General features: G+C 44.1%; 2 protein-coding genes across 3 annotated transcripts; both read right to left on the bottom strand.

Annotated features, from left to right (window-relative positions):
• Nucleotides 1–24,140: 24,140 nt before the first annotated feature.
• POU4F1 (POU class 4 homeobox 1) lies at nt 24,141–26,153 on the bottom strand. Of its 2 annotated transcripts, XM_075045828.1 has the most exons (3): nt 26,031–26,153; nt 24,929–25,190; nt 24,141–24,835 (listed from the first exon to the last, which is right to left on the bottom strand). In XM_075045828.1, exons 1-3 carry the CDS (start codon nt 26,151–26,153, stop codon nt 24,141–24,143), a joined length of 1,080 nt encoding a protein of 359 aa, XP_074901929.1. The 2 variants fall into 2 exon arrangements, with proteins under 2 accessions (XP_074901929.1, XP_074901928.1); XM_075045827.1 differs by having other exon boundaries at nt 24,141–25,190.
• A 10,004-nt stretch (nt 26,154–36,157) lies between these two features.
• Nucleotides 36,158–59,284, bottom strand: OBI1 (ORC ubiquitin ligase 1). The gene is made up of 6 exons (XM_075045991.1): nt 59,166–59,284; nt 54,372–54,507; nt 53,301–53,392; nt 51,411–51,659; nt 47,937–48,025; nt 36,158–38,500 (listed from the first exon to the last, which is right to left on the bottom strand). The coding sequence occupies exons 1-6, from the start codon at nt 59,235–59,237 to the stop codon at nt 36,997–36,999; spliced, it is 2,142 nt and encodes a 713-aa protein (XP_074902092.1). The 5' UTR covers nt 59,238–59,284; the 3' UTR covers nt 36,158–36,996.
• Nucleotides 59,285–71,421: the final 12,137 nt, after the last annotated feature.

Below are 71,421 nucleotides of genomic sequence, written 5' to 3'. Positions count from 1 at the left end.
ATCTCGCAAGGAGAGGCTGTGAGCAGCCAACCCCAGAAAATCTACCAGCCTGATGCTTAGAACATTTTGGTGAGAGATGCAGTTTCAAATCCCTAACAAAATAGAATGAATTGAATCAGAATTTTCTACCTTAAATGAAAACAAGTTCAGACTTAGCTTAAAGCATATGCTCTTTTCTACTTTTATGCAACAAATACTGAAGGACTTGGCATCCCCCATTCATCTACAGGGCCACACAACTCATGCAAGGTATATCGGGATTTAAACCTATTCCTATCATATTGCATACACAATAAATGTGCTGGATAAAAATAACTTAAAATCCAAAGATTGCATAGGCATGTGTTATACATCTAGACGATCAGGGTTTAGGCAATTATCATAATGTCCAGAAGCAGATTTTAGACTCTTGGATAATTTTAATAATGAAACACTGGCTGCTTGGGCACAGACTCAGGGAAGTATATCATCTCCTAATTCCTTTTTAGGAGTCAGGAAAATTAAGAACATTAATTAGACAGTCACAGACTGCCTAAATTGGGTGCTTAGGCTTCCTAATTGATTAGTGGAGAGAGCTAAGCACCAAAGAGCAGTCCAGAGAGTTTACCTGCTGGGAGCAGACTCACTTAAAGATGGCTGTTATGAAACATTAGCCACAGAATATAGCTGTATCACTGCCTCCCTCTGAAGTTTAGACACTGACATTAAGAGCTTAATCCAGTTGCCTATACACAGGCATCTAAAGCTGTATGAGATAGTGCAGGGTAGCCCTTCAGCTGCCCTTTAGCTGACACTCCAGAGGAACGAAGGTCTCACTTAGCTGGTGGTCATGTCCACCAGCTTGGCAGACAGGTAAACCCAGGGTACTTGAAATAGCACTAGGGGCTTATGCATGGACAACTGAATCAATCCTTGAGCAAAAGATTCAGCTCCAGACTGTAATAATGTAAATTTAGGAGTCTGTAGCTATGTGTATACTGGTAAGGTAGCTGTTTAAGTGAATGGAGATCATGGGTATGATCTCTACATGAGATGTGGGTGTCCCTTTAGATCTGTGTCATATTCAAGAGCCACCATCTTGAATAAACTAGAGTATCTGAGGTAGCGCTTGGAGCCCACAAGTGGAGAACTGAATCTAGCCTTCAGTCAATACAGACAGCAGAGTCCAGAGAACTATTCAGGTGACCAAACACATCAAGAATCCAGTGTACTTAGCTGAGGATAACCTCTTGAAAGAGCAGGTTTCATGTGACAGTGATGGCTGCAATCAGTTAAAATGGAAAAACATCTCACAACAAAGATTTGTGGGACCAGAGGGAAGGCAGTCCTAAGGAACTGTGTATGACTCAAGCCTGGTGGCTAGGCTTCTCTACTGGAAGTAAGGAAACTAAGTGAACTGGCCAATATTTTTAGGAAAATGTGTGTCCGTGATTATACAAAATAAAACAGAGTGCAATTCATAAACCATACCAAAAGAAGAGATCAGACTCTGAAGAATTCCCAAAAAGCAATCCACCTATGCTAGCATTTCTTTGCACTCCCAGCAACGAATGACTAATGAGTGTCACACAGCTGTCCATCTCTAACAGGAGAGAACACAAGGTCTTTAATCCCTCCTGACCTGATAGTGTAATGAACAGGATATTCCTTGGGATGTAATAGATGAGGTTCGAGTCATCTCAAGCTGCAGCAAGTGCTGAACCCAAATCTTGAACAAGTATCCTAGTGATAAAGCTTTCTTAGAGAAAACAGCAGGATTAGCTCCAATTCTGTTTTCAAAGGCATACTTGACACTGTAAGCCAATAAGGCCCCTTGTTTAGACAATATGGCATCAATACACTGTTGGCTTTGGAGCTGGAGATCTATCAATTTATGATCGTAAATCCTAATTTAGTTACCAAACTTCCCAATGAAATTCACAGGATGAGTAGGAGTTAGAAACTTAAATATTTTGTGGACTTCCTGGGATGAACTGGCAACTGAGCAGAAAATTAGAGCATTAGGTTTTGGACTTGGGTCTCAAAGGTAAAATTCATCTCACCTAACTTTAGTTCTGCAGTTTAAATGCCCATGACTAGGCCAGTCACCCTAGTGACTCCTTTATTATTAACAAAGGCAACTTCAAGTCGTTTCTTCATAAAATCAATATCTAAAGTAGGTCAGCAAGGGACTCCTTTCCTAAACATAGTGTTTAGTGCCAGATATTCCAGATACCACAAGATATCATGCCTGGCCTCAGCTGTAATTTGGTAAGTCAAGTATGCAGTTGCTGTTTGGCACCTGCCTATCCAACACACAATATAGATAACTTGATTACCCTACCACCTCTCCAATGGCACTTGGCACCTCTGTAAGAAAAGTAACCAAGCTCTTTGAGTCTCCTGATCCAATGAACAGAGTCACCTGTCACTATTCTGCCTGAGACTTCCACATCGCCACTTGTGAAAGGCATCTGAAGGTCTGGAATAGCAGCATTTTTAGCAGTACCACTTAGTGTGGCTGAGGAAGGACCATTCATATAAAAAATGAAGTCATCTGTATTTCATCACAAACCATTTTACAGTTAAACATTTAAAAGCTAGTTCTTTAGTCATTTTGAAATATAACTATCCTAGAAAGCTGCTTTAAGAGGGAAACAAAATCATCTGTGTACTCATTAAGTATTAATATTGAAATGTAAACCATAAAAACACATAGTTTTACCTTAAGCCAACAATGTTGTACTTTTTTCATCTTTGTGTTAAATATACTACATTATTATGGATAAACAACTACTATAAATATTTTACTGCAAACTGGTTATAAAATAATAATTTTTAGGTATATTATTTTCTCATACATTTAAAAATAGGTAGAAATAAAAAAGTATATTATACATAAAAGTGATACATAAAGGAACTTTAAGAATAAATAGTTCAAAGTTAAGTTTTATATGTTGTATCTTTCTTGTTTAATATGAATGTTCAGTATATGGGCAAAGTAAGATAAAAGCCATCCCTTATTACTCCTTTCCTTGTTTTTAAGAGCATGGTGTTTACAAATACTGTGATGAGTAGGAACATGTTCTTGTTCTGAAACTTCAACTCCTTTTTAAAGTGTTGGTTTCTGAAGATATTTTCATTGGGTTTGTTGTTAAAACTTTTAATGTCCTTTTTATCCATACACATTAAATATTTTTTACAAATAGTACGATTCAAAGAATAGTCATTAACATTCTTGTTTACAGCAGCAGTCTGTCGGGGGTTAATAAATGCTCACCTATGACTTCCACCCTCTCCAATCTGTCTGTTGCTCCAGAGTCTGAAAACATAGGCTTCCCAGCTTCTAACAGGGTTACTGAACTGGAAATCTTCTCCAACAGAGGAAGCAAATTTTGCCTTTAAATTTTCTCCACTGAAGCTGTTTTGATATTGTTCCTCTCCCAAATGAACCTGTTCGAGACCCTCTGTTGCTTCTGGCTCCCAGAGTCATATGAAGGCACATGTATATATATTGGTGTATGCATAGAGTATGATATGTGTTGTATAATATACTCATGCCTGCTTTTTTTATGGTCAGATGACTACTGAAATCACATAAATATTTTACAGGAGAGAAAGGATTAATTCTCCCTAGCTGTAACCCTCTAAAAATGAAGAGAAATAGGCACCTCCAAGGAGTGATTCATCCATCCTACATGAGATACTTGTTCAGAGGTGGACTGAACTGCCATGAGATGTTTCTCTCTTTACACTGACTCCAAAGAGACCTGAAACAACCACCTTAGGTTCAATGTCTACTTTTTCAATGTCTAAAGCCAGCTGAAGGGAATCGCAGCCTAATTAATTGTTCTGCCTGAAAGGAAGATAGCAGTATAACTGTATCTACACAAAAGAAATTGATGATATCCGTGTAGTATAACTTTGGAGAGTAATACTGCCCTCACACCCACTGTCTGTTGTTGCTTCCTCCCTACCTCTCTGTGAGAGCTACCTGTCGTGACTAACTATCTCAGCTACTTTTACTTTCCTAAATGCATCCATCCCAGGCAATCCCCTCTGACTCTCAGGCCCAAAGGTACAGCACCATCCTGACTGGTACCGGTGTCCTCACACTACATAACACTTAGCCCTGGATGTTACCTAGGACTTCTGCTGGGTTCATGTAGCCTTAACTCAAGTTCTGGACTGAGAAGGGAGAAAGGAAAGGAAGGCAGGCTGTGTTTAAAATATCTGAACTAACATGAGGGATACCCATTGGAGTCATTTTTAAGAGTAGTTGTAAGTAACAAAAATTTAAAAACAGCTAAAGATATAGTCTTACCAAATACATTTTGCTATTGGCTGCAGGGGGAACAGGAGACTTCCTCTTTTTATCCACCTTTTCTTTCCTCTCCTCTTTCCCCTCCCCCTCAAGGCAAAGAAATCAAGCTGGATCTCTGATAAGGCAATGAAAACTTCTAGCACATCAAGCCCAACCTAGCAATCTGCTGTTGTTCCTTTCGCATGAATGACTATAAAGTCATTCTCATGTTCACACATCTGCAGCCAAAACAAATTCCTGAATGACTCCATATATTCCCAAGTTCTTTGAGACACACCTGAATGCCACGTAGACCTGGGCCACAACGGATGAGGTGAGGCTGGTTAACTAGCTGGGGATTTCTGTCTGTGCCAAAGCCAGTGGAAAGGATAGGCAGCTCCAGGGAGCTATTCAGCTCGGCTATCGCAGTCAGCTGTCTTCAGATGAAACAAATCTCCATTCAGAAATGCCTGCCTCTGTATTCATGAACAATAGCAGAAGTCTAACTGTTAGCTCAGACTAGGCAACTTGTCTCTTTTACAGTTAGAGGTAGGCAAGATGAACGGACAGCTCATTGACGGTTTTCTTTGGTCACAAGGTTCACTCCGTGCTGACTGATAAATATACAGCTGCCACCCAGCATGACAGACGTGCATATGAAATCAGTCAACACGTGAATTCCATCAGATTCATGTTTGGGCCATTAATTACAGCATGTACCTTGGGGTCTCCCACCTGCAGATGCCTTAGTAGCAGTGGTAATCACATTTACTCCGATAGTAAGAAACACTTCCCGAGTCATATAGAAAGCGCTGAGCAGAGTAGTGCTCAACCTGAGGGACACAACACAGGATAAAGAGGAACAGTAAAAGATATAGACAAAAGTATATAGGGGATGACAGCAAATGCAATGTTTCCTCTATAAAGAAGTGAGAGGTGGGATAGGAAGAATCACCTGAGGTAAACGGAGTAAGCTACGCAGAAAGACAAGGTTAGGTGAAGGGATTGAAGGTCAGACAGGGTAAGGGGGATGTTGTCTTTATATCATATCTAGACAGTATGACAGAAACCTTTTCCTTGGGATCAGTGGGCATTCCAAGTCCATGTACTGCTTTTAAACTGAATATGGAGGAAAACTTCAGCTTGGTGGTGTTGATTATTGCCCATTAGAGATTGTGTGGAGACCACCAAGCTCATTTCACTTCAGATCATGGAATGAACTAAAATTGAGGTCCTCAAGGTGAAAAGCTAGTTTTTTATCCACTACACTAAAGAAGTAATTTCTTTTTTTCTATTAAGCAACTGTGAAAGGAAAGATTGTGCAATGACTAGAAGTACATTGTAAATATCAGGGTTACCAAAAGTCACAGAGAAACCTTTCAAATAATCTGAAGTGGTGATAGAAAGAGTAATACAGTGAATTTGTATTGATGGAACAATCATTAACCCTACACCTTCACTTTCATTTGCATTAAAGAAGCAACCGACTGTATGTTTGTGACGTTCATTGGTTTTACCCTACCAAAACTGTTTGGTAGGTTGGCTAGTTTACTGTCTGTGCATATACATGTGTGTATGTGTGTCCATTTAAGTGTTTAAGCATGTATGTTGGGAAATATATTTCGTACTTTAAGTTCCTTATGTTACAAAAGAGTGCACATATATTATTCCAATATTTTAAATATGCACTATTAAAGACTACTTAGGATTGCTAAATTATGTGAATCCAGATTCTGCCACTTTAGCAGCTGTTAAAAACTATTACTTTGGGCAGTCCTACTGAAATCTGTAAGATTCTCAGGGAATGAGTTAAACATGCAGAATCTGACCCAAACTGTTATTTCCACAGATCACTGTGAACTACTATTTGTGTTCTCAGTCTTATGCAGAGACTGCTGTCACTCCTGTCTCTCATATATTCTGTGGCTTGTCCTATCCTTTATAGATGAGCCCTTGTAAAGCTAGAGATCGTTGAAATGCCCGACTCCATTATCCACATAAACCAGCAACTATTCACATCATTTTTCAACGACAAAGACTTGAAATCCTATACTGGGCAGGCAATTTTAACTGGAAAACTGGGAAAGGCTATCTAATACTGAAATAAATAATCAGGAAGCAAGTAACCGTGAATCATTAGGATGGTTAAGAAAAAATAAACAGAAAACAAGTAACTGAAAAAGCAAGGATAAAATTAAACAGTAATCATGATTTATAGTAAGATACTCTGAGACATGACAGAAGTCTCAGTACACCAAAAGGAAAATCTTGTTTGCTCAAATTATTTGTTTCTTCTGTCTAATGAATGTAATTCTAATATACAAGTGATAACACTGGCATTTCTTTGAAATGTTGATTCAGTTTAATTATGAAAATCACCAAGGTATTTTCTGGCTGCTGCATCACTCCCTGTACTAAGATTAATCACATCAACATCATTCATTTAATCTTCAAAGAGGAAGCAGTTGTCCACAAAAGCCTTCAAATAGCTTCATTAGTGCAATTTTTCAGACTCAAACACTTAGCTGGCAGCATATGATTGAGAGTAAGGAAGGTCATTATATTCATCTGTTTCCTAATCCAATTTATTTTTTAATGTTTCTACATTTTTTTGTGGATAAGTATAAGCTCCACATTCTTGTCCTTTGTTTTGGACAATCAAACCATACACAGATCCAATACAGACAGAATAGTTGGTGACTTTCATGTTTTACTCAGTTCACTATGGGATGAATTTGAACCAGAATATGCTCCTCTCCCCAGCCCAGCACTGATTTAACATACAGATTGTTTTTGTCACCAGTCACAAGCACAAAGGACCTTAAGATGTGTTTACTTAAACATGCAAACAGGGTTAAAAAGGTGAGACACAGAGCAATGTGCCTAATGTTTTCGATGCCAGACTGAGACCTATTAACAATGTTTTAGAGAATAAAAATAAGTCTAACCTCTCCCCATTATTAATATTTAATTACATGCTAAGAGCATCATTGTCTTCAGTCTCCCATGGATGCTGAAAAGACCTTCCCTTGCTTCATATTACTTAAAAACTTCTCTAGCACAATCCTGTGCATTTTCAGAAAATCACGATACCTGATGTCCAATTAGCTGATATTGTGGCACAGTCTTTGAGCAGTTTAACTTTTTAAAAAAATATAGCATTGCAACCTAACACATTCACACCGAGCGTGGCAGCTCACTACCAAGATCACGGTGACAACCTGGTCAGACACAATTATCCTACCTGCATAGCACTAAAATAGCCACTGATCAAAATGTGCTTAGTTCTATTACTGAAAACCAAAGCCGCCAGGTTTAGTTTTGAAGCTTTAAAAACCAAAGACTTTATTAAAGTTTTTGCTAACATATTTGCCTGCAGCTGTCAGTGGATTGTGCAAAAATCAGTCAATCAGAAAAGGGGAAGCCTTGAGATATCAGGCAGCAAACATAATTTTTTTTTTTTAAATAAACTGTTTAAATTAATTAAAATTTTCCTTCCATTTAATTTTAGGTGAGGACAAAAATCAATGTTATATTCAACAAAAAAACTTGGGCAAAAATTTACAAAAATGGATCCTAAGGCTCTGGTGAATTGCCACGATTGCAAACATGCCAATCATTCAGAGGTTCCCCAAAAGGATGGAAAGATGTGTTTGAACCACGAAGGTGTTTGTTTTATTAAATACTGGATTTAGTTTAGAGAGAGGAGCTTGGGATAGTTCCATAGCTACAAAGCTATATGCTTCAGTTGTCACTGTATCTCACGTAACTATTTTAATTCCTTTCGCTGGCTTATAAACAGTGCCCATGCTCCATCCTTGGTTCACAGTGCTATCTAAAATCAATTGCTATATGAAAGAACAGCATAAAATGTAGGCTCCATGTGGTTCTCAATCTAACCACTCAAACAGTGTATAGGTGAGGCTTTTATAACCACAGGTCCCCTGCACAAGCAAGGATTTTCTTTGTGCTTCTACTTAAAAAAAAAAAAAAAAAGGGAAAATCAATATTCTCAGAAGCAGTTGTATTAGCTAATACCCCACTTGCACCTTTTTGTAGATAAGACTTCCCCAACTCTGGTGCAGGATGAAAAACATAGGCTGGCCCAATATTTATTCATGGCAGAGAAAATTAAGGCATATCACAAGATGAGTTTACATACAGGCTTCAGTCCTTAAGCCCATCTATGAAACTCAGTGGACTATTTCTCTCCTTGTGAGCTCTTTGGCTACGGAAGAGTCATGCTGGGGCACTCCTCACTCCTGACAAGAGATTGAACAATAGTCATGGAAATCATTTTGTTTAGGGCAGAGGTCAGGATGCAATAACGGACCAACATAGTGGGAAAGTCACAGCAGCTGGAAGAGTTACCATAGCTGAAGTGATACAGGAGCCACCAGAGTTTGTCTCCACTGGAATTTGTAAGGCATTTGTCACCTGGATATTCTAAGCCATGTTGATATCCCATCCTTAGTTCAAGGTGTTAGACTCCTTATATACTTATTGCTACCCCAGTATATCAGAACTTTCCTTGCAGGAGCTGAGGGCTTCTGTGAAGGATTTTTCTTAAAAAAACAAAAAAAAAACCAAAAAAAAAAAACCAGCAACTTTGAGGTTGGAGTACTTGCACTTTTTAAAACATTTCCATGAATTGCTCTCAGATCTTGCCACTGGAACTTGGCAGTATGAGGCCACATCATTTCAAGCTGTGAACAACAGAGGGAATGACCAGGCTTATCCTGCAATTTGTCCCACTTCACTGGAATACTTAGAAATTGTTAAGCAAAGTAAGCTTATTTCTGCTTCTACCTTCTCTCTGCAGGACATAGTGGGGAAAAATAACCATTCTACTCTGCACTTTCTAAACAGGAGTCTTTTAAAAAAGAGCAACAGCATATCCCTGGAATCATTCCATCCAGAGAGTCATCTGCCCTCATAGTTCAGTACTATAATCAGTATGGTCCTAATAACTTAGACTTAAAGGGCTACTATACTCCTTGGGTGACATTTAGGCCCTATCCTTCACTCCTCCTTTTTATTCAGATAGTGTTATCCTCGGGAGTCCCAAAGCTTCTTGATCTCAATCAGGCCTTAATAGAAGCAAAAGTCTTCAGAAAGGTCTTGCTGTGACAAATGTAGGTATGATATACTACTGTTCTTTACTGTTCTTCTCAAATCTCAGTTTCTCTAATTACACACTACTCTGAAAACTATGAATTACATAAGGAGTCTAACCAAGACGTATGCTGCAAGTACTGCATCAGTTATTAGGCAAAGATATGAAAATAAAGCTAATCACGGGGAAAACTTTTTCAATTCATCTGCCTCACACTGTCCATTTACAAGGCATTCATTTATGTTGGTTGGTTTTAATCTTAACAGTAAATGAACTTTTGTTGTTAAAGTAGGAACAGATCACTGAGTAAGTGGCAATGTGCAATGGGAATGAAGAATCAAGTAAGGATACATTTACATCAGAAAAGTAAGAGAGAAATAATCTGCAACCCGTAAGGGCAACAATGAATACAAATCTATTTAGATGGCCGCTAAAAACAAATCAGGATTCACCCCTTCAAGGGCCCTGCTCTGCCTTTTTTTATATTAACAATACACAAGTTTTCAATCAAAATTGGTACCAAGTGAAAAACCTTCTTCACAGAGCATGAAGAAGTAGAGACTCACCTTTCTGACCACCTTCTTTCCTGTCTTCTATATATCCTCATAAAATATTTACTCTGCTTCTGAATGACCACTCTGATTATCCTTAGACTCCTTTTCAGATTCCCTGATGATGTCATGGAAATGTTAAACCCATTATGCTAAGCTAGGACCTCCATCTACTGTGACCTCTTGGCACTAGCTTCTAAGGACGGCATGATACTTTTACGTGAAAGTTAGTCTTCCTTCGGGTCATCGATAGATGGACTCGATACACCCGCACTTCAGTCAACACTGGTAAAATTTGAGCAAGGCCACGTAAAAAGCCCAAATCCGTTTTGTGTTTACAGTAAAGTGATTAAAACATCTATTAAGAGCTACAACTGTATTCTATTGGAAAATAAGCATTTGTATTATTTCATGGGTCCACCCCATAGGTAATACATGGCGTTCCTTTTCATTAAGCTATTAGGGAAGTGATTAGTGACTAGCACCCTGCTCTAATTATCTTTAATGTAGTGTTTCAAATTGATCATGCATAATGCAATTAGAAATCATAATTAAATTAATTTATATTGATTTAAGCCTTTATAAGTTGTTAATAACTATGGCCCATTACATTAATTCCTACAAGCCAACATTAATATTTTCAATATGCTGAGATATTTCACTTTTTTCCCCCTGTTCGTGGCATCGGGCGCTTCATTACGGCATCCACAGGGGATGGCTGCCGGGGGACGTGCCCAGCAAGTGTCCCCGGAGCTGGGGGCTCCAGCTCGGTAGCCGTGGCCCTTCATGGTCCAGGGGCGAGTGGGTGCTGGGGGGGACGAACGAACGGACAGCTGACTTTAACACAGCAATAACGACTGTTGCCCAGGCCGACAGCGGCCCTTTGTATTTCCACGGAGATGGAAAGAGCCCAGCAGCCGCCCAAGGGGAAAACTCGGGGCGTGGGAGTCAAAAAAGCGAGTCCTGGGGCTTGCGGGGGCCGGCCTCTCGCCCGACGGGGGGCTCCCAAATCTCTCCCTCCTCTCCTGGCAGTGACCTTATTCCCTCCCATCCCTCGCCCCCATCCACCCCACCCCCCCAACCCAAAAAGCTCTCTTGAAAGTTACTCCCCTCCCCCTTCAACTTGTGCAGCCTGGCCCCCTTTTCAAAAGAATTACGCATAAAAATAAAGGCAGTAAATCCCCCGGCGCGGGCTGTCAGGGACGAGGCAGCGCTGTCAAACGGGTGTGCTTCCACCCCACCCGTGACACCTTTCAATGAGAAACCGGTGGTCTGGGGTCAAAATAAATTTCCCAGGGAGAGGGATGCCCGGCTATAATAAAATCTTACAGCGGGGGGTTAACAAACCACTTAATAAAACAATTTATGCTTAAATAATATTTCTTTTAAAATAAAATCGGGGTGTGCAAATCAGGATTTGATTTGAGAGACATGAATTCTATTATATGTACAATTTAATCACGGGGTATTTAAAATAGACATTTCCATCTAAAATCCAATCAGAAATCAACACAGTACCTCGAGGCATTAAGATGATCATCTCCATTTTGCATTTGTAAACCGGTAGAAATAAATGTGGCTTGTGGATACCAAGAGGTCAAGTACGGCTGCTCAAATATTTTTCTTACAAAATGACGGATTTATTAGACAAATAAGTAGCCCGGCTGATGCAAAACCCCCAGTGATTGAATTTTGACGTTGAGTCAACAACAACTCGAACTACATCAGTGCTCCAAGATTTAGTTATGATGGTAGAGATTACTGAACAAATAGGAGGCAGAAATGAATACAGATTTCCAAGGATCTGCCCCTGGCACCCTCTTCTTGACATTCCCCTCCATATGCTGTCCCTATTCACAGTGTATTCTAATTAAAGGACTGGGCTATGTCTTCTAATTTTACAAGAACTTTTAAATAATTAGTCTAGTGTGTGTTAAAAGGGAAAGCTTCAGACATAAGGGGATTTCAGTCCCTTTAGGATCTCTCCCCGGCTTTGCAGTTATCACAGTCCCTTCCATGAAGAAGGGTGGAAAACGCCTCTGATTTGATTGCAGAAAGACACGAACCCTGACCAAACCGCCGGATGCAAACACAGGCGTCCTCGCTTCATTTCCAGCCCATGCAAAGAGGGCGGTTTGGGGGTTTGGGGGTTGGGATTTTGGTGCGAGATTTTTTTTTTTTTTTTTTTTTTTTCCCCCTCCCAGTGGCAGAGACGTTGAGGGTCCAGCATTCCTGGGAAAAATCTGCCCACGGATCCCAGCCGCCCGTGAAACAAGCTGGGGCTGCAGCCTGCACAACCCCGACAGCGGGATTTTTTCACGCGGAACCTGCCCCCTCCTCCTCCTCCTCCTCGTCCCCTCCCTCCCCGCTCCCCCCAGCCCACAGGTGGATGTTCCCCGGCCCGAGCGCTGCGAGCTGCGGGTGCTGCAGAGCCTGCCTGAGCGGGGGGAAGCGCTTTTATTCCTGCTTCGTTTCTTCAGCGCTTTGGAGCGTTACTTTTACTTGCTAATCACGAAGGGGAGCTTAAATAATTGAGAGTACGTTTAAGCATAAAGCAGTCAGTTTCTAATCTTTTCAGGGGGAAAGGGACTAATCTGCACCTGCTGTGAGAGCCCTTTTTTATTTATTCTGTATATTACTTTCACTCCAAGCTGGACCTGATGGCTCCTATTACAGTTGAGCCTTGCGGAATCCATAACCCTTCCTTTCGCAGCCCCTTTCTCTGCTCCCCTCTTCTCCGCAGGTACAAACTTTTCCTTGGCAGAGAAGAGGGAGCAGGGGGATCTTACCAGTCAACATTTAGCTGAGATTTTTTATTTTTTTTTAGAGAAGCTTTTCAGAATTCCCAAGCTCTCCAAATTTGCCTTCTTTCCATTGCCTCTGCTGTATCGCATGCATATTTGTAGAAAAGGGAAGCACACACTGGCTGCCAAGGTGATCTGGATTATTTTTTAATAGGGGATATCTCGAGAGCAGGATTTTAACGTAGAGTTTATCCTATTTAGCATTTGGGAGGAAATTGTTTAATAAGCCTTTCTCCTACTACCTATTTTCACTGCCGAGTTTTTACATTGGATAGAGGCTTCTCGGAGTCCTGCCAAAGTTAATTCCAGATTTATATTTCTGTAACCTACTTAGGATGCAAAAAGAAAAAAAAAAAAACCTATCAAATTAAAGTGAGTCCTCCTGTCTTGCCTGCTCCCAGCAAATAACTTGCAGCACCTAATAAATCCAGATGGAGTTCCTCATATAGCCCGGTGCAGAAATAATTATTGTCCTGGCTTGTTTCATGTCAGAGGCCTCTTCGGCTCATCTGTCATGAAACCAATTTCACTTTATTTACATCCATTTGCTAGTTTAATTACTGTGCTGATGAATAGCCTGAAGGAATTAAGTTACGAGTCTTTGGAAACCTAAAACGACAGATATATGGGTTACCTTTTAAATAGAGGAAGAAAATGATGGGTGGTGTGTGCGCCAAAATTTAAAGGTAATAAGAGCCTTTCCTTAGCTAGGTGGAAATGCAGAACCAACTGACACTCAGCCCGCGCGGTTACCTCTGTCTCGATGTAAAGCATTGCTTAGAAAGGCTTTCATATTTTTTGCAGGTTAAACGCAATCTGTATTAAAGCAAAGGTTCCAGAAGACGGGTGCCAGCTTTAGATCTAAGCATAGATGCACTCATTATTTTTCCAGCCACCGAAAGAGGAAAAAACATCAGAAAATAAGTCTGTCTTAAAGACCGACTTCGACATAACCTATGCAACGTACCATACAACACAATCAATAGGGTCACTATCCTGCGTCAGCAGTCGCAAAAATTGTCTCAAGCGCTTCTTCCCTCAAACTTGCCTCTCTGCCATGCACTGTACCCACAGAGGGAATTTCAGCCAGCTAGGGGATCTCGGGCTTTTTAGGGAAACCTCCGAAAAGCAGAGTTTATCCTCGTGTTCCGCATCCCTGGTCTAGCCCACGTCCTTGCCCTTTCTCCGGGTGTTTTTCAACCATTCCCATGGCCTGCAGATCAGGGGCGGGGGATCTGCTCCCTCCACCCCGCACCCTCCCCACGCGGGGACCCTGCCGCAGGGTCCCGGCGCACCGGGGGGGGGGCCCGTCCTCGCCTTCCCCCTCCTCCACTCCATAACTTTCCTGAGCCGCTGTAGCACTTTGTCATAACCTGGAATTTCAAAACTTTGTGCGGCATGTGCCTGAGCGGAAGGTCACTCTCTTTAACGTTCCCCCTCATTCGTCATGAAAGAAAAGAAAATTAAAAAAATCCAGGAGTCTGGGAATTAGGCTGGGAGTGTCGCTGTCCCGGGCTGCGCCCCGGCATGTCACCTCCGCACTGGCCAAGAGGGTCCAGGAGGAGCCCGAGTGAGCACGTTCGTCCTAACCCTGCAGGGACAGTGCCCCAAACCGCCCCATCCGCCAAGTAGAGAGCGGCAGCCGGACCCCAGACCCCCGCACCGTCCCGGGCACTAAGCCTGAGCCTCAGCTACATCTTTATTTGCCTGAACCGCAGGAGTTTGGGGGAGCCCGCCGGGCCCCTTTTGACGGCCGCCTGAAAAATTCACTTCCACCAGGGCTTTTCCGCCGCTCTCTTACAGACACTACTTCTTCCCCCGCTCCCGGGGATTTTGTGGATCCGGTACTTTTGTGGACCTCGGGGGTTTAGTCACCGCGGGACAAACCTCCCGCGGAGAAAAGTCGTGCTGCAATAGGTGAGAGGGCACACGGAAAAGCCGTGAGGGCGGTCGGAGGTCCGGCTGCCAGTCGGGAGGTGATTCTAGGAAAAGCCTTCCCCTCAGAGGCACCTCCGCAAGGAGAGGGCTGAAGGGGCGGACGGAGGTCCCCTTTGTCACCCAAGTTGAGCGGCACTTTTCAAACCAAATCCTTTGCCGGGGGGAACGTGCCACGTTTCCCCCCCTCCTCCCTCGAATCTCGCTAGCGGGTGACCTGAGCCGGTTACACGAGGGTATAAAAGAGAGCGGATCAAAAGAGAATTACAGCTGCGTGTTCGAGGTACTCCGGGTCTTTATATCTGAGGGAAATGAAAGGAGAAAGTACACAGCAAAATAGGGTGGGGTAGTAAAAGCCCCCTCCCCCCCCCGCGTCTCCTCTCTCCCTCTCTCCCCCTTTGATTAATAGATCCATGTGGCTAACGGCCTGACATATGGTGTGCGAAGCAGCTTGAGATGGTACCTCGGGCATACCCCACGGCCATTAACATATTACAGGCTTCTGTGCAGACAGACAGCAGCCGGCCGCCCGCGCAGCCCCGCGCAGCCCCGCGCAGCCCCGCCGGAGCTCTCCCCGGTGCTGAAGCGCCGCCGCTGCCGCCCCACCGCCCGCTCCTCCGCGCCCCGCGCAGCCCCGCGCAGCCCCGCCGCCCGCTCCTCCGCGCCCCGCGCAGCCCCGCCGTGATCGAGTTCAAAAAGCGGGCGGGCGCGCACACGGATTTGAAAGTCCCGGATTCGCAGGGGAGGCGATCGACAGCAGCACCGCTCCTCGCCCCTAAAATGGGGATTTCTCGCGCTTTTTTTTTTTTCATCTAAGGAAAAAAAGGGGTTGCTGTATGTAAAACCTTTACTACAGAGAGCACAAAAATTGCCTCCTGCGGAAACCGATCGCACTTAAAAGGCAGTGCCAGCTTGCAGAGCAGAAAAGGCAGATTTCTGCAAATAACCCCAAAGTTGGGAAACTGGCATTTATAGCACCTGGCAGCGGGGCGGGAGGAGGGAGGGGGGACGTTACTGCCAGCCGTGTTGTCTGAAAGCGGGAATTATAGTGCACAATACAGTAGCTGAGAATGCAGCAAAACCTAAGGTTTATTTAATCCATTTCAAGGGTTCTGACGGAAACATAAATCACCCCCTGCACTTTGCCTTTTAGTCTCCTGTAGATAACTGCCCCAGCTCTTTTGAACTTTGTTCTGGCTGTTTTGTTGGGAAATAAAGCTAACACTAGATTAAACGTTTCAGGTAGCTTCATCTTCTGATTTCAGGAAAATAGTGTTAATAAGGAGCTTTGATGTTGTTTTACTTTCAGACTGTATGCCTTAAGGCAGAAAAACGCATAAAGGTAGCTGGGAAAGTAAATTGCCAGAAGCGAAGAGCACCCTCCCTTTCAAAATCCTGTAAGTACTCCTCTCTCCTACATCAAACCGATCCTATGCAGAGCAGCACTAGTGGGTTTGAGATTCCCTGGCTTTTGCAAACATCTTTCATTTCAATGCACACACGCCGATGTGCGCGCCTGTGTTTATGTGTGTGCACTCGAGTACTACCAGATGTTAATGAAACTGAAGATTATAGGGGGAAATTGGGAAGGCTAGTTGCAACTGCCGCTTTTTTTAATTGTTATTTATTTATTTTCTTTTTCCCTAATAAGAATATAAAATCCCCCGGGAAAAAGAATCCTAGAGATTTGCGGTGAGGAGTAAAGCCGATGCAACGTGAGCAGGGAACTGTAGACCTCCACCCCGCCGAAGCAGCCCAGAATAAAAGTTTTGCGTACTGCACATTTGGGGTCTTTCTAGCTATTCCGCCAGTAGCCTCCTCTATCCTTTCGGGAGCCCAGCACATCAGCCTCGCAGATTCCTCGCACACAATCAATACATTTTGCATAACACGAGTCTCCCCCGCACGCTCTCGCCTCTCTTGCTCGCTCTCTATATTTGTTCGCCTCTCGTAGGTGGACGGGGTTTCTACACTGGGCTTTTCTTTTCAGAAATTAGCGCCGACGGTACGGAGTCTCAAAAGCGAGCCGTGCGCGGTAGCTGGTGCTAGTCACTGCTTCCTCGGGTCAGAAATTGCGCTGGAGCCCACCACAGCAACCTTGCAAGCATGCGGTTCGGTCGCAGACAGACACAGCTTGCCTCTCTCCAGTCCCTCGTCTTTAACACTCCCCCCCCTTCCTCTTACAGCAGCGCTTTAATAAAGTCACATAAGTGATTGAAATTAACATAAATCATTATTAGTTATTAGGATTTGCTCTAAATTACTCTGTGAATATAACACCAAACCCCATCTGCCACTCCTGCTCTAGCAGCAATAGATTGCAGATAAAATAAATGTCCTTACCCCATTAGAATGTTCCTGTCTCTGTAGCCAAAAGCCAAACAAAAGCAATAAATACAGAGCTTTTTTCTCTCCACTATTCAGCTGTGACTGTTTTCATCAGCTCTTCCTCTAGAAAAGCTCGATAGCTGCCTGAAAATATTGCATTTTATATCACCAAAGGGCGATTAATATTGCATTAACTGTATTTAACATTTTTTAAGCGCGAGTAATCTGAAATGAGTAAGTTTCTGTTACTAAATACAGGGGATGTCAGAGCTGGTGAAAACAGCTTAAAATATCTGTATAAACAGATTATTTGTTTCATACTTTGTATTTTTATAATGTTATGGTATAGTGTGCTCTGTTTGAAGTAGAAGAAGCCATGCTAATGGTCTGTTTAAAGTATTCTGACACTGTCTGGAGACATCCAAGTCTCTGCCTTCATTAAATGTTTATTGTCAACACTTCAGTGAAAAAAAGTCTTGTGTAAGTGAATTTCCACTGCTGGATGCTGTCAACACTTTGTTTTATTCTGATCCGCGTGTACAAAAGTTTGTATACATTATGCTGAAGTGAAGAGAGGCAGAGATTTAGCGAGCTATAATTAGTTACCAAACAAACTTTTGGTAGTAATTCGGTTTACATAATGACCATAATCAAGGGCTAAGTTACACATATCGGTGCCTTGTCTTCTTTCCACGCAGCCTGCAAAAAGACGTATTCGTGCTGACATGCTATCCCCTTGTCAAGGAATATCTTTCTTTTTTAAAATAAATAATAAAATACATTTTAAAAACCCAACCCAGACCCACAGCTTTTACGTATTTTAGCTCTGGCTCACCCTCGCAAGGGTCGCTTTCTTTTGGGCGGGCGAGGGGCGCACACAAGCCTCTGCCCCTCTCGGCACCCCGGTGCTCGCCGCAGGAGCCCTGTCTGCGCGGCTGGACCCGGCCTCGGGGCGGTGTGTGTCCCTGTGTCCGTGTGTGTCCCCGTGTCCGTGTGTCCCCCCCCACACCCTCCCACGCACTGGGAACCCCTCTGTGCCACAGACTCCACGGGCAAGCGGGAAGGTCCCTCGGCGTTCCCACTGAAGGAGACTGTTGAGAGACTTTTGTGGCTCGGTTGTCAAAACCAATGCCAAGTTACAGTTTATCTTCGACGTACCGGCGCAGTCTGCCTTTCTTTTAATTATTTGTTTAATTTTAAATACTTCAGTCCTCGGAGTCATTAACGTCTTATGATATCCGATTTTTTTTAAGTAGTTCCCCCTTCGCCTCCCGACAGGTATTTTTTTTTAAAAAAGAGGGGTTTCACAACTTTTCCCCCAGAGTTAGAGACGCTTTGGTACACTCGGCTGAGCAGGCTGAGGGAGTTAAAATGCAGTTCAGAGGAGGACTCCCGCTTTCCCAGAGGGGCTCTGACTCCGCCGAAGTCCAGAGACCAATTTGGGAAGCAGGTTTTTGCCTGCGCGGCTGCCCCTTGAGGGTCGGCCACCGCAAGCTGCCGGCCAGGGTTCGGCTGGTGACACGGCCCCCTCTTCCCGCGGAAACACCGCGCTCCCTCCTCCTTAAAGTTGCATCTTAAACCAGCAGGACCAAAGCCGCCCCGCGGGGTGGGGGGGGGTGGGGGGGGGGAAGATGTGGGTAAGCATCCCTCCGCCCCCCGCGGAGGCAGCCCCCCGCGCAGGAGGAGCGGTGGGGACCCCACGGCGACCGCCGCGGCTCTCGGCGGTGCGAAAGCAAAGGCGGAAAGTGCGCTCCTCTGCCCGCGGGGTCCTGCTTGCCCCTGCCTGCCCCTGCCTGCCCTGCCTGCCCCCAGCCCTGCCTGCCCGCCCGGCGGCGGGGCTGGGGCCCGCCGGTTCAGGCTCCCCTTTCTGCTAGTGCTGCTTCTTCAAAGATTTATAGGTGACATCTTATTTTAAATTAACTTTTGAGCCCTGGGTTTCATTCATTCATCCATCCATCCACCCACCCACCCACCCGCCCGCCCGCCCTCCGCCTGCCGATCTGTCTTGCCACGATGCAAAGAGAGTGGGTTGCCGGTTTACCACCTCGGTCCCGTCTCTGGGACCTATATATTCAGCTGACCTATATATTCATGCACCGCTTTTCTGCCAAACTGAGCCTCCTTCAGGTGCGAAGGGGTCGCAAAGGAGGAAAAAGAAAACGCTTCCCAAAAGCGGAAGGGGAAGGAGGGGAAGCGGGGGGTGCAGCACGCCTCCCATCAAGCTGTCTCGACAACAATTACTAAAGTTTTTAATTAGCCTCTTGTTATAATTCATTTTATTAATTTTCCAAATCTCAGCCCATGAATTATTAACGGCGGCTCCGTAATTGTGTTTGCAGCGGCGCACGTGACGGCGGCAGCCCCGCCGCTCTCCCCGCGTGGGTCCCCCCCCGCGACCGCGACCGGGACCGGGACCGGGACCGGGACTGGGGCCGGGGCCGGGGCAGCAGCCGGCTCTGGGATTTTATCAACTCTTAAATAACATAATTACCGATAATCAGACGCTCGCCTGGCAGGTGGAAACAGGTTCCCAAGCGGATTAGAATTCTGCTGCTGATCTTTTAAAAATCAATTAGGCTTTCCTCCGCTTTGGAATCAGCAGGTAAATATAATAAAGCTTTTTTCTTCTTCTTCTTCTTCTTCCCCCTCCCCTCCCTTAAATAAATAAATAAATAAATAGCGCTGGCTGAAAAGCGAGACATAAATAACTGGAGGGATTTAAAATCGTTTGGGAAATGCCGGAATAACACAGGGCAGCAGCGGCCGTATCAAGCTTTATGCGCTCGAGTCCGTCAGAGTTAAAATAATTATCTTTCGACAAATCTTTTTCTCTTCGGAGGAAAGGGGGGACACGGGGGGGCGGGGAGGGAGGCACATAAACCATAAAATCTGTGCTGTAGGACACTTCATTCTCCTTCTGGGGAGCCTTTTTACTTGTTGAACCAGGACCGAATCAGTCTTAATATCACAGGAGAGTAAAAATCAATACGATCGTGGCAGTGGGTGTCTGTTATTCACTTATGATGGCCTAATCTAAGTTGAAAGCAATGGGAGAGCGAGCGTTAAGGAGAAATTCCGTGAGCCGGCCCGGGTCTTGCGGACTCAGGAGTGGAAAATCACCTCAGGAAAGCGGCCAGACCCCTCAGGTGTGGAGAAAAGGCCATTCGAGGGACGGCAGCACCCGAGTGTCCTCGGCAAGGGGCACAGAGGCTGGAGCTGAGGAGCCTTCAGAGGTGGCAGCCGCCACCCGGCAGCGGCCCCGGCCCGTATCATGGGGGGGGAGGAGGGGTGGCGGGGGGGAATCCGTAATTTTTGGTCACAGATTGCAGTTCTGTATGCAGGAGGTTGCATACTGTTGGGGAATAAATGCGAATGCATGGTCTGTCTCTTCGTATTTTCTCTCTTACTTTTTTTCCTCGGATGCAAAAGTTTTAGCAGTCCTTAAGTTAGACCTTACAAACATGAATATAAACACTTTTCTTTCTTTCTTTCTTTCTTTCTTTCTTTCTTTCTTTCTTTCTCTCTTCCTCTCTTTCTATATTTTTAGTGAGGCATTTATTAAAAATGCCTCATGAATATTTCGTGGTTTTCTGAGCTATTCAGATTCATCCGACGGAAAGCAGGACATTCCGGTTTTGCACAGTTTCCTACCATGAAAAATAGGAAACTCTGCAAAGCTTTTATTTTCACCATCTGTTTTATTAACATATTATTTTTTCCTTTGTACTCGATAAGGATTGTACTTATTACAAAACAAACTCCTTAACTTTTCAATACATACATCGGTCATTACTGTATAATACAAATGTGGTATAGTTTGTAACATTTCAATTGCTTGGGGCAGATGAAAAAAACCCCCAACATTTGTAATTATTTTCATTTGTTCATTCCTGACTCTCCAAAAATGATATCCGGTAATACTTTTCTATAAAATAATATTTTTACAAATGCATTTATTAAAAATTCTGATGACATTTCAAGTTAATAACAACAGAAACAAGTCAATTTCCGGTGGACGAGATCTATGGTTTTTTAAAAATACCTTTAGTGCTTATTTTTTAACATCAACAGTTGTTTAAAATCACAGCTTTTTGAACATATTATTCTTTTCTGAACATCACGTGTCTTGATTCACAGATTTACCGGCGAAATTAAAAAGATTTGGCTAAAATATGTCTACAGAAGAAATAATCCCAGCTATTAAGTAACTTTTTACATTTGGCATCTGATCTAGTCACAGGTCATCAGAAAATAGAAAGAGGTTCTTTGATCACTTGAAGCAGTAGGTGGCATCCTATACGTTCCTAATGAACAATTGCATTTACAACATAAGGAGAGATCAGTTTAGGATTTTCATATTTATTAACCCAAAATAAAAATAAAGTATCTTGTTACATAATTAAGTGCAATTAGGCCAGTCAGAACAACATATAAACCTGAAACCACCCAAGCTTTTCTTCTTTATACATATTTTGTAGGTGCATAATCCTTTCCAGCAAACTGAAAAGAAATACTTCAGAAGTCTTTCTTAAAATTTTACTTTGATTTATATTCTGCAGTTATAGAATAAACTTCAAGAAACACACGCAGCTAATATATAGGTAATTTTATTCAGAGCACCGATTTTCACATAAGAGCTATCTCAAAGTAATGATTTCTGGATTTAGCAGAAAAATACATCTCTCACTATTTTCTTTTTGGTAGAATTAATCTTATGGTCTAACGGCCATACCTTGAATTTACCAGCCGTGTCTCAGAAATATTTTTTTTCTTTTTTCTTTTTTTTTTAAATGCACCCAATAATAATAACTATTCTGTTTTCACGTTTGTTTTATTTGTAAGTATGCTGGGACGCATCTCCCTGTTGTATTTTGGCGTACAGAAATATTTCTGATAGAAATAAAAGTAATAGAGTAAAGACACAACCAAGGAGAAAGCTCAGCAAACATACATGGACAGGTAGATTATTCAGTGAGACATTTCAGGATCCACACGTGGTTGCAGTTTGTAGCTTTTTTTTTTTTTTTTTGTGCATTAAAGAAAATATTTACAATCGTCTTCTCTTTTTTTCCCCTCTTTTTTTTCTCTTTTAAATCTAAATACAAGAACGTGACAAGAATGTTTGTGTTTTCAGTGAAAACAGGCAGTTAAACTGTGAAATTACACCATCCACAAAAGATTCTACCAGAAGCTAGTCTATTTAGTGCTCAGTTTCAAAATGCATAGAATGTTTGCGCTGCAAACAATGATACACCAAATAATAATCATAATAATAGCAATAATAATAAAATAAAAAGATAAATAAATAAATAAATAGATAAATAAATAAATAAATAAATAATATCGAGACTTTACCACGGATCTTTCTATGCCTTTTTTTTTTCCCTTTTCTTTTCTTTTTTTTTTTTTTTTAGGTCATGCATAATTTCAGTCTATTGTTTGTTTTGATTTTAACGGAAGGGTGTTTTCTTTTCAGAAATTCCTTGCTACTTGAAAGCCCTAACAGGCGTTCGGTAACAGCCGGAGCCAGCAATGGCTTCTGCACGTAGCCGGCGCTTTTACCTAACGAGCTCTGATAATTTTTTTCTTTTTTTTTCTTTTTGTCAATCCGCGAGACATATAATGCACCTTGACGATTATTAGTAGTACCAGCATCGTTATTACGGAATATCATCATCGCTTCCAATCCGGGAGACTGCGATAGTGCAAATTGAACCCCCCCACACGCACACACTCCCCCCCCCCCAGCCATCCTCTACCTAACGTTTATTATTTACAATAAACGACTTTGAAGCCCGAGTGGGGTTTTGGCGTGTTTGTTCCCACCACGCAGACCCCCGCAGAACCCAAACCCCTTTCAGCTCCCACGCTGGTGATCCCCCTCGCGTGGGGTGTGCGGTACCCCCAGCCCCGGAGGAGGCCGGGGCAGCACTTTGTCCCCGCCGCAGTCCGCTGCTAACCCAAAGCCGGCAGATTTGGTAGGGATGCCGGGGGAGGGGGGGGGTTCACGGTGGGGGGGAGAGCAGGAGAGGGAGGGGAGAGGACATAGTTAACCAGGAGCCTTAATGAACCTGACCGTGTTCTTTGGGAGCGCGTCCCTGCCCGGGCAGGTTTGGTATCTGCAGAGACAGAGAGGGACCTGTCTGCGGCCACGCGTGGAAAAAAGGCAAACCGCGCTGGCCAGGGAAGAGAAACAAAGGGGCTGGGGAGTAACTGGTTGGTTTGTTTGTTTTCCTTGAGCTAGCTAGGATTCCCGAGGCGGGAGCGGAGAGGAAAGGGACCGCTCCCGAGCCTCGGGAGCTCCGGCTGTGTCCCGCCGGGCTGCGGCCGCCGGCCCCGGCCCCGCTCGCACCGCTCCCCCGGCACAGACAAGACCCATCGCCAAAGCCTCGCGAAAAACCGCATTCGAGGGGAAAAAAAAACCAAAACAAAAACAACAAACCAACAACAAACCAAAACCAAACCAAAATACAGAAACCCAACCCAAAATAAAACAAAAAAAACCCAAGCCAAGCAAAGAAAAAGACACACCCCACTCCCCCCCGCAAACCACCGCCGTCCTCATTCATTACCAAGCCAGGGAAAAGAAAGAAAACCAGAAAAGTAATGAAAAGAGACCCAAACCAAACGTAGCATCGTCACCGACAGTTTCGCCTTCCGGGTTTGTTGGTCGGTTTTGTTTTCCTTCGGAAAGTTGTGACAGGTTTCTCGGTTTGTGGTTGCTGCTGTCACGGTATTTATTGGTGTGTGTCTGGGTGTGTTTACGCTTTAAGTTGCTCTTTCTCCCGCTTTCTGTCGTGGTGGGGGGGCAGAGGGGGGCTGGGGCCGCAGAAGTGACCCCCGCGGCTTTCGAGAGCGTTTTTCCCTCCGCCCTCCCGCTGCTTCTCGTTGGCGTCCCGGTGTCTCTTTCTCTTAATAATTGATAGCGCACCCCACCGCCTCCCGCACGCCCCCCCCCCCCCCCCGAGGAGTCCTCCTTTTCAATTCCGCATCGTCCCTTGGTCCCCAGGAGCTTCCCGAGGCGTCTCGGGCGACGGCGGCGGTGCGTGGGCGTCCCCCGCGGCCCCGGCCCGGCCCCCCCCTCCCGGTGCCCCCGGTGCCAGGGCCGCCCCTCCCGCCCGCCCCTAGTAGGTGGCGGAAAATTTCATCCGTTTCTGCTTCTGTCTCTGGTTGCAAAACCAAACCCGCACCACGTTCTTTTTGAGGTCCAATTTCTCGGCGATGGCGGCGATCTTCTCGGAGGAGGGCCGGGGCTGGACGGCGAAGTACGCCTCGAGGGAGCGCTTCTCCGGGGCGGCGATGGAAGTCCGCTTGCGCTTCTTCTCCCCCCCGTTGAAGAGCTCGGGCTTGTTCATTTTTTCCCGCTGGGCGCCCTCGGCCTCCTCCAGCCAGGCCTGCAGGATGGGCTTGAGGGCGATCATGTTGTTGTGGGAGAGGGTGAGGGACTCGAAGCGGCAGATGGTGCTCTGGCTGAGGGAGCCCACGCCCGGGATCTTCAGGTTGGCCAGCGCCGAGCCCACGTCGGCCTGGGTCACCCCCAGCTTGATGCGGCGCTGCTTGAAGCGCTCGGCGAAGGCCTCCAGCTCCCGCGGGTCCGTGTCCGAGTCGCAGATGGAGGCCAAGCCGGCCGCCCCCACCACCGCCGCCGCCGAGGCCACCTGCCCCGCGGCCCCGTGGTGCGCGGCCACCAGCCCCGGGTGCGGCAGCCCCGACGGCATGTTCATGGCGGCCGGGTGCGAGAGGTGGCCCAGGCCGTGCATGTGCGAGTGCGGGTGGGCCGAGGTGGAGATGAGGCCGCCGCCGCCCCCGCCGCCGCCGCCGCCGCCCCCGCCGCCGCCGGCCCCGCCGCCGCCGCCGCCCGCCCCGTCGTGGCCGCCGCCGCCGCCGCCGCCGCCGCCGCCTCCGCCGGGCATGAGCGCCAGGGAGGGCGAGGTGATGTGGTCGAGGAGGTCGCCGGGCTCCAGCGCCTGGTGGTGGTGGTGGTGGTGGTGGTGGTGGTGCGCCAGCGGCACGGTGGAGGTGGAGGTGCAGGGGACGCTGTTCATGGTGTGGTACGTAGCGTCCGGCTTGAACGGGTGGCTCTTGCCCTGCGAGACGGCGATGTCGACGGCGGCCAGAGCCTCGGCCCGCGCCAGCAGGGTCTCATCGAGGCTGGCGAAGATATTGCTCTGCAGCTGCAAGGGACACAAAACAGAGCGGGGTGCGGGGAGAGGAGGGCAGCGGGGCGCAGCGCGGAGAGGCGAGGGGGCGGCGGGAGGGGAGCCCGGGAGGGCAGAGGGGAGGTGGGCGAAGTCGGGGTGACCGGGCGGGGGGGGCAGAATGCACGTGTGAAGGGGTACGGGGGGAAGAGCCGAGTGAATGGAGGAAGCGGGTCGTAGCAGCAGACGGCGCGGGGAAGGGAAGGGAAAGAGGGGATGGGGTAGAATAATGGGGGGCGGGGGGGGGAGGAAGCGAGGAGGGGGAGCAAAAGAGGAAAAGAAAAAGCGAAGAGTAGAAAGGGCAGGAAGCCGGGGGGGGGGGATCCGAAAAAGAGAGGACGAGGGCGTGAAGGGAACAAATAAATTAAAAAAAAAAAAAAAAGGAACGAAAGAAGAAGAGAAAGGAGGAGAAGAAATGGATCTGTAACTCTCAGCTGGGGAATTGTGTCAAACACAAGAGCACATAAAGCGCATTCCTTTTCAGAGGCCGAGTCATAAAAATTAATACAGAAAGTGGATGAAGTCGGAGACTCGTGTGAACACCGCTTTCAAAAAAGATCACAGGCGCTCAGATGATTGCAGAGGACGACATGAAAAAAACATTAAGCGCCGCTTGTCAAAATGTGCCTCGCAGCGGTTTTTTTATTAATGCACATACACATACATGCAGTATACAGAAAAGAGAGAGAGGAAGAAAGAGTGTGTGCGTGTGTGCAACAGAGAGAGAGAAAGAAAGAAAAGAAAAGAAAGAAAGGAAAGAAAGGAAGGAAGGAAGGAAAGAAAGAAAGAGGAGAGCTGCAGCTGCCTGTCCCTTACCGGTGGAGTTGGTAGGCATGCTCTTCTTATTGCTTCCGAGCTGGAGTGTAGAGAGGGGTATTTGTGCTCAGGTAGGGTGGGATGCATGGCAAAATGCGGCTGCTTGCTGTTCATGGACATCATCTTGAAGGCTTGGCATGTAAATCCACAAACACTCCTAAAGTCGGGGAAAAGTGCTCTCCGGGCGCTCTCCTCCCGCCGGGGGAAGCCGCCGACGGCGGCGGGTGGCGGTGGCGGAGCCGGTGGCGGCGGTGCCGCGGCGGACCCTGCCCCCGCCGCCGCCGCTGCCGCGGTGGCCGGGGCTGGGGTGGGTGGGTGAGCGGGCGGCGAGGCTCCCTCCGGCCCCCGCCGTCTCACTCCTCTGCCTGCCGCTGCCCGGCGCCGGGCGCGCTGCGCTGCGCTCTGCCCGCACCTGAGCCCCGCATCCCGTGGCTACCGCCGGGCGGGCTCTCGCGAGAGCGCGGCGGCTCCGGCTTTGACAGGCATCAGCTGTCTCCCCCCCTTCCTCCTCCTCCTCCTCTCTTTCCTCCTCCTCCTCCTCCTCCTCCTCCTCCTTTTCCTCCCGCCGCCCCCGGTCCCTGCCTCCCCGCGCCTTGTTGCATCTCCCGCAGCCCTCGCCCGTCTCGCCGGGGCGGCGGCGCCGGGGCCGCTCTTATAGCGAGCGAGCGGCGCCGAGCACCGGGCGGCTGCCGCACCTGTAGCTGCCACACGTGCGCGCTGCGCGGCCGCCGGCGCGGCCCGGGGCGCCCCGACGGGGCGGGGATGGGCGGCGGGGCGCGGAGGCGGCGGGCGCCCCCGGGGCGGGGCCGGCCGGGCTGCGGGCGGGCGCCCCTTCCCTGCCCCGCGGAGCGGCGGCGGGCGCCGGAACGCGGCGGCGCTGGGCCCCGGCCGCGGCCGAGGGGAGAGAGAGGCGAGTCCGCGCCGGGGACCCTCTGCCGCGGGCGGGGGGCGTCCCCCCCCGCCGCGTCCGAGAGCTGCACTTCGGCGCCCGGAGAGGGAACCGCGGCGGCGGGCGCGTGTTCCAAGCCTTCGGGGGCTGCCGCCGTCCCGGCGGTCGACCGCGGCTCCCCCCGCCCCGGGTAGTTTTGTTGCGAGTACGGCTGTGTCGGGCACCGCGGGTGACGGCCGCCGCCTCGCCCGCCGGGAGCGTGGGCTGCCCGCACGGGAAGCGCCGCCGAGCTGGGGTTGCGCGCTCCCTCCCGGCTTCCAAGCCCGGCTTCCCTCGCTCCCTCTCTGTGGGAAAACCCAGCTCTCACTGGCGTGGTCTGGGGCAGAAAACAATCCCCAACAGAACATACATTTCTTTTTCTTTCCTTCCTTCTTTCTTTCCTTCTTTCCTTCTTCTCTTTCTTTCTTTCTTTCTTTCTTTCTTTCTTTCTTTCTTTCTTTCTTTCCTTCTTTCTTTCTTTCTTTCCTTCTTTCTTTCTTTCTTTCCTTCTTTCCTTCTTTTCTTTCTTTCCTTCTTTCCTTCTTTTCTTTCTTTCCTTCTTTCCTTCTTTTCTTTCTTCTTTCCTTCTTTCCTTCTTTTCTTCTTTCTTTCTTTCTTTCTTTTCTTTCCTTTCTCCCTTTCTTGCTTTCTTCTTTCTTCCCTTCTTTCTTCCCTTCTTTCTTCCCTTCTTTCTTCCCTTCTTTCTTTCTTTTCTCTTTCTTCCCTTCTTTCTTCCCTTCTTTCTTCCCTTCTTTCTTCCCTTCTTTCTTTCTTTTCTCTTTCTTTCTTTCTTTTCTTTCTTCCTTTCTTGCTTTTTTCTTTCCTTCTTTCCTTCTTTCTTTCCTTCTTCCCTTCCTTCTTTCCTTCTCTTTATTCTCTTTCTTTCTGTCTTTTTCTTTCTCTCCTTCTTTCTTCCCTTTCTTTCTTTTCTTTCTTTTCTTTCTTTCTTCTCTGTCTTCCTCTCTTTTCTCTCTCTCTCCATTCTGTCTTTCTGTCTTTCTTTTTCTTTCTCTTTCTGTCCTTTCCGTCCCGTCCCCCGTCCCCCCCCCCCTTGCTACCCAGGTACTTTTTATGCAAGAAACTAGTCTATTCCACCTTATACAGCCTGAAATAAAAAAAAAAAAGTAAAATAAAAGTAGCCTGGAGAAACGATTATTTTCTTTTTCTTTCATTCCTCCATTCTTTCCTCTTTCTTTCTTTCTTTCTTTCTTTCTTTCTTTCTGCCTCTCTTACTCCTTTCTCTCTCGCTTTTCTGTGGTTTATTCCTTGACTACTCTTGCCTTTGAATGAAACGGCTAAGGAGTGACACTAGGGTTAATAACGCGCGGTTGTTTTTACGGGTGCTTCGGGGTTACTGTCCCGTTTTAGAGCAGATTTTTTTTCTTTCAGCTGCTTATGAAGTTGGAGGCAAAACTGTGGAAGGAGTGACTCTGCTGCTGCGCCCGTGGGATTAGCGTGACTCCCTAGGGCACGGCCCCCGCTGAATCCCGTCTCCCGGGGCACGCCGGAGCCGGCCCTCGGTGCCCGACCAGATGCTCCCTTGTTTGTTTCAGCAGGGCTGCGGGCAGGCAGCGGGGTGTTTGCATCAGGGATGTGACAGCCTCGGAGTGCATCGGAATTGCTGTCTTTCTCCCGAACGCCTCTTATTTATGCGCATAAACACAGCCGAGAGGGCACACAGGCGCGCACGCACACACACAGCACACACCGCAACCCCAGGTAAAGTCCACATTTGTCTTCATAAGCCCTTCCCCGGCTCCCCAGCCAGGCCGGGAGGAAGGAGGGAACGGCTGCCAATTACTCGTGCGAAGGGGAGCCGGGTCTCCATCCATTACCGCGTCCCCTGGGGTGGCGGCATGCAACTTCATCTCTGAGGGGGGTGAGCTTGAAACTGAAAGCCGCCGGTCTGAAGCGGGGTCGGGCTCTCCTTGTGTATCGAAATCATTGCATCAGAAGAGCCAAATCATACTTTATGTGGATTTCTTTCTTTCTTCCTTCCTTTCTTTTTTTATTAAGTCATATCACTTATTATAGCTATTTGCAAGCTACCATGCCTCGTGAACAGAAAGCCTCCTGGGCAAGGGATGTAGGGGAGGAGGAAAGTGGGAGACACCACCACCGCTTTTCGCCCAGTTGCTGAGAAGCGGCCAGCTCCAGGAGGAGGGCCCGAGCCGCCTGCCTTTCCTTCCCGGCGGCGAAAAGCCAGCCGGCGGCACACACCGTGGGGCTCCTCGGCCGATCCCGGGCCGGGGGCGGGCGGAGGGAAGCCGGGCTGCCTTCCTCGCCCGCTGGAGGAAGGCGTGGGATGCTGCCCGGCCTGGGATGCGGGGGTGTTGGTCCCCGCCGCCCCCGCTCGCCAGGACGCGGTCAGGTCAAGTTCGTCAGGTTTCCCGGAGGGAAGCGCTCAGAGACAGGGAAAACGGTGCGAGCGGCGACAAAGGCGGCCCGGGGGGGGGTGGGTTTCTAGCCGCAGCGGCGACCGGCCTTCCTCCCCACATGCCACCTGGCCTGCTCGGCCTCTGCGGCCGGGGTCTCTAACCTCGGGGCTGGCGGGGCTGGGGCGCGTCTGCAGGAGCGGGGGCAGCCCGGGCCCCGGCCCTGCCCGCACCGCCGGGAGCGGGGACGGGCGGCCCGGGCAGGGGCCGGTGGGCGAGACCTTCTCCTTGGGCGGAGGAAGAGCAAACTCTCCAGCGCCTTTCAAAGGACCCCTTCTGCTCCCGCGCTCGGTTTTTCGGCCAGAAAGAGCGGAACATTCAGCCCCCCTCCCACCTCCGCCCCGAGCGCCGGCCGGAGGCTGAGGGGGTGAGTGAGGATCTCTAGATGTTCTAAGGGTCTTCTGTCCCACCGCCCCGGGGGCTCCTGGAGGCAGGGGTGGTGGTCGGCACGTTGTCTCTGCAGCTCGCCGTGTGCACCCTGCTGGATTCCCCTCGGTTTGGCAAACGGAGGGGGGAGGCAGCCCCGCCCGGCTGGAGAGACACCCCCTGCCCGGTGCTACTCGCTCCTTCATTAAAATCGTCCGGGGGGTGGACACGCGGGACACCACCGCGGCAGCCTGAGGCCCGGGGGTGACTGCGTGGGGTGGGGGGGGGCAGAACAGCCTCCGGACCCTGGGGAGGCGTCGCGCTGCCGGCTCCCGCCCGGTCCCTCCTGCTGCCCCCGGAGGCCGCAGCTGTGATGGGGAGTCGCAGCCAACTTTTCCCTCTGCCTCATCTTTGAGAGGTGCGGAGAGGACAGGGGAGGAGGAGGAGGGGATTTATTTCAGGCAGGGTTTGGTCTGTCGCTTATCAAGGCCGAGAGGAAAAACTTTCCTTCGCAGTCCTTGGGACACTTTTTTTTTTTTTTTGGAAGAGGGAAAGCGCTAACTTCAAAGCAACGCTTAAAATTACAGGCCCTGCAGATGCTGCCCCGACCGTAACGCCCGCTGCGGTGCTGCGGCCGGTCCCCACGCCGCAGCCCCCTCTGCTCCCCCTGCCCCACCGAGAGCGGGGGCTGCTGCCCGGGGCGGTTCCCCGGGGCTCGCCGGGGACCCCCGCCACCAGCCCCGCAGCCCCCCCGGCTTTCCCCGCCACACGCAGCCGGCTCCCCAGGAAGACGGCTTGAGCCAGGCTCAGCATCGCACGGGCCTGGTAACAGATTTTATCTTAATGTTCGCTGTTATTTCTATTCCTCGTGGGTACGTCCAGGCTCATGAATACTGATGGCAATAAACTCGAAGGCTTTGAGGGGCGAGTTCATTGGAGATACGACCATGCTGCAGCCCTACTTTTATGGCCCAAGATGCTCAATAAAGGGAAGGAGGTATATATATATATATATATAAAACGCATTTACTTGTCTCCCGTAGATTTCTCCAGCTTCAAATGCAAGAAATAGGCAGATTTCCTTAATTGACTGAACTGCCTATCTCGAGAAAGTAATAAAGTAACCCCTTATTCCCACAGTGAAACGATTTATAAATTAATTACTGTAACCCATTGTATTTGATTTCTCTTTTTAGGATTCCCCAAAGATGACTCTACTAAAGCTTGGGATATTAAGTATTAACGTCTGATCACAGTTTGCTGTATATTCCGACTTAAAAAATAATAAAAAAAGTTGTTGTGGATCTTACAGAACCGCTCCCTCTAAATCTTCTGGCTATTTTTACTTCACCAAACGTTAGCTTAACATTTTTGAGTCGCGGTGTTTGTCCTGCCCCGAATGTCAGTGAGAGTGCACTGAGAGAAAACCTACAGTACATGTGTTATTTGGTGAAGTTCACAGAAAGTCAATATCCCATTTAGTGTAAAAGCTATTTTCCCTTTAGATGATAAAAAACAACCTTCAGAAGAAAAAAAAATAAACACCAAAACCAACAAAAAACCAACAACCAACCCTTTGGGTGAATGCATAAAAAGTATTTCCATGTCCTGATGAGGACTTTCCTTACATCAGCAAAGACCTGCTAATTACTGATGTACAAGCCGCAATAACTGCTTTTGCAGCCAAAGTGTAGAATGTTGTCATATTAAAAATTGAAGCGCTTGATGGTGATTTAAGTCCCAAGGTAGTTCACAACGTCCCCTTTCGGGAAAGTAAGGAGACCGGAGGAGCCGGGCAGAGGTCCGGCGGAGAACACGGCAGGTCCTCCCTCCGGTCAAGTTTCTCGCTCTTTCTTTCAAGTGTTGCGGAGGAATGAAAAAAGCACACCGAGAAGCCCCTCCAGCAAAACACCTTGCAGACCGCGCTCGCTTCCCACACCGACCGGTTGGCTGCCGGCTCCCACCCGCGATCGCTCACGCTCCCGGGACGCCACATGGGACGGGGTAGCCGAAACCCGCTGCCTGCCCGCCCGCCGACAGCCCCGGCCAGGGGCTCGGAGGGGCCGGGGGTCGGTCGCCAGCCGGGGGTCGCCGAGCTCCGGGGTGCGCTCGGCTGCCAAAACCGGGAGCGGAGCGCTCGGCTCCCACTCCCCCCTCCCCCAGCCCCGCGCGAATCAAAGCACCTTCCGAGGGGCTGGGAAGTAGTTGCCTTGTCATGTAACACATTGCCCTGATTTATTATAAAATTTTAACGAAATCATGCATATTTTAACAGCCTTTAATCACTGCATGAAAATTTAATTCATGAACTGTAGCGCGTTTAAATAAATGAAGTGTTAATTCATTAGGATTAATTAATTTGTTAAAGGATTGTGTGCAAGGTTAAGGTGGAAGAAAAACTCTTTGTTAGTTTCGCGTCTTAATCACCAGGTTTTGTTAACAGTGAAGGGGGGGGACACCCCGCGACTAGGCTTCGCGTGGGCCGGGGGAGCCCGGGGAAGGAGCGAGGCTGCCGCCGGAGCGGGAGGGAAACCTCGGCCTCCCCCGGCCTTTTCTGCGGGGCTGGGGTCGGGCAGGCCGGCGGCGGGGCCCGGGCCGGTTAATTAAGTTAATCCTAGCCCAGGAGGTGGAGGCGGGTGCCGAGGAGCCCCGGGCGGGAGGGGATGGCGGCAGCCGGGTCCCCTCACCACCCTCCGGGCCGGGGAGAAGGGCTCTTGCCTGCGCCAGCACTTCTCTCCCCAAAATTTGGAGACGGAAAGAAAAAAAAAAAAAAATATCCCTGACACCGTGAAGCCGCCCGGCCCTCGGAGGTGCTTGAAGGGCAGAGCGAGCCGGGAAAGGGACAGGGACCTCTCTCGTCCCTGCCCGGCCCCCGGGATTCCCCGACACGTTTTGGCAGCCTGAAACCGGCACCCGGTGACCCGCTGAGCATCAGGTACGAGTGGCAGCTGCCCAGTGGATTTTGACATTGCCCGCCTGGCTTCCCCGAAAAACAGCAGACGGCTCCCACACAGCCTGTAAGAGCACTGGAGAGGAGACAATGCTTTCTACTGAGAAAAGCTGAAAAAAACTGAAAAAAACCCCGGAATACTAAACTTCATTTGTTTTTCAGCCCAGTTTCATCCTCCCCTGCTATCTCCCGCTACATTCATGAGTGTCAAAGCACACGCAAGCTTTCCCCTTTGCCAAATGTCCTTTTCCCTCCATCCTTCAGCTAATGAAGATGGCTTTTCCAGTTAGAGCTAAGGGACACTGAGGCCAATAGCTCGATGTTGGGGCACGAAGGCAGGACAGACAGGCTACCCCTTTAGTCCAGACCTGACATGCTGGTGGCTCATCACAGTGGTACAGGACTGCTGCGAGGGAGCAAGGCACAGGAAGGGCCAGACCTGGATTAGTAGCCAGAGGGGATTGCTTATCACCTCTCACTGTGGGCAGTCCTTGGGATGACCGTAAAACCCCCACATCAAGGTACCTTTGAGATTCTTTTCCTCTCATCCAAACCTGGGATGAGGAAGGGAGAAGCCTTGGTCTGTTCACACATGCCAAAAGCAGCAAGGAAGGAGCATCATCTTGATAGTTCACAAAACATTTACCCAAACTACAGTATAGAAAAGGTGTGTGAGGAGGTGTGTTTTTCAAGCCTATGGCTGCTGGGAGTCAGAGGCAGGACCGTGATGCTACACAAGAATTAGTATCAGACTTAGTTGAACTGCCTTTAAATGGCATTATTTGGTGAGGGGAACAGTTGTGAAATGAAGGGGGAAGGGAGACACAAGTAAGCACTCCTTGTATTGCATATACAAGCTATGCATTGTCCCCTCTGCCCCCCCTTTTAAAAGATATTTTAAGAACAGACAATAAAGCACATTCAAAACCAAACACAGCCAAAGTCAGTAGCTGGTGTTGGTAGGTAGAGCTGTTCCAGCAGCCTTTCATCTGAGGAAGCAATAGCAAGCAGAAGTAGACTCTCACATGGCCTTCAGGGCATCATGGAGAAGCAGGTCACTTGCCAGACTGCATGTAGCTAAAACTGCCAGTAACAAAGTAAAAACCGGACCTTGGCATTCTTGCTCTAAGGTATAACCCAACAGATTTCACTGGCAGCAAACTGAGGCCGGTAGCAATCTCACTCTCCCATGTTACCAATACTCCCGGAGAACACTCTCCTGTGTTAAAACCTGCAAGTTGCCTCATATTTAGTACAGTAAGCATTATTAGATGAAGTAAAAACTTTACGAGCTATTAAATATCATAAGACATCATAGATCTCATCTCTGCATCACCCTGAAACATCTATTGTCTTAATCAAAATTGTAATAGTTAAGTTTTAGATCTTGTGTATTACAGTTCTACATTACTACAGAACTAGGTAACTGTCATAAAAAATTAACAGCAATGAACTCTCATTTAGGCCCTTTTACTCAGAGAGCATGGTAAGTGCAGCAAGAGATTAAGCAAGCACAGCATTGACAGAATGCAGCCTGGAGAACTGAAACCCCATGTATGGCCAACAAATTTCTAACTGAAGAAACCCTAGTCATTACGTATAGCTTAAATTTTTGAGTTGATAACTGCACCAATCACTGTCAAAATTTAAGCCAAAAGGAATACAATTTACATTAACCAAATCAGATACAGAACTTAAGTGTGGTAGTTGTTTAAAACCACTCCATTACCCCCCCAAAAAACCAAAACAAAACAAAACAAAACAAAACCAAAACACAACAACCACAACCAAACCCCAAATCAAACCCCAGCCAAACAAAACAAGACTGATCTGATCTGTTTCAGCTTTACAACTTGTGAAACATAAAATGCTCCTACTTACAGCACTGGATGCAATCAAAATCTGCTCACTGTATCTGCAGCTGAGATCTGAGGGTACAAGAGAGCTTGGAAATCAAGTAATTATGGATAACCATGGTAACTTTCTTCCCACAATGTACGAAGTTACCAGCCTGGAGCCGGGAGGCTACAGGTGACAATGTACATGCTCCCACAAATGTTCCAAGCGAAAAGCCAGTACTTGACCTGAAATGCCTCACTCTGTCCCCACTTGAGAGTAAGATATGAAGTTTATGACCTTGATCTTCAGCATTTTTTTAACCTAAGGCTTGGCTCTTCTATCCATTCAAGTTGCATAACATGTAAAGTCAAAATATCCATATTGAAGAGCAAGTCCATAAGCAGTGTTCCTGTCCAAAGGACTAGAAAGTAGCATGAAAAAAACCCCAACATCTTCCTTTTTTCTAGTTTGATTTCAGGTATGATACCAGCTTTATTCATGTTTCCATCACTGAAAATTAGTTGAGTATCAGAAGTATACTGGAGTATAAAATGAAGTCCATAAATGCACCCCCCCTCAAACTCACAATGAAACAAAACAATGACCTTAACACTTACTTACTGCATATTTGCAATTGCTTTGCAATACAAGGATGTTTTAAGGAAGTAATAGAGATGTATATTGAGAAGCCCTTGCCTCTTCTCCCAAAGAGTCACATCATGGGAGCATTTTTTGACTTATTAGTAGAACTAGTCAAATCAAGTAGCAGCTCATGTCCAGATGGTTTTGCCAGCTCCCTGATTTCTGAAAAGTATGTTAAAATTGAACAACTAGATTTTTCTGTGAAGATTAAAATTCAAGCAGTATACTGAAAGCAGTGTATGAAAGCACAATGCCATCCTGCCTGTCACCAGGAAAGGGTCCTTGCATGTATGGTTTGCATGATGATTTTTTGGTAAAGCAGTTTCTCAAAAAGCAAAGTCCCAGTTTAGGATGAACACACTCAATCGCATGAATGCAAGCACATATTACAATGTCAAATGTAGTTCTTGTTCAAACCACTTACAGGACTTAACTTTACTAAAGATGAGCCAGCCTATTGAAATTTTCCAAGTGGCTATCCCTCTTTTCAAAGGGACAAAAGGCAGCATATAGATTTTTCGTATCATAGGTATTGATGAAGCGAGGAAGTCTGTTTGTACGAAATGCCGTCAGAGGCCTATATAGAAAGAAAAACCTGCATCTTGCAATTAAATATGCCCTTAAAAAAACTTAAACACAATAATGCAAAGAAACCAATTTTGCTCTGCTGCTTAATTAGGTCTCCTGCCTGTAGTAGGCCATCACATTATGTTGACCTATGCAATACTTTATGGAAGAGTCACCTCCAGAGAGGCCGAAAGCCATTTCCATCAACTGTATCGATGCTGACACTAGAATGGTAATATGTCTAACAAGGAGGAGGAAGGGAGATTTGCTTTTTTTTTTTTGTAAATAAGCTCACATTTATGTTTTACAAAACTTAGGTATTTTCCAAATTACGAAAAAAAAAAGAAGTTTCCCCATTCTCTTTTTGCTAATTCAATATTTGAGGCGACATCAAGGATTACAGTGCTTATAACATGTTTTATTCAATTCACATAGAAAAGCATGCAGTATTAATGTAAAATGGTACAGTATTAATGTAAAATGTTCAGTGCACATTAGGTAAACAAGACATTAGCATACAAACCCATTTTTATGGTCTATACAGGCATACTGAACACGTTTAGAATAACAATGCTTTTTGGGAACTAAATTAAAAATTGTGCTTAACTTCAAAAAATACAATCCATGTTTGCAGTGTTAAAGAGGAGATGTTTTCTAACTGAAGTGCTGTAACCCTGAAAAGAAAGAGGCTGCTACCTTACACCCACTTAAAACAAGAGTTTCAATACAGTACAGTGCTATGAAACAGTCCAAGCAGCAACATTTCCTCTGCGAGGCAAGTTTTATGGCAAAACTGACACTGTTTTATAGCAATTTCATGAATCCATAGGATATATAGCCAGTAGCTGCCTTACACGCACAGAATGTAATCTTTAGGAATGGGAAACGTAACCTTTAAAACAAATTCTTACATAAATGACTGATTTGACAAGACCACTTAAAACTGTCCTGTTGAAGGGAGTCATTCGCTGTGCTCACAACTGGAAGATCATGTAACCCGAAAACTTAAAAAAACCACCCAAAACCCCCAAGTAAATAAAATGCCCAGCCAAAAGAAAAGAATCTGGAATGGTTCTTCCCTAGGAAAGAGCTTGTAATGGGCAAGGGAACATTCAGTCTTCACCTAGTCAAAAAAGGCAGGATCAGATTGCATGGAAGTCATTAAAAATTAAGTTCACCTGTAAATATTAAACATTTGCAGGTTGACGACTTTGAGTCATGTTTGATTTCCAAGTAGAGTCAGTTTTTGGTGGTTTTTGATGGACTAGCACTGGAGAGGCTGCTTTGAATTTTCCTCTTGGTCGACTGACTGACATTTTTATTTTTCCTTTCAGTTATAAAGGAAGACACCCAAGGAGGACTAAGCTGATTGTGCAGGTCAGGTGACATCTTTAAAAAGCAGGAACCGAACTTCTGTTCCTCAAACAACCTTTGTGAGTTACTGAATAGCAAACTCTGGGAAAAGTCTCTTTGAAATAAACAGTTTGGAGGTTTGATATCATTAGTCACTATGTTTTGGCCTGTAAACAGTGGAAAGTGGTCATTCATATCTAGCTCAGATGGGGAGAGGATGGAAAACATAGCAGGTTTCCAGCCAGCTCTGTCAACTGCTGGATCGCTTGTCTCTGGACACTTCATATTCTGTTCCTCATTCATCTCTTCCAGTTTCTTCTCAGTTTCATTCAGAAGCTTAGAGCACTCTGTTGACTTTGAAGAATGATCAAGATCGGAGGACTTGAAATTATAGCAGGGACTCTTGCTGTTGTCTGATTCGGACATCATTGAGTCCAACTCAGAAATTTTATCGAGGTAGGCAGCATCCATAGATGCCTCACTGGAGGTTCTTGTGCGATTCATTTCAGAAGAGCAAAGAGTATGTAACCTTTTAGGTAAGCAAGAACTTGTTTTATCACTGGACTTTGCTGATGTCTCATCTGACTGACCAGCTACTGAATTTTGTTCTGATTCATCAAAATCTAAGTTCTCGGCAAAATTTGTTGGGCAGGTCCCCCAAAAACCTGATTTTCCTGTAGTAAAACAGTTCAGCTTCTTTTCGCTATTACAGCTGCTTGTGCTGTGTTCTGGAGAATCTTTGCTACAGTCATTTGAAGTGTCACAAAACTCTTCAAATTTCAGTTTTCTCAGGAATGTTGATGGTTTCCTTGCATTTTCTTTTCCATCAGGAGTGTTCAACTGAAGACGACTGAGAGACAGAAAAGGAGTGCACGGTGGTGGAAGATCATAAAGCTCTTCATCTTTATATGGGGTACATTCTTCAATTTTATTCCACTGCTCTTCTAAGCAGGCATCCATATTTGTAGCATTTTCATCCAGGAGAACCCCATGACATCCTGGAAATAATTCTTTCTTTGGGGCACATTGGGTATTTGAGCCATTTGAACCATCTTGACTAGAAGAGCTTAAACAAGTTCCACCACTTGTCAGCTGTTCAAGACTGTCAGGACTTTGACTGGTAGTCAAAGCTTTTTTCTCCTCAACTTGGGTTTTCAAACATGCTGTATCTTCACTGCTCTCAGCTCCTTTAGCATCTGTGGAAAGCGCTCTCTCACTAACAGCACTCACCGTCTGGGTTCCTTCGCCTGCATTCTTCAGCTGTAAAAGCTGACACTCCATTTCTTCTATGTATTTATCACTTCTTTCCAGTGCCTTTTTTAGACGGTTCATTTCACGTTCACTTTGTTCTACTTTGGACTGAAGTGCAGCTACTGTAAACCTACCAAACCTGCAAGAAGTTTAAAAAAAAAAAAAAGAAAATATTAAGCTTGAAAAAGACATTTTCATGGTTCTTTACAAGCTTATTTCAAGAAAGAACAAAGCTATTAAACATTGTGTTGATTTGAAAACAAAAGTCAGAACTTTTCTCTGCTAATTATGAAAAAAAATCCTCATGTATAATGTACATGTGGAGTGAACACCTGAAAAGCTGAAATTAAACTATTAGTGGTAGTAAGGCAATAACAAGCAGATTACCCTTCCAGGGGCTGGTTCTATCAATTCAACTCAAATATGCATGAAGAATTATCCCCTAAAACAATGGCAAAGATTTATGGTAACATTTGAACAGTGGTCCACATCTTGAAATATTTACATTCAATCATTTTCCTACAGTACAGCAGTGTTTTACAATACATTTCTTACACAATGTCACCTTGCCAAATATAAAATGCCAATATGAAATTCAGAAATTGCAATAGTCCTTTGAGGTGGTTTAAATACTTATATAGACCATTTCAATTATGCTCCTGTTAGATATACAGCTTTTCCTTGGCCATCGAGTAGATGGTACTTCCACTTACTTCAGAGTTACTTGTTTTTTTTGAGCCTTACAACTAGAACAATCTAATTTCCTCCTTGACTCCAATATAAAAAACCTGCTGCTTGTGGTTTGTGAAAGTTGGGTGTTTGTGGGGCTTCCAGCTTGGGCACATTTTCAACTGCCAAGATACAGACTTGCCTTCCCCCCATACTCCACCAGTTTTCAAGACTGACCTTCCCCAGAGGGCAGGTGAAGGTTTCAGCTATATGCCCCGACTAATTCTAACCTGTCACTGACAGGTAGGCACCAGGGAATTCCCTGCTCCATTCGAGGCTTTCAATTTACAGAAAGGAAAAACAATTAAAGTTCTGGTATTATTAGGAAGGAGGGAAGCACCTGCAGCCACCCTACAACTCTGACACGTAAGGTTTTCTACCACAAAGAAATGACAATTGTGTACGTGGGCTTACACTAACCTCTGCTTTCCATCTTGCAGCTCCATGTTACAGCACAAGTTTATATTTGCTCTTCCAGCACAAACATTGCCTGGAATTTCCATCCTGTTTCTTTGTCTGTCTGTCCCTCCTTCTGCATCTTTCAGAGTCACAGGGAATTCCCATTCCATTTTCCCCATTCCATCCCCTCACTACTTTGCAAAATGCTCCCACTGCAACCCTTAGACCAGTGAGGTCTGAAGGTGGTCTTCAACTCCTGAGGCCAAAGCAGTAGGAAACTGCTCTATGCTGACAACTGCAATACCGTTAAGCGAGCAGTCTGGGAAAGGAATAAGAGGTATCACAAGCCCCAGACAAGTTGGGCACGAGCAACCACATCTACTGACATACTCATCGTTCAACTGCTTCTGCACATTTAAAGGACTTTTGAAGATTTTGGTGTAGATGGTTCAGTGGTGGGGAAGACTCACACAACAGTCTAAGCTAGTTCTTTCACAGAACTGCTACTAGACTACTTTTTAAATCAGATAAGCCTAAGCTCTGCACAGTTTTGGTATGTGCCACACACTGCTTTGTAGACATGAAATGGCAAGGTAGTAGTTTTCTATTTAGAATAGGAGTGTTCACTTAGTAAGATTTTTTTTTCCCCCTGAAAGAAGCTGGCTGGATTGGAACTCTATCGAGGCAAGCACCCTCCCACCTCTGCATTACCTCTACCCAATTACCTTTGTCTTCATAAAAATGAAGACAGACCATTTTTCATTTGCTTACTCTATAGGTAACAAGTTTTCTCAACTGATTATAGCAGTTTCTCCATTTCTGGTTGCATGCAAGAGGGAAATGTGAGGAAAGGTGCACAAGACTTCCTCCCTCTCCCCTATGAAACTAGATAAAAGCAGAATCACAGACAGCTCAGGAATGTTTCAATTATATTTTCAGGTGAAGGGGGTTACAATGAAATAAGCATCCTCATATACAACACATTTTGGCTTATTCCCTCCTTCAGTAAAAGGAACCCAGATTTTGGTTTAAAATACTGAAGGAGCCACTGCAGTACAGCAGAGCCCAAGCAACACCCTTCCTGCTTCCTTGGGTGATCCAAAAGTACTTATTTTGCCTCTCTGTAACAGACCTGTTCACACAGCCTTACAGGAGTGAACCCTACGCTACTTAATAAAGGACATAAAAATGATGCAAAAATACGATTTAGCTTAATAGCCAAGTGAGAGATGGGGAAAAATGCTTATGTAAAATAAGCAAGATTTTCTGGGGTCTGCTGTGACAGACACTTTGACATAAAAATTAAACATGTTTACATTTATATGCATACCTGGCAATTCCTTTTTAATGGAAGAATGCTGTAATATGTTTATTTAATGCAAATAGCATTAGTGACAGCCTGAGATTTGCTTATGAGGAAGAACCACTGTATTCTCAGGTGCAACTTTTGTAACAAGTGTCCTCAGGTTAAGAAAAAATACAGTGTGTCGTTCAAAGCCAAATAGCATCACTAATATGTTAATTGTTGTAGAGGGAAGTGGTTAGGAATTTTGGTTTTCAGAAATGGAGCATATGACATGCTGCCTACTAACAGTTACCTCTGCAGTTAAGCACCAGAACAGTGGTTGCTTTCTGTTCCTGCTTTGAGACTTGCATGCATTTATTTCCCAGATTTTCAAGGACATGGATTTTTAAGACAGACGTATTACAACGCACTTATTTAAACCAATTACTCCAGACCACAGCATGACATAGGTGGTTTAGTAACTGATCCGGCAGGTCAGCAAACAGTTTAAAAGACATGCATATTTTGGTTAAAGAAGCCAAAACCCTCCCCACCTCCCCAAACCAAACCACCCTCCTAAGAGATTTCCTCTTCTTTTCCCTTCAGATGTACAGTGAGCTGTGCCATAGCCAAAAACGTACAGTCTGGTGATGATAATAATAAAATGCAGTACAGTTAGATGAAAATAAATTAAAGTTTGGCCTGACACTCTAGATAAATTATTTTTCCTGAAGTATTTGACCCATTTCACACTCGGTAACAAGTTGATACATACTTCATTAGAAATTAAGGTATTCAGTATACATGTGGTAAAGAGCACTTTTCATATCCTCACACATGGGCAAAGTCTTTTCAGTGTTAGGTTCTTGTTCTCTAGTTGTATCACTTAAAAATGCGTTTGTATCACTACATTTGTTTCAAGTACATCCTTTCTATAGAAAACTGAAAGGCCAGAGAAACTAGTGGTCACTCTTAAAGTGAATAGAAAAGACATTCAGGTGGGATTTGGATCCTTCAATACAGAGACCTAGTGACATTTTAGATGGTCTAAGGTCTTTTACATGACTGCTGGCCTCCAGCTATCACTCTGGAAGGATATAGGTGCCCTATAGGTCCTATATCACAGCTGCCAGCCCCAGGCAGATGTACTGGATATGCTACAGTGTCTGAGGTGATACTGCATGTCTAGATAAGCACTTGAACCCTGTATTTCAGGACCTTTCTTCAGTCAGAGTCCTTGTCCCAGCATGATTCTAACTTGACACCAAACAGAAAGTTGCAGTCAGCTCTCACCTACAGTGAGCAAGAAGAACTAACATTATAGCTATAATGTTTGAGTAACCCTCTTTCACATTATCCCACAACCACTCCCTCAGTTATGTTTAAGTACTCCTGAAGAAGCTTGGGAAGTTTAATAGGCTCTCACCTACAAGAGAAAAACTTCTTCAGTTGTTTCTTGTCTTCTTACCTATCAGTTCTGCAAATTCAGCTTTAAGGTTTTATTTTCACACTTCAGTGACCACTGACTGTAGCAGATCGGTCAACTCAGTTTAAAACCACACAACCTCAAACAAACGTTTCTCTTTGTGGGTAGTAAGCAGCTGCAGCAAGTAGTTTTCCTATATAACCATTTACAGAAGACTGGGGCTGCAAGGATGCCATGGAAGATGACTCTTCAGTTCTGATCACCTGATGGCCCAGACTGGGGACTGCTCTGTGGCTTAGTTACATGAGCATGATCCATCGTCCAAAGGACACCAAGGGTGAGAAGTGGGAAATGACAAGGCACAGTCAGGCCTTGTCACAACTGGAGATCAGGGCAATGCCAGTGTGCACAAGCAAACCCAGTCCCATCATTTAGATACACATTTTTCACTTGTGTTCTGCAGTTAGATGGGAAAAAAGGGATAGGAAACCCAAGAACAAAACAGCTGAAAGCCCCACTAGTTTCTACAGCCCTTCTGTGGTATCATGTACTAGACGCAGCTGGACAAAAACAAGTTCTGCAACCATCCTCTACATCCACTATGAAAGGTGATACGCAGCAACATCTTGACAATATCCCAGGTTATATACAATCGCCTTAAAAGTGAGTCATATTTGCATAGGCATTTTTAAGAAGAAAACCCAGTTACTGTCAGATGGGGACCTTTTCCTATCAAGCAAAAAAAAAAAAAAAAAAAAAAAAAGGTCAAGAGATATACCTCTATACCTCAAGCCTGTTGCTCTATTTAAGATCTGAAGCCAGAAAAAAGAAAAAAAAAAATCAGTAATGGAATTTGGTTCCACTGAAGAGGTAGGCCTGGGTATAGCCTACTACTGCTTTCCATTCTGCAGACCAGGCTGGCTGACAGAAGAGAGCATACAACTGTTGCTTCTTGAAGGAAGTAGTAGAAACACTTGCTATAGCTAATTTTCTAAGTTTGTAAAAGAACAAGTTACTTTCAATATGAGCAAATACTGGGCAGTAAATCCCTTCCATCGCACGATTCAGAGAGTACAAATCAATCTGAAGACACACGGCTTTCCTCATGAAATCTCTCCTGAACATCGGGGAAATGCACTTCCTTCACATCACATGAGTAAGGCTAAGCTTTACTGTTTGTTGGATGACCGTAGAGCAGCAGGATTTGAAGAAAAGAATAGTCAAGCTATGTTCTTCGAAAAGAGCTTCTCCTTTCACTTAGGGAATTGGGTGAGTTCAGACAAATGTGCAAAGGCTCTCCAAACATTTAACATCTTTCACTGAAGCAGCACTGGTCTTCCAGATTATACCTGAGGTCAGTGAACTGCATAAGTCAGAAAGGATTAACACAGAATTACTACAAAAAAACCCACCAGAAAACCCACAAAACCAAGCAGTGAGATCTGAATGTCCTTACCCATCTGCTTAAGGATTAGATCTTCACATCTGGAGTGGGTGCTTCCTTAGGATTTAATGCTATGACTCAAGAACTCAAAGCTGTTTTGAAGGCTACTAAATAGCATTTTCTCCTATTTACTTTTAAGGCCACACTGCAGCTGGTCTTTGAAAGTGTCACTCCTCTGAGACAGCAAGCTTGCAGGGAGCTGAGAAAGAAACCCCGTTTTCTATCAAGGAAGACAGCAGCATTCTTACCCTCTGCACCCTGAACACAGGCTACTAGAAGTCTATTTGTAGGCTCAGTGAAATGCAGACTGAATTAAATAGTCTGGCATAAGTGGAAATATTTGAGTTAGATAAAAATAGGATGTTGTATAGAATTACCTAAAAAATCAGCAGCCTTAGATTTCAGTGTGCAGGTACCTGAAGTCACAAATCTAGACAAGATAAACAGTTAAACAGGAGAAAGGGGGAAAAAATCCCCAACAAAACAATAAAACAACTCACAAAACCAGAGAAAAGAGATAACACAACAATTTTCTGCATGTTACAGATAGTTTTTCAGACTGGGATTTTAACTGGCAGAAGAAATTAAATATTTAGGGAAAAGACTCCTAGGAAGCCTAGAAGTCTGGTTCAAGCTAATTTGAATCTAACCATTCATAAAATACACTATACCCTGGAGTAGATGGACTTGTTAGTTATTTTCCTTCAGGTAAAAAGCAAACATCCCTTTGCCAAAAATGCTTTTAGATCCATTGTGCCTTGCCAATAGACCTAACAGTTTTCTATTTTAAGTAGAGCTGGAAGTAATAGGGCTTTATCATCCTGCAAAACTTAAGTTTTGGAAGTTTTCCTGTTCTGTATCAGAAAAACAGAAGCCACTGAAAATCACTCAAGAGAAAGACCAAAGAGCAAGCAACAACCGCCAAACAATCGGTCTGATTTGCCTAACAAAGGGGAGACTAATGCAGGTCTTTGGTAAGGAAGAAACTTACTCCACTTGCTTTTCAGAACTATGTCCCAACTATGTGATTGTATGGTATTCTGGTGAAGGTCTACTCTCAAAAATGTTTCGGGGAAAAAAAAAAAAAGAAAAAAGAAAAAATCTAATCAATCAGCATCATCAACTAAAAAATTGTGTAAAAATCCCTGGCACGGCTGCGATGTCAATTTTATTGACATAAATAACATTTTTCAGCAGGTTTTAATGGATACGAACACAGAAAAAACAAGTCAAGACTATGATAAAAGGGAAGTTTTTTATTGACCACTGAAGAAGGCTAATTATATTTTTCCTGTGATGTCAAAGGTAGAGTCTGTGTTACAAAGGGATCACTCACCTGCTATCAGTGTTTCCTTTGCTATAAAGGAAAGCTTACTAAAATAATTTAGGGTGTGGTATTTAGCCCCAGTATCATGCAAAAATTGAACTATATTTGGGATAAGGGGACTGAATACTGACAAATCCTTTCAAAACCAATTTGATACAAGTTTTAGTTAGTTATCTAGCCAGTTGTTTAAGCACAAATCCATAGTTGACAATCCGAAGCTAAAAAATACATGACAAATGAAACAATCCTGCTGACACTAAGTTCCAAAGATCCAATCCAGCAGCTGTATTAAATTGCACTAGAGAGCCATTCAGAAACTTTTTACAAAAATTACCTTCTCAACAATTCTGAATAGAGTGAAACAACTGTACTGGCAAAGCAGCGTACCTTCACAGAAAAGTTTAATTATAGCAACATTGTCAGGCTCTGATGCCTTCAATTCTCATTTCATATGCAAGGTAAGAAAACAGTTACTGCAACCCCCGCTCAGTGTGTGAAGCCTAGTTGAAAGACTTTTTAGATATTGTCAAAGTTTGTCATCAGAACTGAAAAAACATTTAAAAACTGTCTTGATGTTAGGGCTGGTCTAAATATTGACCAGACTAATGACTACAAGTGTGAAAGTTAATTTATAAAGTCTGCCAGCAACGCTAAGACGGAATAGACTTCCTACCACCTGAAGGATGTTACTGGAATTCAAAAGAATTGTTTTAAGTTTGACATGTGTATCAAAACATCAGCCTGAAGAAAGCCAATTAATGGGTAAAGTCCCACACTTTGCAAGGGGACATTAGCAGCACAAATGCAAAATGAGGTAGGAAGGTAACTTTCTAAGTAGCTATTTAGCAGAACTGGTACGGGCCACTTGTGCTAGTAGTGCCAGGTGAAAGGAAGCAACGAAAAGTGTATTGCAAGGTATCAATATAAGATGTAGCAAGACACAAGACAAGTTTTTCTGTTCAACGTAGTGCTCCTGAGGCTTCACTTGGAATCTAGTACCCAGTTCCAAGCATTATTGCTTCAGAAAACCATAGACATCGGAGAGCCACAAGAGTACAGCAAAACCAAGTACATCAGAAGTTTACTTAAGTCACACTTATCTAGAAGAACTGGGCACACTAAAGTCTAGAAGACATGACTAGGACTGAATGGGTATAGGTAGGGTGAATTAAAATTGCTAAATTTAAGGTGTGGAAGGATTTCTTCCAGGGCAAATTTTTCTTTGCATATATTTAAATTCTTGTAGTACACAACTGGTCTCAAAGTAAAACCAAAGCTGAAGATAGCAAAAGCAGGGTACAGACGTGCAATTGTCTACCCTCCTGAAGTGTCTGAATTGTTCCTGGGCCAGTTTAAGCCTGATTCAACGCACGTACTCAATTCCCATGCACAGTTCTAGAGTTATCATGGGCCAAAAGATCATTCCCAACAGGGAGGTAGGATGTTACGATTTGTTTTGGAGACTTTAAAAAAAATTAAAAAAATAAAAAAAGTTTAATAGTAGAGACACAGACAGGCCAATCTAGCTGGCATCTGGGTTGCAAAACGGGCCTCGACACTGGCCAATTTCTAATAACATTTGGCTATATCTGTGCTTCTAAAGAAGAAAGTGACCAGCTATTGTTTTAGGCCACACTGGGAAAAGATGGGAAAATAATCAGCTTGCAACAAAAACTAGTTCTTCATGACTCCGCCCCTCTGGTATCTAATTTTTCCTGACCAACAGGATGGTAAAGCATGCACAAGCTAGAAGAAATGGGAATTCTCTCCACTGGGGAGTTTACCTGACATCAGTAAAGTAAAAATCAAGTTAGATTACCTGGTCTCTTCTAGCTCTTCTTTTCTAGGATTTATTTAGTTATAACTACTTATTTTTCAAGTTTGCTATCCTTGCCAACTCACTCTTGAATCTTATGGGAAAAGATATTCCATGCCATTAAAGCCCTCTCCATTGCCAAGACCTTAAACAGGGCTCTATCTCCCTTATTAGGGGACTTCAGGGTGGAATGTACTTTTATGCACTTAACAGCATAGCACAAGGATCATGCATCTTCTTTCCTGTAGTCTTGAATGACAAACAGTCTGGCAAGCAAGCTCTCTATAAGGATGAATTCAATCTTCCAGCAAGTGAGTTGTGAACTAGAATAAAATCCAGAGAGCTCTCTTCTCACATTTCACAGGAGCCCCCCAACCCCCTGCCTCAAAAGCACCGTATAAACCTTCAGCCAATGCTGCTCTTAGCTTTCTAAGTTCTAAACCAATGAGAGAAGAAAGGTAGAAAACCAATGAAAGAAAGGAACACAACTTTAAAAATATGAACATGTTGCTTCACAAAGTACTTCCAAGGAGAGGTACCTTAGCACACAGCTGTAATTAGTATGGCAAAGCTTTTGCTTTTTGAGGTCATTGTTGTTGATGTTTTAACTGTTTAAACAGAGTACTAAACACGGGTGTCAGTTCTGGGAATGATGTTCTCATGCTGCAGAAGCTCAATTCTACGTATCTTGCCAGACAAAGCTATCAGGGACTTTCTTGAACAAGGAGCCTAAGTCCACAGAACAAACCCCGAAGGCAGCAAAAGGAAGAACAAAACAAAACCAAATACAAACAACTAGAACATCTGCACTCAGTAACAGACCTTCTACTCTGACCATATACCAGATACAGAAATTTCCAAATTACAAAAGTAAGTTAACTGTAGAATTCAACTAATAAGTCCAGTCCCTCAATATTGGCCAGATAACGCAAGGAATAGCACTTGTAGTCATGTCACATTCCTTCACTGTACACTTGCTGCTATTCTGTAAGTTCATTTGTCACCCAAGTCTATGAGGATAAAAATTCTAAAGTCTACCTGAAGACTCATACGCAACACCATGTACACCACCACAGTTTTAGGTTAAAGTTCTACAACAGTTAAACAGTTCATAAATAAAATATGGTAGCTTTTAAAATATTCACATACTTTTGGGGTGATCTACTATCAACTTCAGCTTTTAGTCGCAAATTCTCTCTTAAAAGGCTATTGTTTTCCATGCTCAGTTTCTTATTTGCCTAAGGAAAAGAGAAGGACAAAAAATAAGTATACAGTAAACCAGAAATGACTTCTAAAATTTATAGGACAAGCTGTTTCTCCTTTTTAAAGAGACAGAACTAGAAATCTGAAGGCAGGAAACAGCCTTCAGACAGGGACATCACTTAAAAATCACCATGGGAAATGGCTTGCAAAACTGAATAGCAAACAGACATTTTTTATTTATATTCCCAAAATACATCGCAAGTGGCCTATCTAGGGAAATAAACACAGCTATGTTAGTTAGCACAGAAAGTCATTAAGGAGATGTACTAATGGCAATTCCATGTTTTTTTTTTCCACATGACTAAATATGTTAAGTACATTAACATTACAATGTGCAGGTATCAGCAAAACTAATGTTGAACAGCTTCCCCCATTCCAAATTAGAATAAGATTACTTTGGGTTTTTTGGCTTGTTTTTAAAGCATAGTTATCCTGAGGATGTAAATCCATTATGACAAGCTATTTGCAGTCTTTCTTCACTTTCTTCCAGGATGCTGTGATTAGGACTCCTGATTCACAACCCTTCTTACTCCTTGAATTGAGGTCAATTCCTTCTTCTCAGTTCAGCAGACACCCTTGTTAACAAGATACTTCATATAAAGAGAAGCTTTCCTGCCGCTGTGTTTCAGAACAATGAATGCCACTATCCTAACAAGTAGAAAATACTCTGCACTTCATAGTCTGCTCAATCTCCGTACACTGAAAACGGCACCACTAGTCCAGGACTTGTAATTCACAGTCTCAAACAGATGATACTTTGACTGCATAATAGAAGTATGATCTAGAGTTAGATCCAAAGAAGGAGCTATGCAACTGGGCTCAGGAGTGAAATGTACTTTTTCAGAAGCATCAAACAGTGCAAGAAGAGAGGCAGAAAACTCTAAATGCTTACAGAAATATCCCCAGCAACTTCTCCAGGTGAGGCTAAGACAGTGGGGGATAGGGGGAATGGAGCAGGAAAATAAAAAAAAAACCAAACACCATCCTCCCCCCACCAAAACCATAATATTCCTAGGGGCAGAAAGAGTAAATAGACACTAATAGAGACTTCCAGTAAAGAAGGAATGGCAAGGGTGAGCCCAGGGCTTGCGTGCCTGAGTGTCAACTATTTGGTGTTTACAAAAATAAAAGCACAAAAAACTATCCTGAAAGCAATGAGTAAGAATCCAGGACACCTCACATCCAAAGGAGCATCAAACCATTTGACAACATGGCCGAGACCTTTCTCTCCTTCCAGAGACATGGTTCCCCCAGCCAAACAATCACATAGGAAATTGCATGACTTGCGTAGAGTTGGTAGGTAGGGCATCCATCTGGCATGGGGCAAGGCAGGACTGAACCTCTTTGGTGTCCTCCTTCCAGACAGTGCTCTATCCTCCAAGCCAGTAATCTGCAAGGGATCCCCACTTGCAGCACGTCTAGATTAATGAGTTCATATAACCCCATTATTAATAAGCGTACTTTGTCTAGTACTTCTACTACTGGTCTTATTCCATACTTGTTACAACTGCACTCAAAGTAATAATGCCTACTTTGGGAGTCTCTGCTCTAGGACATTAAAAGATAAATGATAAAGGTGGCTGCTATTTCCTGACTGAGTCTGGTTTTAAAAAGAAAGTGATGGCAACCACGTTTTCTGAGGGACCCCGTGCCACTGGGAAGTGATGGGTGGTTGAAGCTCCTGGGTCAGGTACTTATAGAAGTACCTTCTTACAGAAGGTTTCTGGTTCCAGAGTAAGTGTACATGGAAAGAGGTCTTGCTGTTCAGACTGAACAGCTCTTGCCGTTGAGACTGGGGTTCGTCAGTGCACACTCAGAAGTGAAACAAGGTCTAAAAGAAGAGCCAAGTGACTTAGGTACTTCTGGAACTGAACAGTTGTTGAACAGGGAACAGATGGGAATAGCGTGTTTGACTATGATCTTAAAGGTCTTTTCCAACCCTAAATGATTCTATGGTCACAGTTTAAGACTTGGCCCCTAAAACCCATCTAAACCTCTATTCATATCTAACCCTTAACTAAATTCAGAGGCTCCATAAACTTAAAAACTTTTTCTTGCTAAGGCTGAAGTTGTACTGAAAAAAACCCAAACACACCCCTTCCTCAGGCCCTGCTATATTCTTCTTTTTACTTACCCAGGGAAAAAATTAAAAACCTTAGTCACCACAATTGAAAAAAAAAAAAAAAAAAAAAAAAAAGGCACTACAGTTTAACTTCATGGAAAAAAAAATACAAAAAAAATTACGCAGACAAGAACTCTTTGTTGAGACTCCCCTTTCACCAACTACAAGTGACTCTGAAGCTCCTGGGATCCTCTTAGGAGGGCAGAAGATGTGTCCCAGCCTGTAAAGTTTAAGTCTGTTTTGGAAACTCAGTTTATTTCTTTTAGTGTTTATCACACAGTCCAATCAGAGCCAGAATTTGCTGTAGACTACACAGAGGCAAATCTAGAAGTGTTGCATTAACAACAACAGAATGGCAGAACAGTATAATGCGGGCCTCTGAGTCTGTAGCACAGGAAAAGTGTAAACACTATTAATGCTTACAAAGGAAAAAAAAAAAAGTCCTAAACATGTAACACTTCGGTTTTGCAGGAGGCAACCCAGGACTGTTAATAGAAGAAATAAAGGCAGCATTTTGAATAAATGCAAGTCCAGTTCTTTCCACCTTGCCTTTCTAATTAATCTCGAAATTTCACTCTTCTTCAATGTTTGAGGTGATCCTTCTTGTGCCTGCAGGTAGATTTTGCAAGATATTTTTATTTAGATGTATTTTCACATGACTGTCTCCTGCATCCCTCCTTCTGCAGTACCAGGTTTTCTTTTATATTACATTCAAGATGTATAAAAATGCTGCAGGTTTCCAGTAAAGGATCTTCTGGTCATAAAATGCTGAAGCTTGTCTATTTTCGGTCAAGGGGTCAAGTTACTCTGTCTCAGCAAATTGCACCAAAAATATCGGCTAGCAGGGAGGGCAATAGTGCAAAATCTGCCTCAGCCAACTGTACTGTGTTTGGCCACTGAATGTTGTAAAATAGATATATTATATAGATTATTGCAAGCCTGAAAAATCTGGTCATCAATACTGGTGACAAGTGCTGCTATAATCCAATTACCTAGCCATAGAGTGACAGAGGAGTTGAGGAAGAGTCACATGCAAGACTCACTGGAACAAGCAATAACATCTGACACTTGCAAATGCTATATGGAAATACTATGATACACCAACAGTCACTGGAATTCAATTTCTTCCTCTTTCTTCTGGATCTATGAAGTACCCAGAGGTCATGCTAGCTCTCACTCCCGTTTAACTAACATGAAACAGTTATACTACAAGATAGAGGAAGAAATGTATTTATTACCTCCTTTAGCTTTTCCACATTATCCATCACTTTTTCATATATATCATTGGCAGCTTTCAGCTTTTTGCTCCATTCCTCTGGGGTTTCTGGGCCACTGGTACTTGCTTCATTTGCTGATTGGCTAGTTGCCTCATTTTGGCAAGACAAAGCTGATGCTGTAGGATCCAGAAGAGATTTCAGCTGTGTCTGTAAACTGAGATTTTTACCTCTCAGGTCTTCCACTTCTTTTTGCAGGGATTCTATTTCATCCTAAAGGTGTCAGAAATTCAGGAATTAAAATAATGCATGAGATTAATTAAATAATACTGGCAGGTTCCCATAGCACTTTAGAAACATGGGTTCTGGCAAGCCCAGATGCATGCCTTCGCTTACATATATATCTAAGTATGCTCATGTATTGTGCTCTAGGCAGGATTTTAATCAACCTGCACACTCAAGCATAGTCAAGGTTTTAGTGAAGGGAATCCCTTGACTACATAAAGGACCCTGAACAAACTGGCGGGCAGACCAAAAGCTTCAAAGCATTCAGCAACATGAATCTATTATTAGGGCACTCTGTGGGAGGATTCCTGTATCAAGAGTGTTCTTAAGGTCGTCCTCTGCTGACTCACTTGCTGTTACTTGAGAATGTTTTTCTCATAATCATTCTGAAACATCACACGTTCGGATGCTGAAAGTCTCAAGATTCAAAATGGACAGAACACTGCCTGGAAGAGGCTGCTCCAGCTACACGAAAGTAGCAACATCTTAGGAAAGACTCAAAATGCAAAGAACAAAGCTCTTGGCTGTATCGGTCTGAAGCCACAGAGAAGCAAAAACCTTCAAAAGCCTATAGTTAAAGGGATAAAAGAAATAATTTTTCCTGAAAACATGTCTTCTACATTGTTCACCAACTTAAATACTTGAGTTGCTCAAGGTCAGATTACTAAAAAGAGGCCATATATGCCATTTACATAAACCCAAGGCATATTTGCATGAATGATCAAGCTACCCCCACCCCCAGCATGAGAACAACCATTTTAAATTTAGTTTTTTGAAGAGATTTGTGTTATCCTATGCCTATCTGTGTGATTTTGGAGTTGACTGAATAGAAAGGCAAGGAACCTCCTTTTCCTGACTCCTCCTTTCACAGAGGATGAAAGAAGCTGAGCTACAGGCAAGCTTGTCATAAAAGACAGCCCTTACTTCCCCAGTGTTAAGGATATACACAGTGCCCGTTTCCTTTCTCTCATTCTCTTCCCTGAGACAGGTTTTCTTGCAAAATATGTGATGTCTTCACACTGCTGCTACTAAGGAAACAACAGCTGAGAAAACAAGCTAAGCATATTCCTTATTAACATCTTTTCACCTTCTTCCTAAGAGAATATTTTTCCAGCAGGAGAGTGGAGATAAACTTCCAAGCATTCACTTTCAGAAAACAATAAAGCAACAGTGATAAGAATTAACCTATGCCAGAAGGTTACAGTGGGCAATATTCTTTAAGAAGGAATTTAGTTTCCCTGAGCAACAAGGGAATTACTTCACAAATGCAAACATTTTCTATCAAAGACAAAGCAAAAAGCCCCCTAACACCCAATATGCACAAAGAAAACCCTCCCATACCACCTGGGGGTGGAATTCCCACAAAACTATAGAATTGGCTGTACTTGGCTACCTGTAGTACTGAGAGAATATCACCGTGACTTCAGCTGGACCACTTCAAGCACCAGCAAATGCTCTTTTGTAACCTTAGCCAGAAGGTGGGATTTTAACACAGCTGAGTTTCATATAGATCCAGTATAATCCTTTACTCAAATTAAAAATGGGACTCAAAGCAAAAGGACCAGTTGTATGCAGTAATTTAACAGCTGCAGTTCATCTGGAAAGTCACAACACTCCTCATGTCCTTACCTCATATTCTTTGTGGAGCAATTCAAGCCTTGTTTTACGTAGGTGTTTTCTGACTGTTGGACTAAATATAGGATCACTTTCACTCGTTCCTCCTAAAGCAGCACAGGATGAAAGAAACACTAACATTGCTTCTTTTTCAGTCAATTCAATACTAGTAATCCACCTTACAGTGCTTTTCATATTATCAACTACAAATACAGCTAATATTAGACCAATCTACTACCATGGGAGATTTAAAGTCCTGTCATTTTCAGAACACGTTAAACATGAGTATCTAGTGATGTTTAGAAGTCAAAATCCCGCCTCACAGCAGGAAGACAACTTTTTGATTATTCAACTTTGTGTTTTCCTTGACAGAATCCTATCTTATTTAAGATCATACTATTAAAACAGAGTTGGGAGGGGGGGGCAGGAACTAAGCATACATTTAATTCATACAAGATAGTGTAAGTTTCTGAAGTAAGATTGTTCAGTTATATTTTTTTCTCAGAACCAAATGGTAGAGCTGATGTTTTATGTCAAATAAGGATCACGGTATTTCCTAGCTCTGCAGAAGTTCAGATCCACATTCAGGTGTTATAGCTCTATGCTAAGAGACATTTTCTTAAAAATAAAGCAAAAGAGAGGAAATGATGAACAAAACAAAACAAACAAGCAAAATAAAAAGAAAAAAGACCGCATACATTCAAGATTCTAGATTTAAGTACACTATTTCTCAGGTAAATGCTGTTGTCTTAGGTCAAGAGGTTTTAATGCATAGGTAGAGTACTTCAAGTGAGATGCATTTTTTTCAGTTAAAGGCACCATCCAAGCAGGATTTAAAAAACAATCATTAGAGCCACGGGGTACTTGCTGCCTTTGATTAATCTAGCCATTAATACACACATCATCTTTGGAATTTTTACCTTATAGCTATTATGTATGTTTCTGGAAAGATTTAAAGTCAGAATTTCCTTAGACACTAGTAAAAAACACATAGAGGAAAAAATATCCAGACATCTTTGGACTCAAAAGAATCTCCTCCAGCAGCAAATACCAGAAAGTTATTTCAAAACCTAAAGTTGTCCTTACCTATAATTTCCTTGCAAGGATTTTCAGGTGTGATGGGAATCCTGCAAGCTGGACACTGATTATTGTTCTTCAGCCACACTTCAATACAAATGGAACAGAAGACATGGTTGTTGACACAGATGACCGGGTGACGGACCTTTTAGTATTAAGGGGAAAAAAAAGAAATTAAAAGAAAGCAAACAGAAAGACACTATGAATACTTAAAAACTCTTTCAGGTAACAGGGTATGAAAATACACTACTCCATCTCTCAGTGCAAGTCTGGTCTTGCAGGAAAGAGACACTTGTTTCACGGGGCTAGCTAGGAGTAACGTCCTCACTCACAACACCAGACTCCCCTATTATTGAAGGCACCTTATAACCATTTTTGCAAAACTAGGGTCCTCGATTCCAAGAGCTTATTAATACACAGTGTGGCAGGCACCCTTCCTTCACCCCACAACCTCCAAGAACTGCAGCCAACCACTCCGGTGAAACGCATTTGTGTCCCTAGGTAGGAGACCAAAAGACACGCATTAACTGATTTCCAAAAGCGAGGGAATGAGGGATCGCTCCTGGCAACAACCAACACTTTGCCTTAGAAGAAGTGTCGATGAGATGGACGGTGTTGCAGATTAACTCTAGCCTGCACATAATCGGCTTCATGGAAATCAGATTTGAAAAGGATAAGGGCCAAAACCACAGAGCAGAAACATGAACCAGCAATCACTAATTCAAGCCGCCTGCTAGATATGCATTGCTACTAAATAAGTCATTACCCAAGAACAGAGCAGCTAACTGAAGGATTAAATATTCTAATCAGACACAGATCCTTTCAAGAAGCTTTTGCTCCCCTTCCAAAACTGCAGGGTAAACAAACTTTTAGAAAATACTAATGACAATGCATTATTCTCTTGTCATTTAACTATAAACCCTGTTCAAAAGTAAGTGTGCACACAGGGACCAAATAGGATATGGAAGTAAAAGACCTTCCCCTATATCTATGCCTTACTGCAGCTTCTGTTACAGCTTACTGTAATACACACTCTCAAATCTCTTAAGACTTAACATTAGTGTCTGTGTTAGGGGTCTTAGAAATAATTATTTTGCCCAAGAAACACGTTTTGAGACACAGAGGTATCAGTATCTATTACTGTAGTTTCTACTATGTGGCACTTAAAACCCAAGTTCAGGAAAATCCTTTCAACTTTAAATGAAGTCCTCATCATCCCCAAGATCTTCCTCTTTCATTCTATTACTAAAGTAGTGAAACTAAAAAGGAAAAATGAAACGTTGACAGGGAGAAGCAAGCAACTGCAAAGGACAGCCAATAACCACTTGGGAAAACAGTTTAGATCTGTCCTGTAGTAATCATATCCACACAATCAGTCTTGCACAAGCTAAAACCCAAGCATTTTACCACTGAAATACACATGGATCTGAATTAAGGCCCAGAGCTGTCACAGCTTCTTTTCCCATTTACTATCTATGTCTCTGTCACATTACAGGATTCACAGTATTTTTAAAATCTCCCATATGACAGTCCTGGGAAGCAAAGGATTTACCTATACACAGACAGAAACTCGAGTTACTGAAGGAGTGAATAGAGAGAGACTGAGCAATTTCTCCAAGTGTCTGCACACTTTCACCTCTAATTAAGGAGGCTTTTTTTGAGATTAATGCAAGCATTAGCACACCAATGCTTTATTTAAACATTACAATTTCAATTACTAAAAAAAAAATAATCTTGTTATTCACTGCTTTTTACCAGAAAAAGCACTTTCTCCAGCTTTCCCACCAGCAACTAGAAGAAAAAAACCCCAACTTTTTCACTAGTTTTACTCCTTTCTTACTCAGAGAACAGTTATATGGATGGCGATGATAGGATACAGAGCAGAATAACATAAAATAATCCAAACAGGAAAAGACATTTCAGGAGTGCAGGTCTCCCCCCTGGGGAGCAAGAGACCCTCAGTTACCCCAAACCTGACATGGAAGCGCACTTCTTGCAAGTGAATGATTACTCCATATCTCTAGCAAAATAGTAAGTCACATTTATTACTCTCCAGGGTACAGTGCTTCTGATTTACACACCTTTACAAGTTTCATTTCAGGGCTGAGGTTTATACTTTTGTTGGCTCAGGATCCACACAAAGCAATCCACGGGGCCGCTATTGAAATGCCACACAATGGCTGGGGCTGCTGCCGCCTTCACCGAGTCCCTGAGCCACCGACAAGCCTGGGGGGTGGGGGATCGTGACATACTCATTACTGAAAAACGCACTTCACTTGAATTACAGCACAGTTTCGGTTCCTTAATCGACCATAATGTCTAGAAAGACTACAGCTTAAGACGGCTTGATCAGCTAGATGATTTTAAGCAATTTTCTAATTTTGCCCCCACACATAATGTGATACTCAGGCAGATCAAAATCAAATCCTGTACACGTCTATGTCACTTTGAAGGCACTTCTGGACCTTCAAGCAGTATTAACAGAGGAGCAGGCACATGGAAGAGCACGCACACTGATAGCAGTGAACGAATCCCCAGACATCCTAGGGGGTTTCAACACACACAGAATTGTGTGCCAGTGCCCAAGCAAACTGTCAACACCAAAACCAAGAGGAGAGACAGAGACCTTCAGTCGTTCTAGGACAAGTAAACCTAACAGCCTGGTGCAGATAGCTTCTGATCTACTTACTAATTATGAATACAGATGTTAGAAGATAGCCCAGACTGTGTTAAAAGAACATTCAGGTGACAAACATGAAATTTATCAAGCAATTAACTCTTACTATAAATGGTTATTTGCACGTCTTGCCAATATACTTTACGACACTGTTCACCCTAACAAAATGGGCTAACATGTCCTGTCCTTGCGCCAAGATTTTTGCTTCACTAAAAACAATGATTGGTTGACATTATTGAGTAAGTTTCTCTTCAATGTCTCTTTTTATCTCCTCACCATCATGCACAGCGAATAGTTGCTATTTTTGCAGTCAGTCCTTTGCAAATTTTGCAGAGATAGAAAGAGGTACATTCTGATTGTAGGGTAGGCTTTCTACTCAATTTGAAGCCTACACTACAAATCACAGAAGTATTAGAATATGTCAACCCTCCATGACACTTTCTGCTCCCCCCCCCAAGACAGGACAAAACTGGCAAGATTTTTCTCTTAATTTAAACTAAGTAACTTTTTCTTCCTCTAACCTTACTCTTGAGAAGAGCTTTTTCTGATGAAGTTTTTCAATGAAGTTCCAAGCTAGAGACAAAGATAGGTATCAAAAAAAGGACAGCCAGAGCTGTCAACTTTGGCAAAATTTAAACAGCTTCACGCATCTAAAAAGGAAAGCATTCAAATACCTTTATTACAGATATCACCAGTAGATTCACTTACATAATGCTAATATATAACCTCAATGCAAGATACCAAGCAAGAAGAGCATGGAAATCTCTTCCAGTACAAACTCAGGCACATCACCTCCTGACCAACTAAAAGAAGTGGAAGTATGAAACAGTGGCTTGAAATAAGCCAGTGGCATTATAGCAAAATATCAGTGAATACCTAATGAATCTACCAAGTGTTTATATTAGAAAGTCACTAGGGTCAGATTCAAATAGCAAATACCTTGTCAGTTTGATCTCGCTCTCCTCTTTTTCAAGAGTATCCACTGTGCATTACAGACACAGTAAATATGTGTTCTCCTCCATTTTCATTAAACAGATAAATAGAAAAGGAGAGGTAACAGGACCACAGCCAGGAAGTCTTGCTTGGCTTCCACAGAAAAGTCAAGAAATGAGTAAACATGGCTGCTAAAAGCATCACTTTGTCAGAGTTAAGAGATTTGAGAAAAGGGAGACGTCTGACTACTTTCACTGCCAGCACTACACCTACTTTATACATCAAACGCGCCTGTTCTTTTGTTATCACTCCAGCAGAAACTGTCTCCGAGTAAAGGCCATGTGAGGTAGAAAGAAACCGGACAGTAAATGCCAAACATAAAAGGCCATTTCTTCCCTTGTAATTACTGTTGTGCTTTAAGAGGTTTGTTTTGTTTTGGAGCGCAAGGAAACGAGCAAAAAAATAGTGGGGAATGAGCAAAGAATGTGAGAGGCAATTAGTGACAGCTATGAAATTAGCTCTGGGGCTTTCAGGGAAGAATAGACTAGCAAGAGCGCTCTGCTTCCCGAGGGAGAAGAGAAAGGGACTGAGAAAGGGTCAGAAAGAGGAAACGGAAACTTTTTCTCCAGACTGCTGCAGTTTTGCTCCGTACTTTTAAAATCCACTTGGTTACGCATCCCCGCTTTGTTCCACTTGTCCTCTAGGACACAGCACCACGCTCAAAGACAAACTCACCTCGTGTTTTAAAGCAGATTATCCTACTGATAGCGGAAGAAAAAACCCCAAACCTCAAAACCTTCACCCTGCGACCCATACGTACACCCACGTTTCGGCGCGGGGGCGACCTCGGGGCCTGTGGCCCCCAGCCCCCTCTAAAGGCCCCCGGGAGGCTCCCGCCGGGGGTGTGGGGGGCTCACGGTCCCCCCCCCCCCGCCAACGGTGGCAACAAACCTCGTCCGCAGCCGGGGGACGGGACCCCTCACCCCCCCCTCGGGGAAGGGACCCCACGCCCCAACTTTCTTCCCAGCGCGGAGCCGCCGTCCCTTAAAACAGACAAACCCGGTGGGGTCAGGGCTGCGGGCCGCGGCGGGGCCCCCCGAGCAGCCGCCGGCCGGAGCGGAGCGGGCCGGGCCTCCCCCCCTCCCCACACCCGCTGCCGGGCTGAGGGGGAAGGGCAGCGGCGACGCCGTTACCTTCCCCAGGCAGATGTGGCAGGTGATGGGCAGCGTGAGGGACAGCGTGACGCTCGGCCCGTGCTGCGCCATCGCGGCCCGGCCCCGCCAGCGCGGAAGTCCCACCGGCGGGCGGCGGCAGCCCCCTGCCAGCCCCGCTACGGCAAGCCGGCGAGGCCAAGCCGCCGCCCGGCGGAGGGAAGGCGGCGCGCGCTTTTGCAGCGCTCCCCTGGAGGGCGGGCGGGAGCCGTCGGCCCCTCACGGGTCTGCCCGCCGGCGGCAGCTGCGTGTCCCCGCCGCGAAAGGCCCGGCCTCGGGGATGGCGGGAGCTCGCCCGGGCAAGGCCAGGCCGGGCCGGGCCGGGCTAGGCGCCGCCGGCCTCGAGGGGGCGGCCCGTGGAGTTGTTGGCCTACGCGCGGCCTTCGTGAGGGGAAACGCAGCGCCGTGGGGAGCGCTTGGTAAAGGGTCCTCGCCGGGGGGAGGCCGACGAGCTTACAAGGGCCTTCTTTTCCCCGTATAAACCTATCCCTCGCTCAGGTTTCATTGTGCTGAATTAAATAAACCGGGCGCTTTAACCCTCTTCATTCCCCTGAGTCTTCCTCTGCGCTTTTCCTCACGTCCCCTCCAGAATAGGATACAGCAAAAGGGAACATGTTCCAGGGGAAACTCCCCGGGGCACGAGCCCCCCTTCCCCACCGCCTCGGTCCAGCTGCAGCAGCCCGTACCGGCAGCGGTCTTGAGCCCAGCATCACCCCTCGGCTCCCACGCTGCCCTTCTGCTGCACAGGCGGCTTGGCTGAAACCCCTTGCTTCTTGGCTGAAAGCGTTGCCTGTCAGCTCAGGTGGGATCTTCACAGCCCACACGCCCGCAGCTCTGAGGGCGACAAGGAAATGAGGACCACGATAAGCCCCCAAGCCCTGTGAGTTCCGTGCATGGTGGCACTTGCCTAACGATGCCTGATGGAAGATACTGCCGCGAACCATGGAAACTGAGGGGCCAAATCCACAGATGAAAATTCACACCTGCTGCCTGGCTTGCACCAACGACTCTCCAAATTGCAGAGCCTTGGTGTTGCGCTTTCTGGGCTGCTGGAGAGCGGCTGGGAAGCACTGCTGGCGGGACAGGAGGCTCCTAGGAGTCTGCTCGCTTGACCTCAGTCCCAGGATTCCTGTACTTTCTTGTAAACGTGCCACAGCATGCTGAAAATTATAGACCTGAGTGAGTTAACATTGCGCACATGATAAATGCTTGGAATGCTGAGCAGCTAATTCAAACAAGCGTAAAGTTGTGGATGCAATGATTAACAAGGAAAGTATCTTAGGCCGACATAGCAGAGTTGCACGGATGCATTTCAATTTGATATAGGTAAGTCACTGCAAATAAAGTGAGCAGACTAATCCATGGTGACATTCCAGCATAGATGAGGCCTAGCAGCTTTGATGGTAACGTATCCTTAGGTGGGAAAGGACAGGTTTGAATAAGGTGTGCTTGATAAAGATTGAATATTCATGTGTTAAAACACAGCACTTTTTAGTAAACTTCATGTCGTGGTTTAACCCCAGCCAGCAGCTAAGCACCACGCAGCTGCTCACTCACTCCCCCCTACCCAGTGGGATGGGGGAGAAAATCGGGAAAAGAAATAAAACTCGTGGGTTGAGATAAGAACGGTTTAATAGAATATAAAAAGAAGAAACAAATAATGATAATGATAACACTAATAAAATGACAATAGTAATAATAAAAGGATTAGAATATACAAGCGATGCACAATGCAATTGCTCACCACTCACCACCTGATGCCCAGTTAGTCCCCAAGCAGCGATCCACCCCTAGGCCAACTCCCCCCAGTTTATATACTGGGCATGACATCACATAGTATGGAATACCCCTTTGGCCAGTTTGGGTCAGCTGCCCTGGCTGTGTCCCCTCCCAACTTCTTGTGCCCCTCCAGCCTTCTTGCTGGCTGGGCATGAGAAGCTGAAAAATCCTTGACTTAGTCTAAACGCTACTTTGCAACAACTGAAAACATCAGTGTGTTACCAGCATTCTTCTCATACTGAACCCAAAACATAGCACTAAACCAGCTACTAGGAAGACAATTAACTCTACCCCAGCTGAAACCAGGACACTTCAGAAAAAAATGATATAATGTCAAGTAAAAAAAGAACAAATTAGCAACATAATGGACATACTGTTAATTATCATAAGCTGGAGTGAGTGGACATCAACTGTGAGGAGATGCTTTGAGTCCCAGCATGACTGACCTGCCACTTAGGTAAGAGGGTGCTCAGAGAATTTTTGCAAGAGAAATATAAAATTATTGGGGTTTGAGCTTTAAAGAGAACCACTGGAACCTGAAATTCGTTGAGTGAGTTTATCGTGCAGCCAGTGGACTGCACAGGAATGCGGTGGATCCCTGTTATTTATCTTTCTTAGCTTTATTTTTATATTGATTTTTATTGAAAAAATGTGAATAGACAATACAAAGAGCAAAAGGGTAAACGTATGAAAGAGAAATCAAAAGCAAGGAAATGCATCTTACAGTTGACATGTGAAACTCTTTTAAATGAATCTGGGATAAAGCAGGAACCCTTTCAAAGGCATGACTTCCACTGCTTCAAAAAAGTATATGTAACTGGAAAGTGACCTGTTAGAGAACAAGCTCTGTTGGGATGAATATATTTTCTCTCAACCAAAAATAGCTTGTAAAGGAGCTTATTTTTCTGAATCAGCTGCTAAAAGGAATATGTTTTCTGTGTAAGGAGGTTAAAATTATTTGTTCAGCAGATTTCTGCTGAAGTTGGATGCCTAGTCAGTGAACGAATACTTCAAAAATTATTTGTGATCTCGTAGCGCCTGAGGTTTAGTTGAAATTTATGGGATGAAGTTACCAACTCTTCAGGGGCATGGAAAATATTTAATTCTGTAGTGCTGAGAGAGAGAAAGAGAGACCACAGAGAGCGAGGAGAAGGGAACTGGAGGAGTAACAATCTGCTGCAGCTAAGGGGAGCTGAGAAATATGATTTTGACTGCAAGAGGTAACTAATCTTTAAAAGGTCCAGGCTGCCTAACACAGTAGTCCCTGTAGCGTGGAGGGTGCTTTTGCAGTAGGGCTGGAGCCAGGATGAAACCGATAAAAAGCTTCCTGGAATGCCTGGCATGCCTCTGTGGAGGCACTGGAGCATAACAGGCAGGCAGGAGTTGGGTATCTGGCCACTGCTGTTACTAAATCTACAGAGAAAGGATGGTTAAAAGGGTGGGTTAAAAGTCAAGAACCTAAATATGAATGACCTCCCAGGATTAGGGCTTTATTTGTGAAATGCTTCTGCCACTTCACTACCTGCTCTTGAAATCTCAGAAACCTTGAGCTGGTCCATAGTGAAAATATAGAACATTATCCATCACAAAAATGAAAAGTTCTTTGATGAGAGCTTGAAAAGAACTGATATAGGACAAGATCAACTGGTCAAAGTACTAAACTGAGCCCATTAAGTCTTTTTAACTTGAGACTTACATTGTCTGATTCATAAAACCGAATAAAGTTACCATATTTTTGGCTTAAAGTGCCTAAGTTGCCTATATTTTGGACCTGTGTGTGTTTCCCAGCAGCACATTGTGCAGAGAGAGTGAGGGGCAGGTGAAGGTGTGAGCAGTGAAATTCATGTCTTCTTGGCTGATTAGCCCAGCTGATAAGTGATAAGTAACTAGTGCAGTTGCATCATTTCTAATAATTTGGGTATGTTTGGATGTGTGGCTTTGTGCCATGAAAACTTAACTTGAACATCATTGTTTACACCTGCACAAATAGATGTAAAACACTGATTTTTTTGTTTTTCTTTTTCTTGTTCTGCTGAGGTAGAAATGACTGGAAGCTGCCAGGCAGTGCCAAGCCAGGCTGTCTGCTCTCAGTGTCCACTTCTGCGACAGTGAAGTCTGTTTGAGTTTGCCTTGAAGAGTTTCCTCTTCAAGAAACAAGGCTGGATCTTTAGCTTTTAAGAAGGGTTTCCCAGGTGGTTTTACATGGTTTAGGGGAATGTAGAGTGAAATTTGCCTAAAACCGAGAGTAAAGAAGTGTGGGATTCTGGATGCCTAATTTCAAACCTGTGCTCCTTAAAATATACTCCTTTTGGAAAGGGTGAAAACAGGTTCTCCCTGTGCAGGATTTTACTGTTGATGAGTCCTGCAGAGTGATGGCCTCGCTGGCTCCTGTTGTGAGGCACCAGCTCTGGGATTCACTGGCTGCCGAATCCTTCTTCTTGATGCCATTCAGAGGCCATTCAGCGGAAATACGTAGCTTTCAGATACTCCCTGTCTATGCTGCCTGAGCACCATAGGCTGCTCTTGCTACTTGCTCTTTGGGAGTTCCCATGTGACTTTCTTATTAAAATGAAGGCAAATTTCATCTCTCTCTTTAAAACAATGTTTTGGGTTCTGGCTCTGGAGAAAATGTTGTACCACCAGAAAGGAAATGAAATGAATGCTAGAGGCCAGAAGGTAAATCTCTGGCCGTTGGGTAAGTGAGCTGGGGGCAGAGTAAGAGCATAGCTTTGGCGATTTAATAATGTTTGAGTCTGGCAGTCTTGTGTAAGCTTGGTGCAGTTAGTCTTCTTCACGCGAAATAGTAAGAGATGAGAAATTGCTTTTGCAGATGCAGTTTTCGTTTTGAGTTTAACCATAGTAACTTTATCTCCTCTTAAAGTAGAATATACCTGCTCTCAGGCTCTGCAGTCCACAAACGAATTCAAAGTGACTAGCTCAGACCTAGACATCTTACTTTTAGCCGTTGAAAGTTCAGTGAGAAAACCCCCATTCTTTATGACCTTTTAAATTTTTTTTTGATCTTGCCCTTCTGATACTTTCCATTTTTCTTGCCATGTGTTAGCAAGGAGCCAAACAAGTAAATAGAAAAGCTTGGTTATAGCTGAAGTTTGTGCAGTTTGCATGCCTAGGACATTAGGCTATGCCCCTTTTCCTTTTCGAGGGTCATGCAAGAGGCTGATTTCCCATCAGACCCTTTTCAGGAGAATATTTTATCCAAGCAAACTGAATTATACTAGAATGACATCTGAGGGCAGGAAGAAGCTCCAGAAGTATTATGCTGTGCAGGCACTCTCTAACCCACCTGTAATGGTATGTCTCAGGCTAAGGATATCTCCATGGGCTTTTCAGGAGACTGTTTGAGGGAAGGCTGTTTATTGCAACCAGAGCCACAGATGTACCAGGCGGTGTCCTGACTGTCAAAAGTTACGGATAAACAGTCTGTGCTTTGTGTTCTGTGCTTATTTTATTTGCAAGTATATACAGAGCCTTTGTGAAGTAGGCAATATAACAGAGAAGAGGGGTGAATTTTAGCTACTTTTTATGCATAGAAGATCTCTCTCTAAGCCTTCCATCTGCAGAGATTTAACTGTCTTCAGGAGAATGGTGCTTCTATCTAGCCATACAGGGAACATCTTCAAGTTTGGGCCATTATTCTGCAAGTTTTGGCTGCTGCTTAACCTCTGATGCTCCTCCTTACACCAGTTTGAACCATGGAGTACGTTACTGACAAAATACACACGCGGGTGCAACAGGCCTTAGTTTAAACTGTAATTATGATGGCCTTTCAGTACACCTTATGGTGCCTGCTACCAGCTGAGGATCTGTCCCCAGGATGTAGCAAGGAACAAGGCAAAGTGCTGCAACACACCAGAAAAGTTAAAAAAAGTTACAGAGATCACAGAGATCATGTACTTTCTTTTCCTTTTTCTTTTGTTTTTGGAAGCGAGGGGAGGCTGGAATTAACAGTGTAAAATCTTAATGAGTAGATTGTGCTGAGCAGTGCGGTTCACCTCTGTTATTCTCCCAGTCTCAAATGTTTACCAGCCAATCAGAGCATTCCTTAAAACCGGAGATTTATAGTGAAAAGTCAGCCCTAATTGAATTTCTTCATTAAGAACACCATCAAACAGATACAGAACACCTTACACCACCTTGTTTAAATTAGATTCATTTTTCTGATTAATTATTAAAAGGAAAGTTTAAAAAATCATAAAATCTTAAGTGCTATTAAAAATTGATTAGGAATGCATTTTTTCATTGACCCAGTTTGTATTTTTTTTAATTTTTTTTTTCGTCAAAGCTAATACATTTGAGTAGCTGCCTCAGACAGAAGTTTGTAATCATTTGGTCATCACTCAATTAATCACAGCTTCATAAATATTGATCTCAGATTACATTTATTCTTCATTCTTGAAAGATAGTTTTTTATTAATTTAAGCTCACTCACATACATTGTGGTTTACACTGAAATTATTTTTAAAAGTTCTATTAAAATTTAATTTGAGCAGCCAGCCAACAATGCAGCCACTGCACATTGTGCCACCTTTCGGCCGGTTTATCCCTTCCTCCTGAAAGGTCGTGAGTACCCACAGCTCATACCGTAGGCCTTGCTGACTGGCATCTGTCACCTATAAAATCTCTTTAGCTGGAAGTTGCAGGCCACTGTCATCCCAGGCAGAAGGAATAATTTGAGAGTAAGTGTGGATTTCTCTGAGGGGAGGAAAGAGGTGTTTCCCGTCTCACCTTCAGTGGCTGTGTCCTGATTCCTGGTAGTGCATCACAGATGGTGCTGCCTTCCTGATAGCTGTACAGTGCTCTGGCTGCTCTTTGGCCTCTCCCAAGCATCAGACAAGCTGTGTGAGGGTGTGTGTTTGTGGGTACATCTGTTGAATGTCCCCAGCCCTGCTGTAGTCCCTGTCATGGAGGTCATATGTGAGGTGATGACCCATCCCAGGATGGTGAGGGTACCTAGGAGTGCTCTTGCAGGGCCTGCCTCTGCATCTCTCGTGCCTGGGAGTAAACCCACTACTTACTTTTGCAGGAGTTGCATTTATAAACAGAAACTCTAAGGATTTTTAAAGAGAGACCCTGTAAGGAAAATCGTGGGCTCTTTGGTCCCAAGCATCTGGAGTGGACACCATCCTTTTCATAGCATGTTCACCACACCTGAAGCAGTACTGAAGCAATGTAAGCAATATTTATTAACATTCCCAGTCCAGTTGCAGCTAATAATCTCCATCTTGACAATTAAATCTTCTTTTTTATTTTTTTGCTTTATGCTTGCTCTTATAGTTTAAGAAACACAGGTATGGACATATCAGGGGTAAGAGCACACAGCTGAAGAGTGACCTGAAGCATTCATGGAGCAGGATGAATCCTTTCCCACCCTATACTTTGTGTTTTACTTTGTAATGCTGTGCTTCACGGTGAGAATGACAAATTTCTCCAGGCCAGGAAGAACTGAATGGCAGACTTGCTACAGCTGCTGCAGTACATTTGGGTTCTCTGTCCTATTCTCTGGTAAAAAAGCATGTTAAAATAAGTCACTGTTCTCTAAAATCCCACTTGTCTGAGGACTTCAGAGTAATGGGATCACGTAGCAACCATTATCTTTTACATCTCTGAAAAATCCCATGCCTCATCTTTAATGTCTGAAATCAAAACTGGTTGCCCATTGTTGTCACTCCAAAACCGTGTTTATTCTGGCACAGCACTTCTGAGAGGCTCTGAAATACAGCTTCAAATTATGGGCAACAGAGCTTCCTGGTGTGCTCCTCAGCATCAGTATGGAGTCATGTGAACCCCTGTCGGCATTCCTTATTTTTGCTGACATTGGATGTGTGTAATATGGACAATGGATCATTTTTGTGACTATCCACGTACCTAAGATTGAAAAAAACCCTATTTAATATCAGAGTCCTGTTCTCCAATCAACGTGTACTACTCATTTACCATATATTCTGCTGAAATGTAACATCCTCATATACATTTGGCATATCCACAGCACCGATTTTTCCTGTAAAAAATTAAATCACACTACAGCAAGTTCTCGGACCTCTTCCTTTAAATCTCAGTCACACACAGTGCTTTTATGCCCTTTCAGAAAAGTAGTCTTATAAGGATCATGTCAGAGACAGCATGTGCAGAGGGCATCCAGATAACCCATTTGTTTTACAAATAGCTGTGATGGTTGAAGATCTTACCACCTCTGAGCTGTTTGCTACCCCTGTTCTCCTTATCTTCCAAGTCAAACTCATTTTTCGCTTTCATTGTCCATGGGCTGTCAAGATGCTGCACAAAATTTGTTTGTTTTGCATTATGGCAAATCAAGAAGGGTATTGTCTGCTACAGAGACAGTCATTTCCAGCAGAGAAGTGCTAGCAAGCGTATGTAACGGGGGATGTGTTAAGTTACTCCAGTTATATCCTTAAAGAGATGCCTGTCTATTCTCTGCATGTTGTGTAATCAGAAGTGGATTCTGAGTCCAGTTGCAGCTGACATCTTCAAATGGGGGGAATGCTAAGGAGATCTAGTAAATATATCACCCTCTGAGCATTTCTTTGCAATAGTCTGGTGGTGGGAGCCAGCTGTCTCTTTATCCAGTGATTTGACAGATGCCAGTGTGAATGTGAGCAGTGTGTTAAGTTTTGTACTGAGCTCGGTAATCCTGGACAGTCTTTCCTGGCATAAAAGAAGAAAAGGAAAAGCTGCAAAGCCATAGAGAGAGATGACTGTAACAGTGCCCCAGCTCTTCCTGGCTTTTTGCTGCAGACACCTGCAAAATGGCCCAATTGGAGTTTTCCCACTGAAGTATTGTGTCACTAACTCACTGTTCAACAACTTCAGCACTTCTGAGAATGAATCTGGTAGCTGAATATGAGCTACTAGTTTATGGAAATGCATTTTTTTTTTTTTTAATTCAGTTTCTCCCTAAACACACAGAGTTCTTTCAGTCCAGAATATACAAAGCTGTGTATTTTAATGAAATTGTTTTAACTTCATAATAATGTAAGAGAAAAATAATCTCTCCTGCAAGTATATGCAGTAGGTAATTCTGTCTCTCTAAATTTTGCATTATTTGGATTTAGTTGATTTAATAAATTCAGCTGATATTTGAAAGGCTTTCTAATGGATTTCTTGTTAAAAATGTAAGAAAGTGTTGTTTTGCATTTTGTTAACATGTGTGTTTATCCTTGGCTCAAAATCAGAGACCTCTCGAGTGCAGCGGCAACAGGGGTATTGTATACAGCTCCTTGCAGGACCAGGCATTCGCCAGCAAGATACATAAGATGCTACAGATCCAAATCGGTCCCAGGTCTTTCATGCTTGACTTACCTCTGAAATCTATAGTCCCATTTTCTCTGTCTTTTCATTACAATAATGTTTAGCAAAGATGTTCAGTATTCAAGTAATTTTTCTTGTTGTTTCTTACAGAAACATCCCACCCCATTTTTAATAGTTGGTGACAGCTTATCAAACACAACATCAGAGACTTCAGAGTGCTCCTGGGACACCGCAGCTCAGGTAAATGTAGACTTAGCCTCTGAGGCTAGTTTCAGGAAAAACAGTTAAGAAACAGACTGCTGTACAGATCTTAAATTGACAAGAGAGGAGGGGAGGGAAGGATATAACATATATCCAGGAACTGTTGGAGTTTTATAAGCTTTGTGTTATTGTTTTTTAAATCTATCCAGGGGGGTTATGTTAGGAGGGAAATGGAGAAATGGAAAAGCAAAGATAGAAGCAATTGGAGCGAACAGCCAATAAGTGGAGAGAGGGGCCAACGTGAAAACTGCAGAGATATTCTGATGATGTTATCAATATCCATCAATTCTGGCTTGAACGGCAGCTGCAGCTGTTCTGCCAGCTTTGTTCCTTGGCAAGATTGTCTCTGCAGCTCCCTCACCCTTCCACGCTCGTGGGGGTGAAGGAGAAGGAGACCCTGATTGAGTCCTGGTGGCCACAAAAGGTGGCTTTGCCAGTGTTCATGCACTCTTCAAGGAACCCATAAAGAGCCCTTTGAAGGGCGTGCAGGGTATCCGGCTTTCATCTTGGGTGTCTGAAAAATGAGTGAGAATTTTTTTGTAGATTCCTCTTCACCCAATGAAAAGATGTCGGTATCTACATGTGAGCAAATCTCACCAAACACATCTGGGAGTTGCAGAGAAACAGAGCTTTCTAGGATATGATGCATCATATCTTCAGATAAACATCCTGAATAGATTTGATGAATTGTATTCTACAAGTGCCTTGTTTTTCTCCAATGCCTACAAAAGGGACCCTGGGGTGAGTAGACTAGACACTGTAGATGTGTCTTAAGACTGATGAGGTGAATCCCATGATCTGTATTGAGAAGCTGGGATGAAGAAACATGGGTGTTTCAATTCTGTATGGTTGGCAAACTAAAGATCTTGATTTCAGTGACATTTCTGTAATCATATCCTAAGTGCAGTGGGTTTTAGATCCAGCTGTTTCTTGTCTGGGGGGAGACTAAGCCAGACTTGCTTACAACTCTGCTTTTCCTGAAAGCAGCCAGAGTCTTGCTTACTGATAAGTCTATAAATGAACCATTCTGCCAGATATACTGCACCAATAGCTTTCATTGTGAGTCTCACTTGCTACAAAACATCCTTTGAAAAGGATTGCACTCTGGCAATAAAATTTGTCTTTTGGAACTTTTTTCTACATAGTTTATTTACATTTTTTTTCCTTTTCCATTTCTCAATTTCTGTTATTCAGAAAATAAGTTTTGGTAACTTTAAAGAGGATAATAAAGAATACATAAATTTATTGAGAGCGCTTGTAGGAAGGCTGGACTGCTGTATCATCTGTGCTGAAATATATGGGTAATTAATTTGCTAAGTGCAATCAAGAAAAATCAAGGACTATTTTTGTCTGGCCTTGGATTTGATTTACTTGTTAAAGCTCATTATAGAAAGTCAAGTAAAAACTTTGACCTTACAATGTTCTCCTGAAAACCACCCAAATTTCACTGGATTTGAAGACTGAGGTGGCAGCCTCCATTGTCTGTGCCCAAAGGCCTCTGCGCTCAGAGCTGCTACTGACTTCAGTGGGAATTTTGCCTGAGTACAAAGAGATGAACAGGAACCTAGAGTAGGAGCAGAGGCCATGTTGCAGCTTCACTTGAAAATGAAGCTTATAAGGGCCATAAAATGTTGTGGGTTTTTTTTTTTTCCCCTGTAATAGGCTACAGGTATTTTAGATTCAAATTGGACACCTTTAAACTGGAAGGAAAACTGTACTCACACTGATAACTTAATAGCACACCTAAATGTCTTTTAAAAGACTTCAATTTACCTATTAAGACCAAATAGACTCTCTGTTAATTTGACAGAATATCCATGTTCCCTGAACTTAGGGCTATAAAAATTGTTCATCTGCTCAGTCACAGGCCATTTAATTTTGGATGCATCATTGCCAGTTGGTTACAGTAATTAGCATTCTCTGTATTGTAGCAGCTTCCCTGAAGCTATGCTAAGTAGGGTTACACTTCTGTATGGAAACATAAGCAGCCTTGTGCAAATGAGCCTGGCCACCCATCTTAGAGACAGAAGCCCTAGCTACAGCTTCTTGGCTCAGGGTGCCCTATATGCCCACCTGCAGATCTTATTTACTGGTTATTAATGACATGAAGTGTAGGCAGCTGTGAAAGGCACAGCATGGCAGCTTAAAACCTCCACTCCAAACTATTCTCTCAGCCTTGTCATTTCTTTGAGTGACACTTGATTAAATTTTTTTCTTTTTTTTTTTTAAATCTTCCCCTTTATACTGTCTTTTAATGAAGTTATTTGACAGAAATGAATTTTCTGGATGTAAACTGTGCATATCTGTATATATATAAAAACCTGTGAAATGAGGCACAGCATTTGCTAATGCAGTTACTTGCCACTTAAAACACAGGGGTTCTCAAATAAAAATGTTTTGATAAATCCTTCCTTATTATGAACATATGCTGCAGATATTTTGGTTGGGTATGTTTTTCCATATCTCCTAGTGCCTAAAGTAGTATTTTTATTGTATTTTTAATAGAAATACCAACTGCCAGTACCGGAATATGAGCAGTGCTGGAATTGTTCTTTTGTAAAGTCTAGAATAAACAGCACAATAGCTAAAACCATAAATAAATTTTAAAAAGGCCAAGATTTTTTGCCATTTGTTCTGCAGCCTATGCACATTTTCTTATTCTCTGTTGAATGTCTGTGCTTCCTTTTCGTTTCCTGGGAAACAAGTGAGGGGTTGTATGCACTGCAAGACATACACTAAGAATAATTCTTCCCATTTAATCCACTCTGATTTTTACTTCTTAATATACTGGAAGGTAACTAATATTTAATACCATGAAATGTATCTGTGCATGTTTAATGATTCAATTAATCAGAGAGAAACCTTCTTTATAATTAAATATGGATAGGCTATAGTCTTTTCTTCTCATTGA

The sequence above is a fragment of the Buteo buteo genome, chromosome 14 (genome assembly GCF_964188355.1).
Source record: "Buteo buteo chromosome 14, bButBut1.hap1.1, whole genome shotgun sequence".
Taxonomy (NCBI): Eukaryota; Metazoa; Chordata; class Aves; order Accipitriformes; family Accipitridae; genus Buteo; species Buteo buteo.
This window is presented reverse-complemented; position numbering and strand designations above follow the sequence as displayed.

Excerpts from the sequence above, each read along its gene's own strand:
- POU4F1 (XM_075045827.1), bottom strand. The coding sequence starts at position 26,153 with ATGATGTCCATGAACAGCAAGCAGCCGCATTTTGCCATGCATCCCACC. Across the intron at positions 25,191-26,030 it reads CATGCCTACCAACTCCACCG|CTGCAGAGCAATATCTTCGC; the intron begins GTAAGGGACAGG and ends TGTCCCTTGCAG.
- OBI1 (XM_075045991.1), bottom strand. The coding sequence starts at position 59,237 with ATGGCGCAGCACGGGCCGAGCGTCACGCTGTCCCTCACGCTGCCCATC. Across the intron at positions 51,660-53,300 it reads TGCTCCACAAAGAATATGAG|GATGAAATAGAATCCCTGCA; the intron begins GTAAGGACATGA and ends TGACACCTTTAG. Across the intron at positions 38,501-47,936 it reads GATAGTAGATCACCCCAAAA|GTTTGGTAGGTTTACAGTAG; the intron begins GTATGTGAATAT and ends AACTTCTTGCAG.